The following is a 72,089-nucleotide window of genomic DNA, read 5'->3' on the forward strand; positions in this document are numbered from 1 at the left end:
GAATGGTTGAGGATGATATATGGATCTCTGTCTGGTACACTAACTGTTGAAGGGGCTCGCTGCGGAATCGGAGCACGTCGAGGCATGCTCTGTTGAGGATCTTCTTCATCTTCGTGGAATGGCTTCAGGTTGCATATATGGACTACCGGGTGCACTTGAAAGTTTGCTGGCAAGTCCAGCCGCTACGCCAAGTTTCCCACACGTTTGATAATGGTGAAGGGGCCATCATACTTGCGAATAAGGCCTCGGTGGTGGCCCCGAAAGATAGTTGTGCGGTCAGGAAAGAGATTGGCCAACACTTTGTCTCCAACTCGAAATTCTGCTGGGCGACGCTTCTCATATGCCCATTTCTTCATGTGCTTGGTTGCCTTGTTTAGATATGCATTCGCCAACTCTGTCTGATCTTGCCAGTTCCTGACAAACTGGTATGCATAAGGTGCTTTTCCACGTCCTCGCGCAGCAAGGGAGTGCGGAGTCTGCGGCTGTTGTCCAGTTGCGACTTCAAATGGACTATGGCCGGATGACTCGCTCTTTTGAAGGTTGTAGCAGAATTGAGCCGCATCAAGTAAATCAACACAATCCCTTTGGTTGGCACTGACAAAGTGCCGCAGGTATTCCTCCAGCATGCCATTTATTCTCTCTGTCTGTCCGTCGGTTTGGGGGTGGAAACTTGTGCTGAAATGCAAGTTCGTCTCCATTAAGCGAAACACTTCTCGCCAAAACTTGCCAGTGAAGCGTGCATCACGATCACTGACGTGCTCTATGGAATTCCCCAATGCTTAATTACGTTTCGCACGAATAACTTTGCAGTATCAGCGGCTGAGCAGGTGGCCGGGGCAGGCACGAAAATAGCATACTTTGAGAACCTATCCACAACCACATAAATCGAACTGCAACCTTGTGCTTTCGGCAAGCTTACAATGAAGTCCATGGTTATGCACTCCCATGGGCGACTCGGCACAGGTAGGGGCTCTAGTAGTCCACCGGGTCTCTGATTGATGGGCTTGTCTTGTTGGCAAATCAAGCAAGTCCGCACATAGGCATCTACGTCATCGCGCATCTGCGGCCAGTAAAATGTGTGTTCCAACAATGCCAAGGTCCTCTGTTGTCCTGGGTGACCCGCCCAAGTAGTATCATGGCACTCGTGCCTCAAGCGCCTCCTCAAGGTATCTTGTCACGGAATATATAGACGATCGCCCGCAGCGCGGAGCAAACCATTTTCTAGCCAGAATCTCTGCGTCTTTCCTTCATTTACCAATGCAATCAATTGTTGAGCCATTGAGTCACTTTTCGAAGCTTCTCGCACTTGTTCAAGGAGGTCGCTCGTCGGTTGGCTCACACTGCCCTCCCATGCGAGCAAAGTTGCAAGTTCTGCCTTTCGACTCAAGGCATCGGCCACAACATTGGTCTTGCCTGGATTGTACTCAAGGACCATATCAAATTCTGCCAAGAAATCCTGCCAACGTGCTTGCCTTGGACTCAGCTTCTTCTGAGTTTGGAAGTAGCTTGTCGCAACATTGTCAGTGCGCACAACGAATTGTGATCCCAAGAGATAGTGTCTCCATATGCGGAGACAATGCACGACCGCCAATATCTCGCGCTCGTGCACCGTGTATCGACGTTCAGCGTCGTTCAACTTCCTGCTTTCAAATCTGATGGGATGTCCTTCTTAGAGCAACACCCCACCAATAGCAAAGTCAGACGCATCGGTCTGCACTTCAAAGGGTTGCCGACAGTCAGGCAACTTCAGCACTGGCTCCCTTGTCAATACATGTTTTAACCCATCAAAATGAAAGTGCACTAGGATCGAGGCAACGAGCACTAGAGGGGGGTGAATAGTGCTTTTAAAACTTTCTGCGAAATATTGAAAGATTTTGAAAATCGAAAAGCAAACACACAAAGAACACAAGATTTTATCCTGGTTCGGTCAAACCCGACCTACATCCAGTCCCCAAGCAAAACCCGCTTGAGATTTTCCACTATCAACCTTGTAAACTACAAGATCACACAGACCATAACCGGTCCCACTTTCAGTAACAACCCTACTGAAAGCAAACAACTCCTTTACATCAAGGAGTCCTTCTTTTTACACAAAAGAAATAACAACTTACAATACAACCTATGAGCCTTCCTTTTGAATGCAAATGAGATGCAATTGGTTTTTGAGGTTGTTGAAACACTCTACTCACGATTTCACTATCTCTCAAAGTGATTTGAGTAAAAAACTGAAGTGAAAATATCACGTGAGTGAGAAAACAAATACTTGACTGAATAGGAGTGAAAAGCAAGAAGTAATTCAATATAATTCTATTGAATTTGATATCTTTGAATGTAGAATGCACTCATATTTATAGTTAAAAGATTCCATACGTTGAGAGTATAAAAGGGTGTCAAAACTGTCCATTTTGAACGATCAAACGTTTGAAAAATGAAAAGACACGCCTTTTTGAAGTTTCAGGAAAACGACAAAATTAGTCGACTGAAACATCAGTTAGTCGACTAATAGTTAGTTATTAGTAGACTGACAGTTATCGTCGGTCGACTGATCTGTTAATCGAGCCGTTTGAAAAATTGAACTTTTGAAACTTAGTCGACTTGAGAAAAGTTAGTCGACTGATAATATCATCAGTAGACTGAAAAACCTTTTAGTCGACTGCTGCTAAAAACTTCTGAACAACAAACATTCTGTTCGGTCGACTGATAAAAAGCATTAGTCGACTGCTGCTAAATTTTCAGAAAACCCATGTTCTGTTCAATCGACTGATAAAACCATTAATCGACTGCTGCTAATTTTCCAGAAAACAGACATTCTGTCCAGTCGACTGATAAAAACTTCGGTCGACTAATTTGACAAGAATGACTTTTTAGAAAATATGGCGCGAAAGGATTAGTCGACTGATAAGTCTATTGGTCGACTAATAAACATGAAAATTTAAGAAGAGTTTTCTAAAAAGATTTTCAAAAGAATTTCTTTTAGAAAAGTTTTCTAAAGACTTTTAAGGTGAAAATGCAACCTAAATATGCACTCTAAGTAAGGCTCTTACAAGAATCTAAGACTTTTAATGAATTAAACATTTGCACACTAGTCTTCAAGGATTCTTCACTGAATTCTTCAATTTCTTCATAGCCTTAGCTGAAATGCAGTTGATTCCACTTGCTCATCATCAAAACCTTGTACTTGAAGTATCATGTATGGCTTCATTGTCGTAACAATCTCCCCCTTTTTGATGATGACAAACTTAATCAAAGATGAAGCATTTAGATGCATAGATGGAGATTTTACTCCCCTTATCAATATGCTGCAAAACATTAAAAGTTAGCATATTTAAAGCACATATATCACATATTGATTGGTTTGCATTTCCATTCATCATTTCTTCATGCATTTAGAAATACATTCATTCAAAGCTTTTTTTTTCTCTTAATTTTGCATTTCTCATGCAAGATCTTCTGTAATGTAATTGCTATCATCTTTTTCTCAAGATCTCCTGCAATTTCAATGTAATGCTATCTTTATCTTTTTCTCCCCCTTTGTCAGAATCAAATAGAGTAAGGGCAAAAATAGCATAAGCAAAATAGAGATACAAGTTTAAAAATATTACAACCCATAAAGTATGTTTTTCAAAGATCAAAGATCAGAAAAGAGAGTTTAGCAAATCCTTAATGGCAGTTACATCCTTCTGAATTGAAGCAAGTTGTTGAGTCACATCTTTACGAAAAGTGTGTTGATGCAGCTCCAAAGCTTTCAGTCTCTGCATAACTTCATCATGGTCTTGATTTGTCAAAAATTTCTTTCTTTTTGCATGAGATGAAGGTGTCGCAGAAGGTGAAGGTTCAGAAATAGATGGTTCATTAGGATCAGATGGTTCAGTTTGATCAACATTTAAGGGAGGCAGATATTTAATTTTCATTCTTTTAAAAATTGTTTGATCAAAGAACTCTTTTTGCTTAATGTATTTTTCATTTGTTAAAGGAACTTTAAAATGTCTAAAAATACGGGTTAAAAGACAACCATAAGGAAGAAATGGTTTTTGTTTCCACAAGTTTGTAAAATACACATTGGCCCAGTTGACAGAAATATTTTCAAATAAAACATAAAGAGTCGTAGATAGATCTGTGGAATAATAATCAAAAGAACCAGTTTTGGGTAGAACATTGTGGGCAAGGATTCGTCCAGCAATGCGTGCACGAGTTTGAAGATTAGTATTTTTGAAAGGAGGGCAGTGAGGTGCTTCTGGAAGAAGAATTTGTTCAAAAATTCTTTCATCATTCAATTCAATAGTGTTGAAAAGAGTGTCTGAAGGTGGAATTTCAAGAATTTCTCCAAGTAATTTCGAATCAAACTCGATTTCAACATCATGAACAAGAGAAGACAAAACTCCAGTTTCATGATTCATTTGTAAATTCGTGTAAAACAAGTGAATAAGAAAAGGATAGTGAAGGGTATCTGCACAAGCATCAAAAAGATGTGAAATACCAGGAAATAATTCTCTTATTTTGTAACGAGAAAACAAGTGAAATAGAACATTTCCGCCTGGTAGAATAGGTAGTGCAGAAATTGATCCAAAAGTGCCATAGAGAAGAGGATTGCGAAGTAATCTTAGTGAAAAACCATATCTTGAAGTAGGTGTAGGAGGAGGAGAACCTAAACCTTTTGCAGATGCAGACTTCGTACGAGGCATGGTTAAAAAAAGTTACCAAAAACAATGTCGGCTTTCAAATGACGTCCGGCAAAGTGAAAAAGCTTTCCGGCGATCAAAAACTAAGGACGATGCGGTGGCTGACGGCGAGGAGAGGTCGGCCACAAGAGGATTCCGGCAATACACTGTCACGGCAAGAGAGTTTCGGCGTTTCAAGATCACGGCCAGAAGATTCCGGCGTCTCCCTGTTATGGTAAGAAAATCCCGGCGAAGATGGAATCGAACGGCACTCCGAGGGTTTTTTGGAAAAGAGAGAGAGGCAAAAGAGAAAGAGGGGTTTTCGGTTTAAGGGTTTCATTTTTAAGAAAAATGAAAAGGTACGAAGTGAAACGATGCCTCTTTTAAAAAAACGGGTTTTAAAACAAATCCAAGGGGTGTCGGGTCCCTTCATTTAAATTTTTTTTTTTTTAAAAATTTAGTCGACTAAAACTTTATCGGTCGACTAAAAAGTGCGACTTATTCTAAAAATATCATCAGTCGACTAGAAATATATCGGTCGACTAATATGGTGCGATACATTCCAAAATATAAAACACCAGTCGACTAGAATTTTATCGGTCGACTAATATAGTGCGATTTTGAGATTTTGTTCAAAAATCAGCATTTTTATAAATGCAAAAATGAGCAAATACCTAGTTCTCTCCTAATTCTCATAAAATCTTCATTTTTAAGAGGTTTAGTGAAGATATCGGCATGTTGTTCTTTAGTGGAAATAAAATTTAACGAAATATCTCATTTTAAAATGATGTCTAACTTCAATATGCTTAGTTCTTGAGTGCTGAATAGGATTTTTCGAAAGATTTATAGCACTAGTGTTATCACAATAAATAGTTGTTGTGGAGTAATTCAAATCAAAATCTTTTAAGGTCTGTTTCATCCAAAGTACTTGTGAACATGCTAAACTAGCCGCTATATATTCTGCTTCAGTTGTTGAAAGTGATACTGAATTTTGCTTTTTACTAAACCAAGAGACTAAGGAATTTCCCAAGAAATGACAAGTTTCACTAGTACTCTTGCGATCAGATTTACTTCCTTCAAAATCTGCATCACTATATGAAACTAAATCAAAGGAAGATGATTTTGGGTAAAACAAACCGAAATCTGAAGTATCTTTCAAATAACGAAGAATTTGTTTTACTGCAGTTAAATGAGATTCCTTTGGATTAGCTTGAAATCTTGCACACATACAAACACTAAACATAATATCAGGTCGACTAGCAGTTAAGTATAATAGAGATCCGATCATACCTCTGTAGAGCTTAGTATCTACACTTTTATCATTTTCATCTTTATCAAGAGAAGTAGTTGTACTCATAGGATTTCTTCTTGATTTTGATGAGTCCATCCCAAATCTCTTGAGAAGTTCTTTTGTATACTTAGCCTGATTGATGAAGATTCCTTCTTCAGTTTGCTTTATTTGAAGTCCAAGGAAGTAGTTTAATTCGCCCATCAAGCTCATTTCAAACTCGTCCTGCATAGCTTTAGCAAAATCTTTACAAAGAGAATCATTAGTAGAACCAAATATTATATCATCAACATAAATTTGCACAATAAGAATATCTGAATTAAGATTTTTAATAAATAAAGTGGAGTCTACTCGACCAATGGAAAAATCAGATAGTTCTAGAAAATTTCGTAGTCTTTCATACCACGCTCTTGGTGCTTGTTTGAGTCCATACAAAGCTCTTTTCAATTTGTAGACTTTTTCTAGATATTTCTCATTTTCAAAGCCTGGAGGTTGCTCTACATAAACTTCTTCATTGATGTGTCCATTTAAAAATGCACTCTTAACATCAATTTGATATAACTTGAAGTTCATGTAACTAGCAAAAGCAACAACTTCAGCCTTCCAGTCATTGGAACAAGATGGGTCTTCCGAAATAAGCTGGATGAAAATGGTGAAGTCATTCGTAACAAAGCAAGGCTAGTGGCACAAGGCTATAATCAAGAAGAAGGCATAGATTTTGATGAAACCTATGCACCAGTGGCTCGATTAGAGTTAATTCGTATGATGCTTGCTTTTGCTAGTTACATGAACTTCAAGTTATATCAAATTGATGTTATTTTTGCTAGTTACATAAACAACTCCGACTCTATTTTGCTTATGCTATTTTTGCCCTTACTCTATTTGATTCTGACAAAGGGGGAGAAAAAGATAAAGATAGCATTGCATTGAAATTGCAGGAGATCTTGAGAAAAAGATGATAGCAATTACATTACAGGAGATCTTGCATGAGAAATGCAAAATTAAGAGAAAAAGAAAGCTTTGAATGAATGTATTTCTAAATGCATGAAGAAATGATGAATGGAAATGCAAACCAATCAATATGTGATATATGTGCTTTAAATATGCTAACTTTTAATGTTTTGCAGCATATTGATAGGGGGAGTAAAATCTCCATCTATGCATCTAAATGCTTCATCTTTGATTAAGTTTGTCATCATCAAAAAGGGGGAGATTGTTACGACAATGAAGCCATACATGATACTTCAAGTACAAGGTTTTGATGATAAGCAAGTGGAATCAACTGCATTTCAGCTAAGGCTATGAAGAAATTGAAGAATTCGGTGAAGAATCCTTGAAGACTAGTGTGCAAATGTTTAATTCATTAAAAGTCTTAGATTCTTGTAAGAGCCTTACTTAGAGTGCATATTTAGGTTGCATTTTCACCTTAAAAGTCTTTAGAAAAACTTTTCTAAAAGAAACTCTTTTGAAAATCTTTTTAGAAAACTTCAAGAGCTTATTGTCACCAAAGGTGACGGTTCCTCCATCCTTATTTTGGAGGGTGAAAAATAACTCCGGCCTTCCAGTCATATGTTTGGAACAGCCGTTGTCCAATATCCATTTGCTCCTTATGTTGTGTACCTACAACAAAATCAGAAAACAGAGCATTTGACCCCTTTCTATTTTCGGGTCCATGAGAGTTAGTCTTAGGAACCCATATCCATTTGGATTTTGGTTTCCTTTGATAATAAATATTCTTTTTATAAAAGGATTTAGAATAAACATTTCTAGAATAATCATTTCTATTAGAACTAGAAAGTTTAGTTTTATGAACAAAAGGTTGAGAATAATGTCTTTGATTTTTCACCACATAGTTTGGTCTATTTTGAGTATCAAAGAAGCTATATCCCAATCCAGTTTTATTAACTGAGCATCTTTGAGAACCAAGAAGTTTTTCTAGATTCTCTTGACCATTTGTGAATTTGGTCACTATAGAAAGAAGATCATTTGACTTTTCTTTAAGACTAAATATTTCATTTTGTAAGAGATTAGTTCTAACTCCAATTTCTTTTATCTCAAGTGCTTGGCAAGAATTTTCCTTCTTGAGATCTTCTATTTCTTGAAGTAACACTTTATTTTGAGAGTCAAGAGTTAAATTTTCAGTTTTTAACTCTTTATTTTTAGAACTAAGACTCTTAAATTTAGCATATAAATCATTAAATGCTTCAAATAACTCATCATAGTCAAATTGACTTACCGAATCTTCTTGTGCTACAAAACACATGTTGGCGACTTCTTCATTTGATTCATCATTGGAAGAGGAGTCACTATCATCCCAATAGGCTTGAAATGCCTTTTTCTTCTTGAATTGGTCCTTGGGCTTGAATTTGAGAAGAGGACAATCTTTCTTGATATGTCCTGCCTTTTTGCAGTTAAAACACTTTACTTCATTGGGAATGGAAGAATCTGCTTTCTTTGCCTTTCTTTGAAATCTTTCCTTTTTGATGAATCTTCTGAATTGTCTTGTGATGAAGGCAATATCTTCATCTTCATCTTCATCTTCTTCATAATTTTCTGAGTCAGAAGTAGCTTTAAAAGCAATAGATTTCTCTTTAGGCTCTTCTTCTTGTCTGTCTTGAAGTTGGACCTCATATGCCATTAGGTTACCAATTAAGTCTTCAAGAGTGAGAGTATTGAGATCATTTGCTTCTTCAATAGCAGTGGTTTTTCTCTCTCATTCAGGAGTTAAACACCTTAGAATCTTTCTGACTAAATCCACTTGTGAATATTCTTTTCCAAGGGATTTCAAAGTGTTAGTTATATCGATCATTCTAGTTACCATGTCCGATATAGATTCATTTTGCTTCATTTTGAACAATTCAAATTTATGAACTAAAGAAGCAATTTTAGATTCCTTTACCTTTGACGTACCTTCGTGTGTTACGAGAAGAGTATGCCAGATTTCATTAGTTGTAGAGCATTGAGAGATGCGATTGAACTCTACCTTGTCAACGCCACAATATAAGGCATTCATTGCCTTGGCATTAAGTCAAGCAGTCTTCTTTTCATCATCGGTCCATCGGCTGAAATCAGTTGATGGAGTTTGGTACTTTTCTGAAACAACTCTCCAGATATCGAGATCCATGGATTGCAGGAATATTGTCATTCTTACTTTCCAGTATCCATAGTTTGTTCTGTCGAAGAGAGGAGGACGAACAGAGGAACTTCCTTCTTTGTGCTGAGATGTTGTAGTTGCCATGCTAGATGATGGTCAAATCAAAGTAATAGCAAACCTGTACTTTGATACCAAATGAAAGTGCACTAGGATCGAGGCAACGAGCACTAGAAGGGGGGTGAATAGTGCTTTTAAAACTTTCTGCGAAATATTGAAGGATTTTGCAAATCGAAAAACAAACACACAAAGAACACAAGATTTTATCCTGGTTCGGTCAAACCCGACCTATATCCAGTCCCCAAGCAAAACCCGCTTGAGATTTTCCACTATCAACCTTGTAAACTACAAGATCACACAGACCATAACCGGTCCCACTTTCAGTAACAACCCTACTGAAAGCAAACAACTCCTTTACACCAAGGAGTTCTTCTTTTTACACAAAAGAAATAACAACTTACAATACAACCTATGAGCCTTTCTTTTGAATGCAAATGAGATGCAATTGGCTTTTGAGGTTGTTGAAACACTCTACTCACGAATTCACTATCTCTCAAAGTGATTTGAGTAAAAAACTGAAGTGAAAATATCACGTGAGTGAGAAAACAAATACTTGACTGAATAGGAGTGAAAAGCAAGAAGTAATTCAATATAATTCTATTGAATTTGATATCTTTGAGTGTAGAATGCACTCATATTTATAGTTAAAAGATTCCATACGTTGAGAGTATGAAAGGGTGTCAAAACTGTCCATTTTGAACGATCAAAATGTTTGAAAAATGAAAAGACACGCCTTTTTGAAGTTTCAGGAAAACGGCAAAATTAGTCGACTGAAACATCAGTTAGTCGACTAATAGTTAGCTATTAGTAGACTGACAGTTATCGTCGGTCGACTGATCTGTTAATCGAGCCGTTTGAAAAACTGAACTTTTGAAACTTAGTCGACTTGAGAAAAGTTAGTCGATTGATAATATCATCAGTAGACTGAAAAACCTTTTAGTCGACTGCTGCTAAAAACTTCTGAACAACAAACATTCTGTTCGGTCGACTGATAAAAAGCATTAGTCGACTGCTGCTAAATTTTCAGAAAACCCATGTTCTGTTCAGTCGACTGATAAAACCATTAGTCGACTGCTGCTAATTTTCCAGAAAACAGACATTCTGTCCAGTCGACTGATAAAAACTTCGGTCGACTAATTTGACAAGAATGACTTTTTAGAAAATATGGCGCGAAAGGATTAGTCGACTGATAAGTCTATTGGTCGACTAATAAACATGAAAATTTAAGAAAAGAGTTTTCTAAAAAGATTTTCAAAAGAGTTTCTTTTAGAAAAGTTTTTCTAAAGACTTTTAAGGTGAAAATGCAACCTAAATATGCACTCTAAGTAAGGCTCTTACAAGAATCTAAGACTTTTAATGAATTAAACATTTGCACACTAGTCTTCAAGGATTCTTCACTGAATTCTTCAATTTCTTCATAGCCTTAGCTGAAATGCAGTTGATTCCACTTGCTCATCATCAAAACCTTGTACTTGAAGTATCATGTATGGCTTCATTGTCGTAACACAAAAGCCTTCTGGCAGGCATCAGACCATAGCCATGGTCTATCTTTCTTCAACAGATCTGTGAGCACAGCCGCAATCTGCGAGTATCTCTTGATGAAGCGTCGGTAATAATTTGCGAGCCCCAAGAAAGAGCGCAACTCAGGAACCTTAGAGGGCGGCTCCCATGCTTGAATAGCTTCAATCTTCTTGTGGTCCATTTTAAGAGTGCCTCCTCCAACAATATGCCCCAGAAAATGGACTTCCTTTTGACCGAATAGGCACTTCTCTCGCTTGACATACAATTTGTGGTCCTTCAAAGTCTGAAACACAATCTGAAGGTGCTGAACATGCTGCTCCATCGAGTCGCTATACACCACTATGTCATCCAAATAGACGACGACAAACTTGTCGAGGTGCGGGTAGAAGATCTTATTCATTAGGGTCGAAAAGGTAGCGGGCGCGTTTGTCAAGCCAAAGGGCATAACAAGGAATTTGAACGCCCCATATCGCGTTACACACGTAGTCTTTGCCTCATCCCCTTCTGCAACTCTCACTTGCCAGTAGCCCAATCTCAAATCCAACTTAGAGAAGACCTTCGCCTTTCCAAGTTGATCAAACAAGTCTGCGATCAAAGGAAGCGGGTACTTGTTCTTCACCGTCATTTTGTTCAGTGCCCTATAGTCGACGCACAACCGCTTCGACCCATCGTGCTTTGCTTGAAAGAGCATGGGCGCTCCAAAAGGAGCTTTGGATGGTTGGATGATTCCTGCTTCGAGCATATCATCCAATTGTCTGCGTAATTCCTGCAGCTCAGGAATTGCCATGCGATAAGGAGTCATTGCGGGTGGCCGTGCACCCGGTATTAATTCAATCTGATGATCTACCTCGCGCCTCGGAGGTAGCTTCTTCGGCATCTCGGCGGGCATAACATCACCGAACTCCTTTAATACTGGCGCTAAGGCCTCTGGGACATCTGTGACTTTTTCTACCTCATCTGTAGCCTGGATTGTGACAAAAAAAGTCTCGTCACCACTTTTCATGCCTCTCTTCAACTGGAGCACAGACATCAAACGCTCACAAGGCTTTTCTGTCATCGCAGTAACCATGCAGGGTTGACTCTCACTCTCAAAGCTGACAACGTTGAGGTGGGGCATCGGCACTGCCTTGTTACTTCTCAAGAATTTCATCCCGAGGATGACTTTAAAATCATCCATGGGTGCGACTGATAGCGCGATCCTTCCTGACCAGTTGTGGATCCGCACTGGTACATCCCGAGCAACGCCATAGATGGCTTTAGCCTCTGAATTAACCGCTTTCATGCGGCTCTCTTTTTGTTCCCACTGTAATCCCAACCGTTCTGCTTCTTCACGCGAGATGAAATTGTGCGTGGCACCCGTGTCTACCAATGTCTTGGTAAGTCTTTCATTGAGCAAAAGTTTCAAATACATCAATTCTTTGCATACCATCGGTTCCACACTGGTTGCAACCTTTACTGCATTCATCATCTGCATTGTGCCAATCGTTGGCGCTTCTGCAAGTTGATCATCTTCCTCACCCTGAACAGCATTCGCAACTCGGGGTGCGCGGTTATCTTCATTCCCTTGACCGCGGTTTCTATTGGGACATGTATTCTGCCAATGATCCCCGTGGCATATGCGACAGTCGCGGCGACGATAATTATCACTTTGGAAGTTATTCCAATTCTGATTATTATTTTGGCCATCTTGACGGTCATGATTCTGCTGGTTTCCCCGACCAGCATTTTGTCCTTGGTCATTTCTTCGATTGTCCCTTCGGTTGTTGCGATCATTTCCCTGTTGTCTGCCTTGAAATGCAGGGTCATTCCTATCCAGCTCGGCAAGTTTCTCTGCAACCGCAAGCGCCTCAGCTAGTGTTGCGGGGTCATGCCGGATAAGTTCTTGGTTTGCCCATCCTTGCAACCCGTTGCCAAAGTAAAACAACCGATCCTCATCATCCATTCTCTCCACTTTCAACATTATCGAAGAGAATGCCTTGACATAGTCATGTACTGACCCTGTCTGTTTCAATGCCAATAACCTTTTGCGGGCCATTTTCTCTTGATTTTTAGGTAGAAAGTAGTCTCGCATTTCCTTCTGGAGGTCTTCCCATGAGGTTATAGCAACCAATCCCCGTCGAACATCACCTAAGCGACGTCTCCACCAAAGGGTCGCTTTATCCGCAAAGTACATTGTTGCGGTGCGCAGCCTATCTGCGTCCTCTTCTATCCTCGCAACTTCTAGAAATTGGTCAATCTCGTAGATAAAATTCTTGAGATCCTTTGAGTCTCGCGTGCCTTTATACTTTGCGGGCTCAGATAGCCTGTAACGTGGTCTCTCCACATATGTCGCAACACCGCCAGCCGGGGCAGTTCTCAACTGCCGCTCTAACTGTTCATTTTTTCGTCGAACAACATCCAATTCAGCAGCCATGATGTTGAACCGACCCAACAAATCATCAAATCTGGTGGAAAAGTCCTCCACCGAGTAGTTAAGTTTAGTGGCAAGACTTTCCACCAAGTCTTCCACTCCCTCTACTGCTGTCTTGATCTCTGCATTGAGATCTCTGAAAGCAACACAAGTTCCATTAACCAACTTCTTCATGTTGGTCACTGACCCAGTCAGCTCCGCCACATCACGCGAGATGGCTGACACCTGATCATCGGCCATGAAGTCCTCTTCAGCAAGAACCATACTGCTTGAAGAAGTCATGGCAATCTTCTTCGGCGCCATTGTCACTCCCATTGTCGACAAGGCTCTGGTACCAACTTGTCACGGGCTGGGAAGCGAAGGCTTCCGTGACGTAGCTTCGGGCAATCATACACCGAAGGCAGGCCTTTTAAGCGCACAAGCAACGCACAACACACGCGCACGAGCGGAAGCAAGAGTACGCGTATGCGCAAGCACAAGAGAGAGAGAGAGATGCAAAAAGCTTCTTTATAGATACTTGAAAGCAAAGTACATCAAGAGGGGAAGAGAGGGTCCGAATACACGGGGTTCTTAGGCCGTAAGACCTTGTGGGGCACTCTAGAGTGCCAAAGAGGTATACACATCAGAGCAAAAAGGTGAAAAACATGGCGGTCCGGAACATATATAATGTAATTATATAATCATATAAAAACTTGGCAAAAAGTGTTTTATTGCGTTAATATCAGGTTTACGTAATATTTTCAAGACATGCAATTTTTTGAAAATATCATATTTTTACCGGTGCAATATCGCCCTTGGAATTTTCGAAAACTTGGCGACATGTATAACCATGGTTTGTGTACATCAAAGAAACCTCCCTCTACTCGGTACTCAACTCATTTTTGTCATTTCATTGATTTGAACCTTTTGGCTAAGATCACGTGTGACTTTAAAGACAAATTTACTGGGTCAAGTAACAGGAAAAGAGGTCTTTGCTTATCCCAAAAAAAAAAAGAGGTCATCTTTTATGCAGTGGCACTGTATGCTGAGCATGCAGCTCCACTACTGCTGATCATCCATCTCAACGTTTCCAAGACTTATATATATATATAAAGAAAAAAAAACTGATCTTAATATTCAAAGGAGCTTGAAATCATGGAGCTTTGTCTGAGATCAATTAAAGACTTGGTATGTCTACTACACCACATGTTCTCGTTACTGTTAAAAGCCTATATTCAGTGAATGAATATATAACATAAGGTGGTTATCAAAAAAAAAAAAACTATAAGAGAAGGCAGCACAAAAGGTTTTAAAATGTTCCACATTCCGGGTAGAACCAACTTTCTTTAGCTTTCAATTTCCCTTTTTTTCTTTCTTTTCTTCTTTTGTCTTGATTCCATTAATGTCCTACTTTTTCTTTTTTTCTTTTTTATTTTTGGCAATCGCCAAATGGACCATCGATGATTTTTTCCCATTACCATTGCTAACATTTATCATACTAACAAAATACTTGGCCATAAACCACAATTTTTCATAATATCAAAATATCGTTTGCATTATTCTTGCCTTTCTATCCAAAGAAAAAGGAGTAGGAATCCCATTTTGCAATTCAACTAAAGAGGGGGCCAAAAGAATCCGATTCACACACCATTGTCTTTAAAAGACAACGATAGATGGAGCGTATACATAGATGCCATAATAAAGGTAGGACAATGTGCCTACTCCAATCCACTGTGAGGAATGCAAGACAAGGGATCAAACCATAATCAGATGTCCCAACCCCAACCTATCCAAGGACATCATAGCTCAAGGTATTGATCAACCAAGCCTACCATGGTGATGGAAGGATATAGATAACCCAGTTCAAAATAGTCAGTCATTCACACTGAGATAATATCTAAGAAAGAAAAATTGAGAAATTGTATCAATAAAAACTAACTTTATTATGTTCTTGGGACGATGGTGCTAAAATTTCATCAAAGAACTTTACTTATGCAAACCGTGAGGGCCTGATTTACGACAAAACTATCAACTTATGATTATCTCTAGTGTATATTTAGAAAAAACTGAAAATAACAAGAAATAACAAAAAATTGAAAGGGCTTGATTCACAACAAAAACTGTGTTACGCTGCTCCTACAGAATTTGCGCTAAGAAAGCAGGAAAAATGAAAACTCAACAGTAAATTATTTCATTAAAAGAAAGAAGAATACTAAATTCAATATTTCAAATCAACTTTATAGATGAGGTTTTTCCTAATTCTAATCCAAATAAACTTTCTAATATGATAACCCTCTAAAAGATAAAACTTATCTTAATCTAATAAAATTTGGATTTTAAATCGAATATCTATTACAAATGAACAAAATGTTAAAATGATACAAATACAAAAGATTCAAATGATACAAAAATATAAAATATAAATTGAATTTAAATGGATCCCGCTCCTGCATCATTTTCTTCAGTTGGAGAAGACTTGCCCTCAAGTCTCGATCTCTCTTAATTATGCTTCCTCCAATCTCGTTTTACCTTGTGGGTTATGGGCCCACAATAATGTTGTTGATCCTCAAACTGAGTAGTTTGAACTTATGTAAGCCTGAAATATTCTGTGAGCCATTAGTAGTCATATGAATCCAAATAACAAGAAATTGAATGGGCTGGATTTGCCAAGAAAACTGTACGTTACGCTATTTCTATAATTTTTTTACTACACAAGAACAGTGGAAACTCAACAGTAAACTATTGCATTAAATGAAAGAAAAAATACTAAATTCAATATTCCAAATCAACTTTACCATCTACAGAGATCCCTCATCTATTTTTTTTAAATTCTAATCCAAATCGACTTTTTAATCTGATAACCCTCTAAAACATTAAACGTATCTTAATATAATAAAGTCTGAATATTGAATTTAATATATAATTCAATATCTATTACAAATAAACCAAATACAAAAGATCCAAACTATAAAAAATCCAAAATATAAATTAGATCCGAATAGATCCTTATGAACCTGGGTCTTATGCTCCACTCCATCATTTACTAACAAAAATGCACTAGGTTAAAAGAGCACCACATACCTGATCTCTAACAGAATCCAAAATTAAGATGTGTCCATAAGATTGTTTGCATAGAATCAATGTTGTCAGTATCGATATTGGCCCTAAATCGTTGGGCCATCGATTCAGCTGTATTGGTCGTACCAATACTCAAGTGAATCGTTTTATATTGGTCAGAAAATAATAAAAAATATTTTGTGTCAATCGTAAAATGGTACATGTAAAACCATTAAAATAATAATGAAAAATATTTTTTTTAGTATTTTTTCATTTATTTAAAAATAATCGATTCATGGGTGAAGCGTATCTATATTCATGCGTATCGGCCTATACAGGCACCGATACTAATAGCATTCCATATAATCGTTATAGAGTTACGTAACTTAATTGGTATAAGCAATAATGTAAGCCAGACCATTGATAGCTACAGCTTACAGTACAGCTTTTGTGTGTATGTGAACTTAGCCAGCTATTACATGCTTTTATCGGTATAAGCAATAATCGAAGCCAGAACATCAATAGCTAGCCTACGGTTTACACCTCTCTCTCTCTAAACTTTATAGCTATTACATGCTTTTATTGGTTTAATCAATTGAAAATGATCATAGTGTACATTGTATGGCTAAAATAACATGTTTACTAAAAGGCCCACAATTTACCAAAATTTTTAATGAACAATATTTCAGGTTCTTAATTTTTTCTTGTCATTTTTATCCCTCACAAGTGTGAATTTTTTATTTTTGCACGTCATGACGCTAAAATAATATACACATGAAACTCATCAACAAAATCGCATCTGAGGTTGCAAAATTTCAAAAAAGAATGCAAAAATCCAAACAATTTGTGAAACTCATCACAAGTTTCGCTTAAAACCTGCGAAAATAATAAAATTTGTGAAAGTCCAACAATTGCGAAATTGTTGGTGAGTGTCGCATGAAGTATTACGAAATTTTAAAATATTTATAAAAGTCTGATATTGTGAAATCTCTTTTTTGAATTTCACTCGTATTGCAAAATTATTTTTTCTTGCATAATGTCACCCATATAAATGACACTTCATTTTGCAACCCCTTTTTTCATTCGGATGCCCTATTTTCACAATACCTAGCATTTTTGTGGTCTCCAATCCTTCTGGCGATCTTTCGACAACATTTAGACGGATATTCTAGTGAGCGACGACTTTACGGAAATCTCTCATCGATGGCGGTTCATCGGCAGCGGTTCACCGGCAGTGAAAAATATGGCACAATAAACTGATGACTACTCAAAGCTTTTTGCTTTGTTATTGTGCCCTTGATTGCTCAGAACTCCTATAAACTCTCATCGTCATCCAGAACCTCACTATTCGATGTCATCTCTACATCCTCAAGGGCAAGGGTATCATCTGTCTTCGATTCTTCATTAGCTTTCATTGCCGCAAGCTCAGTCATCTTTTTCTTTCACGTTTATAGACCTTTATCAATTGACGCCTAAATGCAGTTACATTAGCAACGTTCATATACCAAGTGAACAAACATATACAAAATTAGTTATCAAACATATACAAAAGTAATTACCAGTTTGATTGCTTAAGAATGTCTTGCACAATAGTAGTTATCCATTCTGAGTAAATATTGTAACTAACTCATCCATGAAAAAATGAACTTACAACACGACATTAAGTCAAATGAGTACTTGAACAAAAGAAGCACAATATAGAATAGGTAATAACATTACGTATCATCTCTATGATATTATTATCAGCAAATTCGTTACTCTCCATCGAATTGTACAACCTGCCTTCACTTCCATATTTATCTCTCAAAGTACTCAGTGATAATTGCCCCCATTGACAGGAATCAAGATCTACAACATAAATTGATTTTAAGGTAGTTGTTCCATTCAAATTTTATATTATGTGAGTGTATAACTTATCACGTTCATAGAACAAATAAGGCAAATGGTCAAGCTCCAATCATGAGTGTGCCCTGTCTCGATGTAGTAGAATTTTGAATATTTACTTTGAATTTCAATGTTTATCGATTAGTTTTATTAGAAAAAAGAAAAGAAACGAAACATTGTTTTATACTCATAAAGAAGTACGAGATCATATAAATGGTCATCGGCATAGCGTGTCCTGCCATTTTTTTACTGAAAAAACTATTAAGTCTAAGTATTAATCTTTCTAAGTTGTGCATAAAATAGGTCAATACACTCATGTTATTTTGAAAGAATCCACATACGATCAGAACAACCAAACACACCTAAAAAGTTTTGTAATATACTTCACATACCAAAAAAGTTTCTTTTGAAACTAGTAACACCACTATATTTTGGCTAGTTCTCTAAAGTCACAAACACTAATTGTGTTGAGTGACTGGTTGTTGACTCCTTAGCTTGCACCATGTTTAAATATCATGAGCTACCTATGATTTAAAAATAAAAAGGGTGACAAATACTATATGTTTACATGGGGTAACATTGATAACAACGACACATACATAATAAGTTCATACAAACAACCAAACAAAAAGGAAGGAAAAACTATATTCTAAAAAAAAAAATAATAGATATATTGTATAAAACTTACCTTAATAACTAATCGAAGAAGTGAATGAGAAGAATACCGCAAACTTGGTAGTGCGAAGTTTTACGGAAATGGCCAAAAGGGTTGGGGTTCTAGAGGCAGGCAAATTGAAGTTACCTCACACTTTCCAAATACAAAGGAGAAAAAGAAAAAAAACTAAAGGTGCATATATATGGGATAAAATTTCGCAAAAAAAAATAATTTCGCAATATGTGTGCAATTCAATAAGAGATTTCGCAATATCGAACTTTTATAAATATTTTATAATTTCACAATACTTCATAAGATACTTGTTAATAATTTCGTAATATCGAACTTTCATAAATTTTATAATTTTTGCAAGTTTTTATGCAAAACTCATGACAAGTTTCGCAAATTATTTGAATTTTTGCATTCTTTTTTAGAATTTTGCAGCCTTAAATGCAATTTTGTTGACGAGTTCCATGAGTGTATTATTTAACGTCATGATGTGTGAAAATTAAAAATTTACACTTACAAGAGGTAAAAGCTACGAGAAAAAATTGAAAACCTACAATATTGTTAATTAAATGAATTTGATAAATTGTAAGGCACTTATGAAAACACATAATTTTTGCCTTACTATCATTTTTTTGTATAATCAAAAGTCAGTCTATCAATAGCCAAAGGAGGCCATTTTTTTATGCAGCTGCCTTCATGCTAAGCGTGAAGCTCAACTACCGGTAGCCATTCATCTCAACATTTCTTGAGATGAACAACGCACCCATCTCAAGGAATTCCAAGATAGATGGTTGTCAGGCAGGTGGCTGCATATAATGTGAAGTACAATCAATCAATCAATCTCTCTCAGCGTCCATACAACCATATAATTACCAATAAAATTAAAGTCTGCTTGCAATCTACAAACAGCAGTGAATGATTTATTTAAAACCCAACCTTGTTACAAGATTCCGCCTCTGACAAGAAATCAAATGTTGGGATCCTCCAGTGAAAGAAAAGTCATCTACAAAAGTTAAAAACGCTGTGAGGAACAGATTCAAAATTACCGTCACTAGTTTTTTAGCTATTCCGACCTCTTCATTTTACTCTCATGTTAAAAAGAAATTCCATTGTACCGAAAATCTCATGGTATAACCACAGAATCAAACGCATATCAAAGGCAGAATGTTAAAATATTTCTTATTCTTTAGATTTTACACAAGGACAAAAAATGATGAAGCTACCATCTCTCAACTAAGCATCAGGAGGCAGCATACATACACACATACATGGACACGCACAAACAAAACATTTTTACCGTAGACATTCCTGCATCTCAGCCGCATGAATCCGTCTTAAATCCAAATGAATATACAACAATCTTTTGCTCTCAATCTCGCATCCAAATAATCATATTCAGTTGACAGCATGAAAGCATAACTTACCAAACGATCTGTGAATCCTACTGTTGGATGGACAGAAGATTTCTGTCAAACTTAAACTGTAATCCTATGCTACACATGCTCCACTTAAACACGGGCTTCAATCCTAGGCTCGAAGCAGAAGCAAGATATGAATCTTTTCATTTTCCGGCTGCCAGGAACATAACACCTAGGCAACTCTACCCACGAATTATCTACAACATTACACAGCACAACTCGATGGAATCGCCGGGAGCTGATGCAAACCATTATAAAATCACCATAGCCAACACAATTAATATCAGCCTTCTTTCCATAATACGTGTTAGACATAGCTGGTGGCATTGCTAAGACCTGCACCCACTCCATTTCTCCCTGTCGAAATTCCCAAATCCGGATGGTTGCAGTCTCCATCATCTCCAGAAGCACAACCAGCAGCACCCTTCCCCTGCATTCAACAAGGTCAACCGAATATTCAAACTCAGGGGGAAGAATAGCAGGGAAACTGTACATCATCCCTTTCCGGGTATCACAGGCAACCACCCTGCCATTGCCATTGAGGAAGTGAATCACCTCACCACCAACAGCAGAGAACTCCTTTGTCAGATTCAGGCGGACATCACCTAAACCAGGACCAGCTATAACGTATGCACCATCATCATAGGCAACAGATGATTGCTTCTCAAACAGTTTGCTGGCTGTATCTTCTATGCTGACACTCACGGGCAATTCAACCCATTGCTTCTCTGAAGACGTATACACTTTTACTCCAAATTTTAATATTTCTCCAAAAATTACCACGATTCTGTACGAGGACCTATATGCGTGCATGGAAATTGCATGAATAGGATACACAGAGTTCAGAGGTGGCAGTTCCCGGCATGATCCAGTGAGTGGATTACATACAGATAAATCACCATTTGGTGACCGGAAGCATATAAGACCACCAGCAGCTGCCACAGGGATCAACTTTCCAGGACCAGTAAGAGAAGACAAAAAACTGATCTGGCGCCACCTAGCAACATCCATGTCATAGATGACACCACTATCAGATTTTGGATCAAGCATGTAGAACCAAGGACCCCGCAAACTCACTTCACTACATGCTGCAAGAAAGCTTGGTGATCGGACCAAAGAGCTCCATCCCTTGCACACTGAACGAAAACGAAAGAAGTCAGAGACTGGCAGCCTTGCTAAAATCAGCTCAAGCACGCCATCATCCAAGTCACCCCACTGCACTTGATGATTGGGTTGTTGTGCACACTCTAGCGGAGGATTACTCTTGGATTTTTTCTTCCTCTTTCTTGGACCACCACCTTCATAAATGGTGGCATTTGATCTCTGATGCATAGAAAAGAATTCCGTATCCATCTGAAATTAGACAAAAAAAAAAGCTCATCATCAATTCGCAAGCTTATTCCCCAAGAAAATACAATCACAGATTGAATCTATAGAAGATAATGTGTGGGAGAATATCCATATATTTTAAAGCATATAATTTTCCAAGTTCAAACTTAAGAAGACTGTTCGAGAACATGACAAACAGCAGATCAAATTTGTGACTAGCTATGTCACAGGGAATCGGCCAACTAGGTGCCGCACCCACGTCGGGTGCGGGGGTGCGGGTGTGGCACCCGCGGTCAACCTGACCCTGGGTGCGGTCAATGCACCCAGGGTCATTTATGTCCAACTTTTGGACTTTATATATATATTATATTTTTGCCGCACCCCCACACCCAAGTTTTTTGAAAGTGCCGCACCCCCGCACCCGCACCCATGTGACATAGGTGACTAGCTATGTGCACCACTCTTTTCTAAGCCTCACGATGAGGCCAGACTTGTTACAGAGTTCAACTCATGGACCTGATAAAAGACCCATAGGTTTTCATTCAACTCAGATTCACAATCAAGTCAGTTTGACTCAGATGCCTTACCAATGTGCTAAGGTTGTGAAGGTTGTTTCAATTACTGATCAGACTTAGACAATTGGTACATAGCGAGATCTCAGATCTGATCTTCAAAACCAATATCAGTTATTTCCATGACTTGAAATAACAGAAAAATGAAATCCTCAGGTTTCCTATTTTAGGTAATGATAAAAGGATGACAGTGGTGGATCTGCTGCTTCAGAATCAATTTAAACCATATGACCAACCTTCTATTTTCACTTCCACAGTGGAAGAACTATCATGAAAAGTATTTACGCTCAATTAGCAATAGGCTTGCTTTCAAAACCAATATTTATGCTCAATCAGCAACCTTGCACTCTTATCTTTGCGTGCATACTCTGTTAAAGCAAAAGCTTTAAGAATATGCAAAAATTTACAGGGCCATTTAACATGAACTAGGTCAGTGAAACTAAATGCCACGGTAATAGCCTCAAATATTCCTCAAACAGCTTGCAACCAGACAAGAAAAATGAAGTCTAATGGCTAAAATAGTTCATTCTCTCAAAATAGAACAAAATACACACAATGAAAAGCATGAGTGATACAGCACTTCGTCTAAGCGTTCAGTAGTTTAGATATGGTCCCTATTATATGAATGTTTGTTAAATGCATCAACCACCTGAACATGTCTCACACACATCCACCTGTTATGAGACTGATCAGAGTGAAAAAAAAAATAGACTTTTATCATTTTGTAACAACTGCTAGAGAATAACAAAAAGCATATGGAAGGCTTTAAACTGCAGGTAACTGCTTCTTTGAGGTGGCTTTGTTCAACATTCATAAGTTCCAGACACGATTATCTTGATACCTCACCCTAAGCCCGTAGCTGACACACATTTTGAAAATTAAAGCACCATAGCTCAGAAACTTGCCTACCCATGTTCATAAGCAACACCATCATCATCATCATAAAGCCCCTTCAAGCATATGTAGAGAAGCCAACAGAGATGCTGTGCACATCATTTTGAAACATAGTACCAACTAGCAATATTACCTTAGATGATACAATCAAAGATCCATCTGGGTCTCTCAGTCAATAGAACAATTCTGATAATATAAGTTCAAGATCATAGAAAGCAATAAGAGAAAGTCGAACACAAAATTGACGTGACATTGTGAATGTGACAAGGAAAAAATGCTCCACTCCACTCTCCCTCTCTGATTGCTCATCTTGGTTCCCAATAAAATCTTTTGCAGCCTAATTGAGTTCAAATTCAATTTATGTCAAACAGACCTTTGTCACAGGTCTGCAAGTTATAAAAGATTGTCTCCATTTCAGAAATACTAATCATAAAGGCAAAAGGACAATCTTGTATCAACTGTTATTACCTTTCCATTCCAAAAATAATACGTGCGAAAGGGATCCTCCAACTATAATCGTTGAGATCATTTTTGTTCATCAATCATGTGCAGCATAATTTCAACAAAATCACAAGCCCTCAATAAAAGGATCTATTAAACTTTAACCATTAGTAGGCAGCGTGATACCGCTTAACTTAAGAAATCATGAACCACTGTAGAATGTCTAGTACAGTCCAGGAAACCATTGAGCTGACACAAGATGTTTAATAAAATAGCTTCTTCCTAGCATAGTGGAAAGCAAACCTTCCCTATGATGTCTACCATCAACAGACCGAACAAGAGAAATTTCGGTCTGATAGCCCACTCGAGCATGTGGTTTGTGCATTTGTTTACCTCCAAAAACCAAGGATCGATATACGCTACCCAAAAAAAATATTCTTTCATCAAATACACAAAGGCTATGCTCCAAATCATGCCATCCACAAAATCCACGCAATATATTTCTGATTGAGATGCTCTAACAGATGGATCAGTGCATCTCAAGATATGGAAGGACAATGATTCTCGTAATTCCATCAAATCCCTCCAAATGGACCAATTTGTGGAGAATACTAAAATCTTAAGGTGGTGTTTGGATGCATAAGATGGGATGTTCTATTATGGAGCACAGTGCAATTTCCCAGCTTATTCCATTTATCTGTATAAGCGGGTGCATCCAAATACCCCTTTAAGGTACCCCAAAAAACCCAGACGACCATCAAACTGTTGAACTCTCTCTCTCTCTCTCTCTCTCTCTCTCTCTCTCTCTCTCTCTCTCTCTCTCTCTCTCTCTCTCTCTCTCTCTCTCTTAAGGTACCCAAAAGACCCAGACAACCACCAACTCTCCATGCCTGAAAAGCGCAAGCTTACCAATGCCATTAAGACCCCAGCACTGAAACATGATGTCCACACCCATTACCTTCAAAAAACTTTCACAAAGAGAACAGAAAAAAAAACTAAAAGAAAACCACACACACGCACAAAACATGATGAGGAAAACCAGTATGTGCAGAGTCAATAGAATCACCAACCAAAAACAACAAAGCCAAAATGAAGAAACAACAAAAAACTAGAAATAACCGAATATCAATCCATCAAAAGGAGAGAGAGACTTGCAAGGTAACCTGTTTGATGATGTCCCTGGGTGGGTTGTTTTTGAGCAAGGTGAAAAAGAAAGGAGAGGAGAGAGAGTGTGTATGTTGGTGGTGCAGGAGAAAGGTAAATAGGAGAAGGAAGCCTTCACCAGCAACAGCAGCAACAACAACAGGGGCATCTGATGCCAGACGACGACATGAGAGAGCTGCCCACGGAATCGAACCCCAGCCCCAACTAAGGGATAAAAAGTCCTTCAAGGAGAGAGAGGAGTGGAGAACGAGAGAACCCCATTTTTTTTATTTGTTTTTTTGGGGTTTTCCTTTTTCACCTTTCTCCCCAGAGAGAGAGAGAGACCAGGAAGGCAGACGCACCCACCGAGATGGGGCCCACCTCCACGACCACCGCTTCTGCGTGCGCAGCCTCGTGTGGGCCCCACTGTCTCTTTTCCGTCGTGTCGGCAGCGCTTTGCGTGAGGACTCGAGCCACGGGAGGCGTCGAAGGATACGTTGACTGGTCGGTTCCATCACTAAAACTGCCCTCGCTTTTTCACAAAACTACGGAACTGTCCCTCTGCCCACGTGAGGGGCAAGGCGGCAAGCGAAGCGAATCTTCTCTCTGTGGATGCAAACCGTTCGGATTCGGATCGGATGTAGCCGAATACCATATCCGACCAATCGGATGTTGGATAAACGAATTCGAACTCGGACGACATATTCTGATGGTGAAATGCTCGTACCAAATCCGGTTTTTTTACATGTAAATATATTCGGATATCCATCAAATCCGGGTTTTTTACATGTAAATATATTTGGAAATCCATCAAATCCTAATATCTGTCGGATTCGGTTGCAAAAAAATCAAGACTGTATCAGCTTCCCAATATAATCGGATATGAATTTCACTTATCAAGTCCGACTCAATGGTATCGGATACAGTGGGATATCAAATAAAATTTGATCCATTGACATCTCTCTCTCTCTCTCTCTCAACATTCAAGAGGCGTTTGAATCACCGTCCGTGCCTGTCTGCAGGACGCACCGCAAATGGACCCCACGTGCACCCATGCAAACGCAGTATGTGCGAACGGTGGATGTGGAAACAGTCTCGGCTGCTGTTTTGTGCCCCCTCCCATGGAACAGTGGCGGACGGATAGGAACGGACAATAAAAAATTTTAAAAAAAAAAAAAAAAGTTTTTTTTATGGTGTGTGGACACTGCAAGACAGCGCATCCTGGAACGTTCGTGGACAGTACAGAACAGCATGCGCTGTCCCTGATTCAAACGCTCCCTCAAATTTTGTCTTTTCTAGGCACTGAAGCAATGTTGTCAGTATCGGTATCGGCACTGAATCGTTGGGCCGCCGATTCAGCTCTATCTGCCCCCGATACCGATACTCATCTGAATCGTTCTGTATCATCTCAAAAATAATAATAAATTATTACATCGCAATCATTTCATGACACGTGTTAAAATCATTAAAGTAATTTTAAAATAATATTAAATAAATATTTTTTTTGTATTTTTTACATTTTATGAAAAATTAGTCAAATCGGCCCTGCAGTGTATCTAAATTCTGCCGATATGTAACATTGCACTGAAGCCTTAATAAGATTTTCACACACAAATCATAAAAAATATACGACACTGAATTAAGGGATAGAAACAGATTTTCTTTTTCCATCTTTTTCAGAAAAAAAAGTACTCATAAGATCTTTCTCTCTCAAAAAAAAAAAGATGGAGTTAGTGCTTATTACTGCAAAAAGGGCTATTGGTGGTGGGAGGATCTTTATCTTGAGGCGTACAGGACTAAGGCTCTAAGCATAATATAATTCTAACCTAACTCTGAAAAAGAAATACCAAATAAAGTTATGATTCTAACATACTTTGACTTGACCAATACCAGAGAGAGAGAGAGAGAGACGTATCATCAAACAGTTACATAGGGTCGATGTTGATCGCGCGCAAGATCAATGGCGACGGTTTTTTTTGTTGTGCTTAGGGCTTTTAGGGCTTTAGTAGCGGTTCAAAACCTTTGCTAAGCATCTCCAAACTGCGTCCGAAAGGAAACCCGTTCGAAGATACTGTTTTCGTATATATATAGCTTTTGATGACATTACTTGTAGCTTAGAATTTCCATTTGTTAGGAAAATGGGTACGGTATCCTTCACGCTGGTTCTTTCTCAATTTGATGAAAGGGGAGAAATAGGCATGCTAAAGCTTGATTTCTCTAAGTTTGGGTGAGCCCCATATTGTTTCATAAAACTTCATGAGAAACTTGCTTGCAAAGAATAGACAGTTTGTTTGTTTCAATATAAAAATAAACTTTCATGGTATTGAAAATGCATTTTTTAGAAGAATTGTACCTTTTTTTCTTGAGAAAGTATGGTTTTTCATTTTTTTAAATCCATGCATTTGATGGTAGAAATGAGTTAAAAAGGAAATTAAGCACAAGTTTCATTTTACCTTTTTATACCACTTGCAACTCAATTCCCTTCTAGTTTGGCTTTTCCTTGAGGCCCTAAAAGGGTTTTGGCGTAGTGGGATGGGGGCCTAAGCTGCTTGGCAAGCGGGCTAGCTTGATTTCTACCATGTGCTCTGAGTCAGATCCAAATAGAAAGCTGGGTCAACTAATTGAAAATCGGATCCAGTTTGCAACCCTAAAAAGACATTTGAAAAGCTAATCAATACCAAGCTGGGGTTAGCTAGGCAGACCCCAACCAGTTATAAATGTAGTTGAAAGCTAAGAACGACCTTACATAGGTGAAGTATAATAATTTACCAACTTGATGCATGAAAAAGGGAAGGGGAAAGAAAGGAAGAAGCCAAAGCATGATTGGTAGGCAAGGACCTAATTTTGGGCTGACATTTTCATGGTGGACACTGCTATGCCTAGGGCTTTGCAAGAAAGAAAAAGAAAAAAAAAAAAGAAGAGAGAGAAAGGGAAACATGCATGCGTGTGTGTGGTAGGGAAGCCCAAGAAGAAGGGTAGGCCAAAGGGAAAAAAGTGGCTTTAGCGCTCTTTCAACGCTCCCACGAGCCCTCCTCTCTTTCTTTCTTTGCCATATATTATTTCTTTTTATTCATTCCTATGTCAAAATGCTTTGACAAAAGTTCTACTCTCTAAAAAACAACAAAAGTTCTTTTCTCTCTCTCTCTCTCTCTCTCTCTCTCTCTCTCTCTCTCTCTCTCTCTCTCTCTCTTAAAGTGTTTATTGGGAGTATATAAAGAAAAAGGGAGTTCCCCCAACCAATTCTTAGAGGAAGTTTCTTGGATGGAACCATGCTTAAATCTTACCTCCCCAGTAATATTCCATTATACAAATATTAGCATTTTGACTTTTTATGCATGTGACCACAGAAAAAATATATGGCCTTGGATGCTGTTTGTGGTGTCTTTGTTGTCACTGTTCAGGGCTTTGTGTGTGTTGCCCCCTTGCTTGCATGCTTTTGTTGCTTTTTACAAGAGTGGTAGATTTGACATTACCTCTAGTCAAAAACCTTGGTCAAGAATTAACCCCAACCCCAACTTTAGCCTTGAGTTCTTGCTATGTGTGAAGCAGTTGTCAATCACTTTATGACATATTTTCTAATGAAAAAAGAAAGGTGCAGGGGAATTTGTCAACTTTATCTCTCTTGTTTTTCAGTTTTTTATCAAAACATGCTCTTAACATTTGGAACCGAAATAGAGTTGGTAATCTCCAACAACCTTATTCATAGCATTCAATCAAGACTGCAAGCAGTGGAGAAGCAAATAGATGAAGGCAATATTACTCTTGTTAACATAATTTATGTTATCTTCTCCAAATTGAATAAGATTTTTGGAGGCAAAAAACTAAATGTCGATAGATTCCAGAAGGAGATTTCAATCGAATTACTATCATGCTAAGTTTAAGCACAATATCCAACGCCAAAGCATTAGGGTGATTGCATTAGAGGATGGCAGCGAACGTGAGGTCCACCAAATACCAGGTGAGCTCAATTCAACTTGGAAGGTCCGCAACATGCAAACGGTTCCCAGCCAAGTCAATCTAAATCCATTACCCATCCTTCAAATAATGCAAGTCACCTCAGCCACAAGAGACAATTCTTGATAAGATGTGATGTCATCCACCTCATGCAGCCACCTCAGCCTTATCACCACCTCATCCCTGCTATACAACCACTTCAACCATGTTGTCACTTCATCCACCTTATCAAAGCTTAGTGGGTCTCACCTACTTGGCTCCACCTAAGAAGCCTTCGGGACCCTAAAAAAACATGTGACCCTTACTTTCCCTCTTTTAAGAACTTGGAACTCAAGAGCCTCTAATATTAGGTGTATTAATTAGTGCTTAGAGTCGTGGGTCATTTGCTTCAAATTTTTTTAAATTTTTGTATTTATATAAAAGTACTCTTTGAGCTATAAAAAAAAGCTCTCTTTTATGCTTAGAGAAATAAAGAAATAGAATCAAGTTACCTTTATCTCTCTCAAGAAATCGCTCCCTCGTGGTATGTTTTTTTTTCTCTTTCTTAGAAAATCGCCCCTTTGTGGTATGTTTCTCTTTCTCTTCTACCTTTTTTTTCTCTTTCTTAATAAGGTGGCTCTAATCTTTTAAAGATCTGGAATTGTCTAAGTATTATCGTAAAACCAATTCTACATAGTGTTTGTGCAAACTATATCGACCCTTCTGCCGACATAGATCAACCCTATACCAAATGTAGTTCTTGAGCATATCTAGATGGACCAGACAATTTCTCAACCCTAGGACACCTTTTTCAAATCATGTAAGACCTTAGAACCCATTTTTTAAACCCCCTCTAAACATAAATCTCTCCTAAACCCAAATCTAAATACATCATCTTATTGTTGTGATATCCAAAAAATATCCTAACTTTCTCTTAATGTTTCTCCCAAACCCTACCTAGTTCAGATATGTAAAATTAACTTTAGACACCCCTATATGTCTTTAACCACTCCACTAAATCTTGGATCATGATTCTTCTCCATTTAGGAGAATTAAATTCGGCACCAAAACTTGTTTTTGCCCAAAACCCAATCTAGTAACAAACCTTATCCAAACTTGTGTTTTGAATTTGTTTATTTTTAATTCTCAAACCAGACATATCCAAATTCTCAAATTTTACCCCGTTTCTAGCCTAACCCCAATTTCTGTGATTTTTTTGACTTTTATTCTGAGAAAAATTACTCTCTTTCTGATTGTTTGTAAAAAACTAAAACAGAATTTCATTCTTGGATAAACCCAGAACTTTTCATAATTTTATCTCTACAACAACGCATCCTCTGAATCTAAAATTTTAATTCAATCTTTTCCGACATGTCCTAATTCATCTCATATTTTTCAGCATTTATTGTGTTGCATTTTAGGAGAACTTGAATTTTCTTTAAATTTTGTCAGAACCAAATCTGGATCTATTTTTTTAACCTTGACCTTTACTTGACTAAACCTAACTCAAGCCCACCTAAACCTTAAATCTGAACCCAAGCCCACCGAAACACATCAAAATGTAATGATCCTGCATTAATTAGGCCACTCACTTTTTTCATACTTTATTTTCTCAACAACCAACTGATTTTTCTGAGTTGGTTGGTGAGGTTGATCCCCAAGTATTTAGTGGTGAGAATGACATGCTACTCTCTCATGTCTTATGAGATGATATTTGTCGTGTTGTTTTTCAACTTAGAGCGGGAAGTGTGTCGGGACCTGATGGATTCCTTGGATCCTTTTATCATTTTTATTGGGATATTATCGATGAGGAGGTAAGTTCTGCTATTGCAATTTTTTTTATCGGGTTGTATTCTTCGACAAATCAATACTTCGCATATTGTATTGATTCCCAACAAACCTAGAGTTACTAAACTAATTAATTTTGCAGCCCATAAGTCTCTGTAACTTTATTTACACGGTTATCACTAAAATCATGATGAATCGCATGTGTTATTCTACAATGAGTTATTTTGCACAATCAGCGTGCATTTTTATGAGGCAAAAATATATAAGAGAGTATACTTATTGCTCATGAGATGGCTGACATGATGCATCATAGCACTAAAACCAATCTTCTTTTCAAGACCGATTTGTCAAAGGCCTATAACAGAATTGATTGTCATTGTTTAGAAAGTTCTTTAAAAAATTTTGAATTTCATGACATTTGGATCCAAAAAATAGTGACTTGTGTGTCTTCTGCTACCTTTTCTATATTGGTGAACAAACAAGTTTGAGATATTTTTTCAATTATCTGGGCATTCGTCAAGGAGTTCCTCTTTTCTCTTATCCATTTTTGTTGGTCAAGAAACGCCTTTCAAGACGTCTCCAAACATCTGTGGCGTTTGATAATCCTTGCCTATATAAAATCTTTCACCTGTGAAGTCATACTTTTTTTTTTTTGGCTGACGATTCACTTTTATTCATTTGGGATAAGAGCAAGTCAGTGGAGACTCGAAGACAGCTTGTTTTACCTCCTCCTCACCAACGATCTGATTTAGTTTCTTATTATCTTCCTTGTCTACTCGTGGTAGTGGAATGCCTTCAAATTCTTCATGCTTGGTCACAGATTTTTTCAACAGTGTGGAGAAGTATCGCTTAGCCAGTTAGCCTGTCTTTATTTCTTCTGTCGAGTGCTGGTTTCATATCCATCTTCCTTTTTAAGAAGAGTGATATGGTTCTTTGGAATGTTGCAATTGTAAAGCGCATAAAAGAAGACTGTATTTCTGCCCCCTTCTTCCAACCACTTACATCGTGCCTTTTGCTTTCACATTGACTCTTCAATCTCTTGAAGGCTTTGAAGTTCCTCCCTAAGCTTAGTCTCTTTGGTAATGGCTTCTTGAGCCCCTGCTTCTATTTGTGTTTGTCATGTCTCTAAGTTCTCATGGATCGTCGTCGAGATGGACCCGAATGTTGTTTTTGCCCACCTGATAAGGTTTTGTTTGGTACCTTCTAGGCGACTAGTGAGCACAAACATCACATAACCTTTCACCTTCTGCGCCCAACTTTCTTGAATCATGCGTTCGCAATCATCTTTTAAGGTTCATCCTTTGAAGAATTTGAATGAGAGCTGGTTTGCTGTACGGGGCAGCATCAATCATCACCCCGTGGTCAGAGATTGTTTTTGGGGTGAGCTTGCCTGAAAGAGATTAACCCAAGAATTATTCACAGTAGTAGAGTAATTCTTATTACCTATATCTCTACACTTCCTCTATATTGGATGATGTGTTTTTGCATACCACAGAAGATTGTCATGCATATGGAAAAATTCATGATAGCCTTTTTATGGAATGGCCATTGAGAGCACAAGATTCATCTCATGAATTTGGATGATGTATATATGCTGACCAAGGTCTAAAGGTGGCTTAGGCATTAGAGGGTTGCAGGATATCAATACAAGCTTTTTTGTTAAATTGTCATGAGCATTGGCATCTAAGCGTGAAGATCCATGGTCGAAATTAATGTACGTCAAATATATTTCAAAAGAATCTATTTGGTTTGAGAAACAAGCTCTTATGGTTGGAAAAGCATTAAGGCAAGCAAGAAAAACTCACCTACGAAAAGAAAATTTTGCTGAGAATTTTTCATCTGATAATTTTTTAAAATGAAAAGTTTTCACTTGTTTCGGTAGCATGAGAAAAATAAAATGGAAAATCTTGAAAAAAATGAGAGAGAGTAGGAAGGGGTGGTGGTAGAGATTCTCTAGCATGGTTTTCTAGAAGGTGGTGATGGGTGGTGGTAAGATGGATGATGGTGATGGTGGCGGTGGAAAATCATCATGAGGTGGTGGGGTGGGTGGTGGTGGTGGTGGAACTTCTCTAGCACTGTTTTTTGAGATGTAGGTGATAGTGGGTGGTGATTGGTGGTGGGGAGGGTGGTTTTTTGGGAGGTGGGTAATGATAGGTGGTGGTGGAGCTCCTCCCATGCCATTTTTCCAGAGGTGAGTGGTGTTGGTGGTGAGATGGGTGGTGGGGAGTGAACCTCACCTAACCTTCCTCAACCTCCCCTATGAAGGAATGTTTTCTGTCATAAAGCGTAATTTTTAGAAAAACACTTTCTACGATAAATTTTCTCTCGTTTGGAAGGGTAAAAAAACAAGGTTTTTTCAATTTGCATCACTTTTCCTACATCTTTCACACTTTCAAACGTGAATCAAGCATCACTGTACGCGATTTTTAGGTGTGTGACCCTGGTGACACAAGTGGGCATGCTGACATGGACACCCACACGTACATCCATTGTTTTAATATTTTGTAATAATATTTTAATATTTTTTGATACACTAAAATATCAACAAATAGTTTATATTGATTAAAAATTAAAAAAAATTGCATCCTCGTATTTTATTTTTTGAAAATTTTTCAAACTTGCAGTCGAACTCGTGTCACGTGCCCTCGTGTCTATGAATCTTATTCATAGCTCGTTAGATTTAAATACAAAGATCTGTACTCTTCAAGAGTATAAAATCTTAGTCTATTATTTGAAAAGACGGACACTGACATAGATGGCACTAACTATTGACACAATAACAAAACTGTTCACAAACTAGCAAATATGACACATTTAGTTAATTAACTTTTTCCCGACACTCCAACCCGGGTCTGAGCTTGTCTGGTAGGAGCAGCTAGTGCATGTCACTTGTGCTAGACGTTGCAAGTTCGATTCCCAATGGAATCATTTTTTTAACTTAGGGGTCTGCCCCAACCCCAGCTTGCCTTTCACTTTTGCCCTTTTTCCGCTGAAAAACCAGGCCCTTTGGTCGAAACCATTTGCCTAGTGGTCTTATCATGGTGCTTAATTTTTTCATGCAAGGTGCTTGATTTTTTTTTATCAAGTTGTCAGATGAGAAACTTATAAAAGCGGTTTTGATCAAGCCACCTAATTTTTTAGGCGACATGAGAGCAAAAATATATAAAAAAAAACACATCCAATTAGCCAGACTTGTTATATTTGCAGCCAATCTCAGTATTGTGCCCAAAAGTTAGTGCTATCTACGTCTTTATAGGGTTGAAAAAATCCAATGCCCTATTATATCTATGAATCTTAGAAGTGTTTAGTTGATTGATATTGGAATAATGAATAACTATCATTGTTTTAGCCCTTGTTATGCGATATTAAGTTGTGCATAATGTATAGTTTAAACATGAAGTTAGACACCCCAAATTTTTGCCACTCAAATGTTGAATGGTTTTCCAAGCACGAGCAAAACTACGAGTGACATGCCTTGTTTCTCATCCAACACTATAGGTGATGTTTCTACTAAAAAGCCAAAGGTCAAAATATTAAGGAAGTTTAATTTTTTTTTTATTTCTAGAAGTATAATCTAACATTTCTACTTGGGCAAAGTTTGACCATTTTATTCAGTTATGTCTATGGAGCCCAATTCTTAAAAGAATTAAAGCTAAGACTTATGGAACCTCATTTAACCATTGCAATTATTGACTTCGAGAATAATAAAAGATCTCTTGACTCCATCTTATAGCAATGAGAACATAGGCCAAGTACAACCTATTTTCTTCATAATTTTGTATATTTTTTGTTTGTGTTTGCCTACAATCAAATTACATCAAAGCCACCTAAATCATTAAAAGATTATTATGATCATTCTTTAGTTCCAAAACACCCCAATATCTCTTGCCCACATGATTTTTTTTCTTCTTGGCCTACAAGGGCTGGACTCATTTGTTAGGGGCAACTTATGAACGTCATTAAGCTGAAGGGACATTGCGAGTTCGAAACCCTAGGTGTGTATCGTGTGCAACAATGCAAAAGCTGGGTGTACTCTTTGGTACTCAACAGAGTTTGTGCACCAATTAGCTCGAAAACGAGTGAGGTGGCTTCCCTGATTATCCAATAAAAAGAATTACAGCCTTAAATTTTGTTAAACCAGTTAGGTAGGTGCCACCTTTTTTTTTTTGGATCGGCAAGCCGCGGGGGGTTAGGCCAATGTTATCAGTACCGTATACGCCAATACGCATCGTATTGGCAGAATTTTGATACGCTACAGGGCTGATTCCGCTAATTTTTAATAAATATTAAAATACCAAAAATATTTTTTAATTTATTTTAACGGTTTCAGCACGTGTCATGTTATGATTGATCGCGTAATATTTTTTTATTATTTTTGGGCTGATACAGAACAATTCAGCTGACTATCCGTATCTGCAGATACAGCTGAAACAGCAGCCCAACGATTTAGGGCCGATACCGATACTGACATCATTGGGTTAGGCAGACCCCCACCATGTTACATTGCATTAAGATCAGGAAACCATTCCAGCGGTTTGTCTTTCCAAATCCCGTCACAGTCAAGGAAACATAACCTAGCTGGACTGAATGCAGTATAGTTGTGATCTTTGTCCACATGTCTGCGCTGAAATCTTGGGAAACAAGATTGATCAAACAAGGCAGAAGATTCTATGGAGAGCACAGTCCTATTGTCCAATAACCTGTTAACAAAACCCACTACATTACTCCTGGATGATTTCACAATGATCTTGTGGGACAGTGGAATATTCTTCATAATATCAGCCCATACCATCCAGTCTGGTAGGTGCCACCTTTACTACACACTACACGGGATAATACTTGGGTTGAAATGTTGGCCTGCTACCAATACCTGATTGATTACTTTGTGAATGCCCTTATGAGTTTAAAGGAACAGCAGGAGAGGAGAGAGGCTAGGAATGTATGGAGAGAGAGAGCCGAAAGTAATTCAACATTACCACTCATGAATATCAACAAAATGTTGAACCCATGAACTGAACAAGAACAAAAGCCAAAACAAATAAAGAAAGCACAAAAGAACATTAGACAGATAAAATGGGCTCACGCCATAGCCGCTTGCCCAGATTGCGACAAAGGATAGGTAGCATCAGCAGGAGGGAGTGGAAGATCACTAAGATGCATACGCAAGATCGCATAAACATCTACCAAAATTTTATGCACCAGGTTTTGAATGTTAACTCGAATATGACGAAAATGAGCATCGTTTTGCGCCATCCAAACAAACCACCAAGAGGTAAGCAACCACGTCCGCCAGATGAGCCTCCACCTCTTGCTGCGCCTAATACAAACCGGCCCCAAGATCAGATCTAGCGCAAAGGACTCCTCCTTAACAAATACTTTTGGATGCCTCCAGGTCCTACTAAAGATTTTCATAAATATTGGGCAAGACCAGAACAAGTGAAACGTAGATTCTTCTGCAGCTTGACAAAGCACGCACCAACTCGGGAGTTGAATGCCCCACTTCTTTAAATTACTGTGGGTCTGGATCCTATCGTGCAAAATTAACCAAGACAGGACTCGAGAACGGGGGGAATGACCCTTCGCCCAAAGCACATCTTCGGGCAACCAATCAGCCCCTGGCGGTAGCAACGATCTATAGACTTTTTTGGTGAGAAACTCTCTGCTTGGTGCCAACGCCCACTGCAACCACTGACCAAAATTTCCGGAGACCTCAAAATGGTCTCTAAAGCAGGCTAAAGCCCTCAACCACGATTTACGCAAGTGCAAGAGCGCCAAACCTCGGGTTCCCAGACGAACCGGAATAAGAGTTGGATCCCCATATTTAGCAAGAAGAAAACTAGCACAAGGGTTATCCGGTTGGTGGGCCAACCAACATTGCTTGGCGACAAGAACAATGCTTCGCAGTCTGGGCACCAGGATGCCTAAATCACCCATACGCCGAGGTAGAACCACCGAACGCCAACCAATCAAGTGACGCTTGCCTGTGAGTTTACACCCAGACCAAAGAAAGCCTGCCAGCAAGCGCGTCAGCTGCTTCTCTACTCCCACAGGCATCACAAACAGAGACATGAAAAATTTTGGAATAGTTGAAAGAACATGTCTGACTAAGGTTAGACCTCCAGCGCTAGAGAGATAAGATGACTGCCACGAAAGCAATTTGCGCTTCACTTTTTGAAGCGTCGGAGCCCAAGCCGCTGAAGATAGAGGCTTCACTTGTAACGGCAAGCCAAGGTACATAATAGGCAAGTCAGAAGTAGTGCAATTAAAAATTCTCTTTCCAGCTGCAAGCATATTGGCATTAACATTGAACATGGTAATAGAGCATTTGGTCTCATTTAGAGAAAGCCCGGACATGGAGAGAAAGAACTGAATGATAAACTTGAACCTAAGCATTTGTTGAACATTTGCACGACCAAAAATGATCATATCATCAGGATAAGTAAGAATATGACCCAGGAAGTCGGAAACCTGCAAAGGATCAATGAAACCCGATACAACAGCCCGCTTAAGCAAAACCACAAGACCCTCAGCAACTGCATTGAACAACAAAGGTGATAGGGGGCACCCTTGCCGCAAACCCCGCCCTAGCTTGAACCGGTCTCCTCTAATACCATTGATATTTAACATGGCCTGGGCATTTGAGACCAGTTCTCTCACCCAACCAGAAAAACGACGACCAATACTGAAATTTGCTAACATTTGAAATAAGAATGGCCAATGCACAGAGTCAAAAGCTTTATGAAAGTCTAATTTAAGGACAAAGTAAGGTTGACCGCTATGCTGCAAGGAATGGACCACCTCGGATGCCATGATGAACGAGTGTTGGACCCTCTTATTACGAATAAAGGCTAACTGAGAGTCTGAAAAAATCTGGTTAGCCACCGATTTCAGCCTATTCGCCAAAACTTTGGCAAACATCAGATAGAGAGCACTCATAACTGAGATTGGTCGGAATCGAGAAATATCATTGGCCTCATCATCTTTCGGAATAAGCGAAATAATAGCAACATGCAAATGATAAGGCAGTTTGGAGTTACGATGAAACTCATCAAACATACTCACCACGTCTGATTTAACACAGTCCCAAAAGATTCTAAAAAAGTCGACATGAAACCCGTCAATGCCAGGCGCTTTCCAACCCGACAGATCCTTAATGGCCGAAAAAATCTCATCTTCAGAGAACCTTCTTTGCATATATCTGGCTTTCTCTAGCTGAATTGAGCCAACTAGGATATTACCAAAGACACCCTCTGCAGTTAACGAAGCAGAATATAAGTCCTTAAAGTATAGCGAGACTACCGGATTAACGTGTTGATTGAGATAAGAAACACCCTCAATGGAGATAGAAGGAACAACCCTCCTCCTATGACGATGGGAAGCATATGAGTGAAAAAAATTAGTGTTGCCATCACTAGCCGCAAGCCATTTCACCCTAGACCTTTGCTTTCAACGAATTTCCTCTTTGATCCTCCAGTTTTTCAAGAGCATGGTTAATTCTAAGGACCTGGCCTGAAGATTGAGAAGTTGCAAATCAGAAAGAGAGTCAGAAGAAGACATAGACTGATACAACTCAGAAATCTCTTGATCCCATGCAGCTATTTGCTGAAATTTCTCCACCTTACGACTATGAAGCCAAGCTTTGATATCCTTAGCTAGACGAGAAAGCTTATTTTGAACACGTAGCGTGGCCCAATGCACATCAACAGTTTTGTTCCAAGAATTAGTAATAACCGTGAGAAAATCTAGCTCCTGAAACCACCATTGTTCAAACGCAAAGCTCCTAGTGGGTTGAAAGTCATCCCTCCAATGAGTGATGATCTGCCCATGATCCGAGATAGAGGGAGCAAACAGCACACACTTAACGTCGGGAATGAGGTCCAATCAATTAGGTGTGACAAAGACCCTATCAAGGACCCTACAGCACGGACGGGATTGCATATTCGACCAAGAGAAGCGCTCCCCGGTTAAAGGAATAGGGTAGAGAAAATGACGGTGAACAAAGTCTTGGAAACCTCGCATAGAGGGATTAGGAATTACGAGGTTATTAGAGTCATGGATAGATAACAAATAATTGAAATCCCCCATAAGAAGGTGACAATCCGCGCTGGAAATGACAACCCTATTCAAATCATCCCAAAAAGCGGGCCTCATGGCGGCAAGATTAGGTTCATAAACAACAGAAATCACTACTCTTCTATCAACTGCCTGCAAATTGAAAGCAACAGACAAAGAGAAAAGACTCACATCCAGCTATGATAAATTTAAAGACTGCTTTCCCAAGATAAGGATATTGCCTGCATGATTTACCGCTGGCTTATAGAAATAGTCAGCTCCCTGCCAGATGCTAGAAACGACCACGAGCGAGATGACCTCCATTTTAGTTTCACATAAAGCAAGAAGGTTAGGCTTTTGCTCCCTAACCCAATTAGCCAGAAACAGGCGTTTAGTGGGACAATTTAAGCCCCTAACATTCCAACAAACAGTCTTCATGGAACAAAATCTGGAAAAACCCGTGGTTGGTGGCACCAAGATGACCTTCTTGGGGACCTAGCATCGATAGCCGAAACAATTAACGAAGGTCTCCTTCTTCTTCGCTGACCACCAGCACTAACAGACGACCTCAAGTGACCATCGAAAATGCCCAACTGCTCGCAATCTGCTCCACCAGAGTTGCAGAGAGAGTCCCCAATAATCGCAGAAATAGCTGAAATCGTAGAATCCATACCAACAGCTATCACTTGCAGCTGTGAAGATGAGAGAGAGATATCCAGCAACTTAGCTGCATCAACAACCGTGACACCCAGGGGTTGTAGACTAGGATGTTGCTGACCCTGTGTTGGACTAATGAAGGAGACCGTGTCTGGCGGAATACCAAAAGATTTGGTAGAAGAAAAAACCTCAGAGACATAATGCGATACAGGGAAAGGACGAGGAACCGAGGAGCCAAGCACCATGTATCTGATTGCCATGTTGGTTCTAACATTAAACGCAATAAGATTGATAACCAGATAGTCATAGCGTCTGGAGGGAAAAATAATAAGGGACGATAGCAGATTCGTCCTTAGTCTATCATGCGTAAGCCTGCCCAACCGCGCTTCCAAGCTGAAATGGCAATTGGTACAAAGAGAAGCAGTTACCAAGCCCCGAGCTTGAGAAAAAGCTAACGACTGAACTCCATTAGAGAAAGCATTTCTATCATGGTCAAATATTTATGGGCCCACCCTAGACAGAGCTCGTGATGGCGAGGATGGCGAAAATTTTCTTTGCTTCCCACGAGCATGCCTACCCAACCGCGCCATCAGTCCGCCACGAGAATTAGCGCTAAAAGAATCAGACGTCAAGCTCTGAGCATTATAAATAGTGAGCGGAAAATCTTCAAGAGAGAAAGCATTGATGGCAGACCCAAATTTTTTGGGGCCCACCCCTGGCAGAACTAGCAAAGGTTGGGAGATGCCATCAAAAGCTGGTGAAGAGTCTAACATAGTTGGAGCAATAGATGGAAAAGATAGCCCAAAGTGCTGCGGCTCGACCGGGACCCAGATAGACCCAATCTTGACAGCATTGAATGAAATCGCCGGGTTGTGGAGATTGCCAATCTGCACCCATGGCGAGAAGCATAATTTTTGGGAAGGCCGATCAGGATTCCGACTTGCCGGATGACGCATCACCCCAGAAAAATCTTTAGAGACTAGATTCATCCCCGATGAATGAGAATGAGAGGGGTTAGATCGTCTTCGCTTCCAGACTGGGTGCCGACGAGAGAGAAAAGATAAGCCGCACTTATGACAATCACAGCGTTTATGGAAGTTCAAAGAAAAACAATTAGCACACCACCAATCCCCCAGCCTGGCACGACTCAACTGGGATCTATAACGAATAGCATGGAAGGAGCTTTGCCAAGTAGATGGGACCTGCTTCCATCCTCGATCAGCAACCCATTCTGGAAGTTCACGAATGAAGAAAGGAGAAACAAGCAAAGCCTTAACAAAGCACGCTTTGAGAGTCTCCCGTCTAATAGCTCGCAGGAAAAACCTAATGTCTGAAATACGAAGAGAGCCCACATCTAGGCATGATCGGAGGGACTCCGAAAGCTTAGAGAAGAACCAACGATTGAGTCTGAAAGGCAAGGCGACATCTAATCCCCATTGGCGAAGCACAAAAGTTGCACCTTAGTCGTTAATTGCTTCCTTGATGAAATGTAGGGCTCGCTGGTTGACCCTCAATGGGAGATCAGAAGCAAGTCCCCAAAAACGGCTAGACGAGGGGCGCATAACCGAAAGACGAAAGGCACCGATGAAGGAGCCTACGAAACTTTGAAAAAGGAAATAAACAAGATAGAGGCACACCTGCGAGGGTGGGGGCTCTGGTGGTGATCGGCACGACCAACCAACGCAGCACAACATAGGGCAACCTCCGTTCGAGCCTGCAGCGTTCGATGAAACTGAAAAACCACCGGAGGCAAACGTCGGCGGTTCCTGGGCTCAGAATGGCAGCATCGGCCTTCCCTTCGGCACCGGAGAAAAGAGCGAAAAAGAAATTGTGGCTCCCACAAGTTTTGCAGCAATAGGCACCGCGCTGCTCGCCAAACCCAAAACTGGAGGGAGGCTGAAGTGGTTGGATGTGTGGCTACACGGCTCAAGCAAACACGAGCTCCCACCGTGAGGATCGACTTGGGTTTGAGAAGAAAAGGAAAATAGTGGGGTCACCGAAATGGTGGCAGTGGTGGTGCATCGTCAGTGGAAAAGAATCAGGGGAAGAACAAGACATCGTGAGCCGAGGGAGGCAGCTCAGGCATGGTGGATTTTGGGCGTCGCCGAGTTGGTGTCAGCAGCAAACAGAAAATGGAGCGGAGTTGGGGTTGTCTGCTGGTGGCTGCTGCTCAGAGCGGCCGTGCACAGGGAGATGATTCCACCACCAGGACTAGTCGGCAACGGCTACATCAGAAGGGTTCAACCATCTCCAAGGAAAGAGGGGATTAACAGTCGAAAGACAGAAAGAGGGGACTCGCTCGCCATATGGTAGCCATCCTCCACTAGGGATCAGTGTTTCGTCGGAAGGGTTCGTCGAACTCCGTTGGGTGGGGTGCGGGGAGGTGCCGGACGACGGAGGCGAAGCGATGCTGGGGTTCGGACGAAAGGGAAAGCAAGCAGAGAGCAGAGAGGAAGAGAGAGAGGGGAAGAGAGAAAAGGGGGTTGGGTAGGGCCGCAAAGGTGGGGCTGCGAGAAGGGGCCGAACGGGGCAGCCGTTAGGAAGGGAAGCCAAGCAGAGAGCAGAGAGCAGAGAGAGTATGGAGAGAGAGAGAGAGTCACTAGAATATGAACTAGAAATCTGTATGAAGAGAGAGAGAGAGTGTGTGGGTGTGATGCACTTTGTAATAATCTCAGATCTAGTTAAGCATCAATTTAAAATCTTTCTTTTTCTTTTTTCACATAGGCAGTTTCAACAGGCCCACAACCCTTGAGTTGCACGAGTAACCAATGCACACACAAAATGCAAACCTCAAATCACAAGGATAGAGAGCACAAATTTCTCAGTGGAAAACATGAGGATTGCAGAAAGAATTTGCTCAAATTCTGAGTGTTCAGATCCATTTGTAAAACACATGGATTCCTTTCCAAAATGAACAAAGAGATTTCTCACCAGAACTCCTGTCATTTGCTGATATGGAAGTTCCGGGTAAAAAAAAAGAAGTCATTTCCCCAGGATGCCTGCAACTCAACTTTTCAACTTCAGAAATCTAGACCCACATTCTGACTCTAGAAATTGCCAACCAGAGACATAAGTATTGTCTTTGAACCAGTTGGGAAGGACCAGTTCCTCAAATAAAGATAGTAGCGCATAATCAGTGTTCTTTTCTTGTCTACTGGAGGTGTCTGTCATTTTCAATCTGTCGAAATAATGCCCGACATCTATGAGATTGCATATTTGATTCCAAAACCAGCTCACTCCACCATAACCCATCACATTTTAAAGACAAGCTAACTCAACCTAAGTTGGCTGGAAGTTTGGCTGAGAATAGCACAGAACCGGAAAGTCAGCAAAAGCACTTTGGTGTGCCCTGAATTTCCCTAGCATCAGCATCAATGGTAGCCTTGGATGCTCCAGAAAGTAAACGAACCCAACCAGCAACTATGCGTTAAAGGAACAAAATCAAGAAGATTAAAGATCATGCAAGCTTCTCTCTCTCTTCTCTCTGAACATAACAGAGTTACGTGGTTCGGTCTTGAAGAATAGACCTACATCCACGACATAAAGCAACGTCTACAATAGGATCTTATGTCCATTGCTGGACATACATGGCAGTTTATATAATATATCACAATTGTTTTCCAGATCCTTAATTTTAGGTTCTTATTTTGGTTTTCCTTTATCACCATATGATTTTCCTTTATCGTCTTGCAGCATATCCTTAGACTTTGGTGAAAATATCTCATTATTTTGGATAGTAATCTCCTTAGGATCAGATTGCGGTTATGCTGAGTTGTTATTGATGGTCTAATATCACCCCTCAAGCTGAATGGGCGAGAGAGAACATTAAGCTTGTGCCGAAGACAAGAAAATTGATTTGCGGGGAGAGCTTTCTTAAGGAGATCAGTTTTTTGGAGATCGATGGAAATATAATGAATAAGAAGCTGGCGGAAAGCCACCTTGTCTCGGACAAAATGATCATCAATTTTTACATGCTTGGATCGCTTGTGCATAACTGGATTAGCAGCCATGAATGTAGCCCCAAGATTGTCACACCAGATGATAGGAGGAGAAGCAAGACAAATTCTGAGTTCTTGGAGAAGAAAGCAAAGCCAAGTAATTTCTGCAGTGCCATCATCAAGGGCACGATACTCAGCCTCAGTGCTGGACCGGGCAACAATATTTTATTTGCGAGAGCTCCAAGAGATGAGATTCAGCCCAAGAAAAACAGCATAAGCTTCAATAGATTTCCAATCATCAGGATTGCCAGCCCAATCGGCATCTGAATAGGCAGATAAAATGAGGTGCTTTGAAAAAGAAATGAATAGCCCGTATTCAAGGGTGGCCTTGACATACCTAAGGATATGCTTGACAGCATGTCAGTGAATATTCATTGATTTTTGCATGAACTGACAAACGTGATTGACATCAAAAGATAGATCTAATTAGGTCAAAGTGAGATATTGAAGAGCGCCAACCGTGCTGCGATAGACAGTAGGGTTGTCCATATTGTGGTCTTTCAAAGCACGTAGAGAGGCATATGTGCTCAATGGGGTGTCAATAGGCTTGCAGGCAGTCATGGACGTGCGAAGAAGCAGATCAATAGAGTATTTGCTTTGAGATAAAATAACCCTTTGCTAGTGTGGATCGCTTCAAGCTCAAGAAAATAATATAAGTCCCCAAGATCCTTGAGTGAAAACTCATGAGCAAGTTGAAAAATAAGCTATTGTAGATAGATGACGTTACTGTCAGTGAGAAGAATGTCATCAACATACACAAGAACATAGAGCACATGTGTCTTGGCCACAAAGGTAAACAATGAAGTATCTGTATGTGAAGCCTTGAACCCAAGATGAAGTAAATAATAACTAAGCCGAGAATACCACGCCCGAGGGGCTTGTTTTAGTCCATAAAGTGCTCTCTGTAACTTACACATGTGATGAGGGTAGTGTGGGTTAGTAAATCCTGGTGGTTGGCTCATGTAAACCGTTTCTTGGAGATGTCCATGAAGAAATGCATTATTCGTGTCAAGTTGATGAATGGGCCAATTGAAGGAGACAACAAGACTAAGAACAGTGTGAATAGTGGTTGGTTTAACCACCGAGATGAAGGTGTCAAAGACATCAACTTCTTCTTGTTGAGCATAGCCTTTGGCAACCAGACAAGCTTTAAAATGCTCAAGAGAACCATCAGCATGCCTCTTAACCTTGTAGACCCATTTGCACCCAAGAAGGTTCATATGGGGAGCAGGGGGAACAAAAACCCAGGTTTTATTTTGTTCCAAGGCCATTAAGTTCAGCACGCATGGCTGACTGCCAGCGAGAATCCTAAAGGGCATGTTAGAGAGAGGTAGGCTCTACATCAACTTGGTGAGAGGCAAGAAGGGCCGATGGGACAAGATATTTGATGGACTAAAAAACTCAAGGTTTAAGGGTGTCATCCTAAGCTTGAGTAACTATAAGATGTGTTCGAGTGGGTAGAAGAGGTGGGTTATTTAGGTCAACAACAAGATTGATACCCGAGCTAGGGGAGGATGAATTGTCCAAGGGAGACCTAGCACTTAAGGCCATTTGAGAAGCAGCGGAAGTAGACTTGTGTGGAGTTGTTGTAGGTGTGTGAGGTTCTTCTTGGGTTGGTTCAAAAATGGGATGAAGTGGTGGTATAGGTATAAAATGAGCATTAAGAGTTTGTGTTGGTGAGACTATGGATGGTTCAGATATAGGGTTTTGAAGAAAGGGAAAAAATTTCTCATCAAACACATCCCTGGATATAAATATTTTTCTTGTTTCCAATGATAAACAGTAATATCCTTTTCGGTGTTCTGCATATCCAAAAAAGACACATTTTTGAGACTTATAGGCCAATTTGTGAGAACGATATGCACGCAAGCACGGGTAGCATAGGCTGCCAAACACCCTTAAAAACTCATATTCTGGATCCTGATTAAATAATTTTTTAAGAGGACTTTTGCCTGACAATCGGGAAGTAGGCATCCTTTTTATCAAAAACAATGCCACATGAAAAGCATATGCCCAATACTTTCTTAAAATTCCTGCTTGAGCCATCATTGTTAGCCTTGTCTCAACAACATGTCTATGTTTACGCTCAGTTGAGCCATTTTGCTTAGGTGTATGAGGATATGTCAATATATGTCCTATACCACATGATTCTAAAAAATCTTTCGTGCTCAAAAATTCACCACCTCCATCAGTGTGAACAAACTTTATTTTAGCATTCAAAATATTTTCAACACGCATCTTAAATTTCTTGAACACATTTAGCACATCCAGCTTGTTTTTAAGCAAATAAATCGAGGTAAAGCGAGAATAAGCGTCAACAAAAATCACATAATATTTCAATCCATTCTCACTTTGAATTGGTGCCGGTCCCCAAACATCCGAAAAGACTAGTTCAAGAGGATGTCTTATTTCATATAAACTATGTCCAAATGGAAGTTTATGACTCTTCCCTTTTTGGAAAGCATCACACATACAAAAATTTTTAGGAAAATAAGAAAGTTCAAACTTATTCAGAATAGATTTAACGATATTTAGGGCAGGATGCCCAAGTTGTTGATGCCATGTGCTTATGGTGGCCTTCTCTTCAATATTTACCTCCTTTTTGTCATTAATATGCAACGGTGGCAGCTTGTATAACCCGTCTTCACTCTGCCCTTGAAGAAGCACTTTCTCCGTTGTGTGATCCTTAACATAACAAGCAAATGGTAAGAATTCAAAACTTACATCATTATCTTTGACAAATCGTTGCACAGATAATAAATTTTTCTTTATTTTTTGCACATGTAAAATATCTTTAAACTTCAAATGGTGTTTATCATGCTGAAAAATAGAAAACCCCATATGAGAAATAGAAAGGGCAACACCATTACCTATTCGCACACCATCTTTACCTTGATATTGATATGAAGACTGAATCGACAAGTTGCTCAGACTATTGGTAATGTGGTGAGAGGCACCTGAATCTAGATACCAGTTTTCTTTGTTTGAATCCCCATTAGAGGTTGCCACAGAAAAAACTTTTGGTCCTGAATTTGATTCTTGAAGCAGATGTGCAATCTGGCGGCATTGTTTTGCTGCAAGCCCAGGTTTGTCACAAATTTGGCATGCAACCAGATTTCCCTCTTTATTTCTGTTCTGATTCTTATTATTGTTTCACCATTTGTTGCCTTTATTTTGATAGCCTCCCTTATAGTTTTTACCGCTGCTATAACTTTGCTGATTTGAATTTTTTTGACCTTAAGCCATATTTGCCGCAGGTAACAAGGATTCATCACCCTTGTCATTCATGTACTCAAGATGAGACTCTTGGATCAACATCAGTCCATAGAGTTCATTGAGGGAGACCGGCTCAACTCTTGTGCTAATGACAGTGTTGAATGCAAGATAATCATTAGGAAGACCACGTAAAACATGCATTACCAGATCATCATCATCTACCAGTTTTTCAGCAACAGCAAGTTGATGCGATAATAGTTTCGCATACTTGAAATAATCACTTATACTTTTATTGCCTTTCTTTAATTCCTGCAACTGAGATTTCAGTTAAAGAATTTTAGATAGAGTATGTGCTGCATATGCCTCTTTTAATGCCTGTCAGACATCATATGATGTTCGCAAGCCAATAACTTGGTTGTGAACTTGTTTTGTCAAGGATGACAAAATCCAACTTAAGAGGATTTGATCCTGACGAGTCCAAGTAACAAACTCTGGATTTAATTTTTGCACCTTGACAACTTCTATATTTTTTTCTAGACGTGGTTTTGTTCCATTGATGAATCTCACCTGATCATATGAATGTAAAATGGGAAGAAATTGTGATTCTCTTATTAAGTAATTATCACCAGACAATTTTGTCGACAAGAAGTATTGTAGACTGTTAGGTGAATTAAGACCTTGAGATAGGATTGAAGGAATAGCACTTGAATTGCTTGTTGATCCTTGATCAGCCATGGTAGCATCCAAAAGAAGTTGTAGAGGAACAATCACTGATGACGAGAAACCAGCACAAATTACAGTAAGAAGAAGCAATTTGGATGCTTAGAAGAAGTAGCTCCAATAATCAGCACGCCATCGCAGGCTCTGATACCTTGTTAAAGGAACAGAATCAAGATTAAAGATCATGCAAGCTTCTCTCTCTCTTCTCTCTGAATATAAACAAAGTTATGTGGTTCGGTCTTGAAGAATAGACCTACATCCACGGCATAAAGCAACGTCTACAATAGGATCTCATGTCCATTGTTGGACGTACATGGCAGCTTATATAATATATCACAGTTGTTTTCATTTTAGGATCGTATTTTGATTTTCCTTTATCACCATATGATTTTCCTTTATAGTCCTGCAGCATATCCTTAAACTTTCGTGAAAATATCTCATTATTTTGGATAGTAATCCCATTGGGATTAGATTGACGGTTATGCTGAATTGTTATTGATGGTCTAATACTATGTAGGAATGAAGAATTTAGGAGATTCTGTTTTGATGGCATAAAAGTGCACATTGGGAAACTTAACCAGTCAGAAAATATAGATTTTAGGTTGGTTGGTCCATGTTAATCCAAGTTATATCACCTGTCTTGATGCAACACCCGTGGTTTCAAGCCCACGTACCAAAAGTCTTTGGTACTCAGTCTGAGAATCAATGTCCATTCAACTCCATGTCAACTTAACCACAGTGTTGACCAAGCTTGAGCTGACCAAGAAACTCATGGCCAATCCTAATAAAACTTCAAACTCCATCAAGTTGTGGGCCGACAACGGGCATTTCAAGCACTGACAAGTGATTATCGGAGAAAGATATATACCATTTTTATCTCACGGCCTCTTGTTTAACAGATGCATCAAATTCTCTCTGTGTTGTCAAACTTCTCCTGACAACTCCCCTCCCATGATGCTTACCTCTCCTTCTTTTGGTTTAACAAGTCACCCCTCTTCATCTTCTCCAACTTCTTTTGCCTGCCTTTTATATCTACTTTGATAAACTTGTCCCTTTTCTCTTCAGAAAGCGGGGCTATCTTCTTAAACTTCTTTGGTCTCACTTCTCCAAGCCTCTCATGAATATCTTTGAAAGATGAAACAAGACCAGTTCTCATAAAGGACCCTTCAAAGAGCTGCACATAATTCAGCTCAGGTAGCAAAGAAACATCTCTTAGCTCCAAGTCCATGCAGAAGGCAGATTCCTTTAACCACATCCTTAGGGAGTGACCTGTGACCCTTTTGCTATCAGGAGGCCGGTTCAAGTTTTATAGGGTAGGAATGGTGATCCCAGTCTTGCTGAGAGAAACCACGTTATACTCTGCAGCCCCTGTTATCAAAACAACCGATTTTGAGGATTCTGGGTAACCTTGTAATGACGTGTCCTAAAATAAATGATAGAAGCATCAGGCTAAACACATGCAGTACCTTATAGTTGCTTGATGAATAAATGCAGAACTTAGATCAAACAACTAGGCTTTCATTTAGGAAAAAATTGAGAACAGTTAGCCATCGCAACAATTCCACCACCCTGCACATAGATACACAAAATGGTATTCTATTACCAGCCAAGTCCAATTGGATTTATTCCACCATAGTTGATCTTTATTGTGATGGCCATAGTCATTTATCCATTTTGACTTCCGCACATTGTGGATGCTAGAAGAATTCAAAACATTGACAAGCTATGCCACATTGACATGGATATAGGCATGTAACACGACGCAGACATATGCTTGGTATGAGACACAAGATTTGTAAAGACAGGACACTGGACACAGCCATACAATGTGTGTGTGTGTGTGTGTGTGAGAGAGAGAGAGAGATTATTTACACTCAAAAATCTTAATCTGAAACAACAAAGAATGAAGATCATCTTAAGTGCAAATTTCTGAATAACAATTATAAATCAGTATGATTAAAACATTAATGAATATATCTATTTTCAAAAGTGAAATGTAATGTAATGTAATCAACGACAAGTTTAAAAAAAACTACAAATAAATACAAACTAAGCAATCAAGACCACAAAAAGAAATAGATAAAGCTATGGACATGGTCTGTCCAACACAAGTTTGATGGTGTCCATGAAATATCTGTGTGTGTCTAGCATCGTGTTTAGTGTGATTTTGTGTCAACATGGGATATGCATGTTAAGCATCTATCTGACATGGTTCACGAGATGCTTTTAAAGAATATAACTGACTACCCTTGGCCTAGCCGTAAGGTTGAAAGGGTTTTCTTCAAACGAGCGTCTAATGATGATCGTTCATGGATGTATTGAATTAAAAAAGAATTAGCGGCGGTCCTTGACCGCTGTTAATTCCCTGGGCAGAAAACCAATCTTTAGCGGCGGTTCATTTTACTCAAAATTAGTATATATATATATATATATAAGCTAACCTGCATGTGATCGAGCCACAAGTCAGACCAATAAAAGTTGCACCAGGTGACAGTTTTCTGAAGTCAGCTCCCCAATTTTTCTCTGCTACCCTGCATCAGACAAATCACTCATTCTCCATATATAAAATTCAGGAAAACAGAGGGTCATCAACAAAAAACTATTATGTACAAAAGAGTTATAACGAATAGCAAGTTTCTTATGTTTCCACAGAACTAACATTTTTCATCCCCTCTCAGCTGAGGTAGAGGAGAGGCAATTATCCTGATGATTTATAGGTACACAGCTATATGCAGGTGTCGCAATATATCGACACATCGATTTATAGGCACTACGAGTTACAGGCATCATGATTTACGGGCACTGCAATTTATAACTATCACGATTTGCAAATGCATCGATTTACGTGGTTCGGTCTTTAAGACCTACGTCCACGATAGGCAACCACTGTAATTCCTTATTTTTCTTCCAATAATATCATATGAGGTGCATTCTGATATTTATAGCAAAGCTAATTAACCGCAAGAGGATATTTAGGAGAGGAAAGAGGAAACTCAATCTTATCCCAACAAGGAGATAGAGAGATTTAGTAAACTTAACAAACAATGGTTGCCGACTTCCCTTATCTTCATCACTCCCCCTCAAGTGGGGTGTAAATATCATGACATCCCCACTTGTTTAGCATGTCCTTGAGTTGAGTCTGTGTGACTCCTTTTGCTAGCCCATCTGCAGCTTGATCGATACTCTTTGTGTAAGGTGTACAAATCTCTCCACATTGAACTTTTTCCCTGACAAAGTGACAGTCAATTTCAATATGCTTAGGTCTTTCATGAAAGACAGGATTAGTTGCAATGTGAATAGTCGCTTGGTTATCACAATACCTTAGTATAGGTGAGCTTGTATTGAACCCGGGCTCAAATAGAAGATTCTTGACCCAAATGAGTTCACTGGTAGTGGTGCCCATGGCCCTGTATTTTGCCTCAGCACTGGATCTAGAAACCACACTTTGTTTTTTGCTCTTCCATGATACTAAATTATCTCTGACATATACGCAATAGCTTGTAGTAGACCTACGATCCAGGCTACCCGCCCAATCAGCATTTGAGAAGCCTTTTATGTTTATGTTGTCATTCTTTTTATACCATAATCCTTGTCCAGGCACCCTTTTCAAATACTTGAGGATTCGATCAACAACCTTCATATGACTTTGGCAAGGAGCTTGCATATGTTGACTCACCTGACTAACGACATATATGATGTCTGGACTAGTAACAGTCAGATATATCAACTTTCCAACAATTCGTTGATACTGAGTGATGTTTGCAACTAGTTCATCTTAATCTTTCATTGAATTACATCTGGTTTCTATAGGAGTATTAACAGGTTTACTTTCAAGTTTTGTGGTTTCCTTAAGTAAATCGAGAGTGTATTTTCTTTGAGACAAAAATATTCCCTTTTTTGAATGAGCCACCTCTATGCCCAAAAAATATTTCAGCCTACCCAAATCTTTAATTTCAAAAAAAAATTGAAGAAGTTCTTTGGCAGCAGTAATTTTTTGAACATTATTCTCGGTGATGATGATATCATTAACATAGATCAACATGATAACCATCGAGTCATTTTCCCTTTTGAAAAATATAGAGTTGTCCGCAGAATTTTTAACAAACCCATACTTTTCAATGGTATTGCTCAATTTAAGATGCCAAGCTCTTGGAGATTGCTTCAATCCATATATGGATTTATGAAGCTTGCATACGAGAGAAGGATCTTTTTCTTGAGGATGACCTGGCGGCAAGCTCATATAGACTTCTTCTTGAAGGTCACCTTGCAAGAAGGCATTTTTTACATCAAGTTGATATAACGGCCAGTTTAAATTGCAAGCAATGGATAAAATAATATGTACATTATTCATTTTCACAACTAGGGCAAACGTTTCTTCGTAATCTATCCCTTGGGTCTGAGTGTATCCCTTTGCAACAAGTCTTGCCTTGTGTCTTTAGATAGATCCATCACTTTTAAATTTATTTTTGAAAATCCATCGACACCCTATAATCTTTTTCTTCTCCGGAAGGGAAACAATTTCCCATGTTTTATTTTTATGCAGAGCGTCAAGTTCCTCTTTCATCACCTTAACCCAAACTGGCTCATTTTTGGCTTCTTTGTATGATGTCAGTTCATGACTGGCATCAATAGAGCTGAGAAGTGCCACGAAAGCCTTTGGCAAATGCCCATAGTTAATTTGTTTTTCAATAGGATGTTTAGTGGTCGTAAAGGTAATAAAATCTTTCAAGTGATCAGGAGGTCTGGAGACTCGCTAAGATCTTCTTACATCTAGATGGTGGACCACTACCTGTTCATTGGAAGTCTGGCCTATATTATTTGGGGGCAGATCATCTGTTCTTTGAGGCTCACTAATGGATCTAGTAACTTTGGTTATCAATAGATCATCATAGGCGTCAATACTGGGGAGAACCACCTCCCTCTCATGACATTCTTCTTTAGGGACATATTTGAGGAAAGGTGTATCTTCATCAAAGTTGACATCACGTGAGATGTACAAGTGTTTCTCTTCCTTATTATAACACCTATATCCCTTTTTCGTGGTGGAGTATCCCAAGAATAATTATTTTTGTGTTCGGTGACTGAGTTTGTCTCAGTCACCTTTAGGAATTAGCATATACACGATGCAACCAAAAACTCGCAAATGTTCAACACTCATTTTTTTCCTTTCAGCAGTTCCCATGGGGATCTTCCTTGAAGTTTTATCGACAGAAGGCGATTTATAATATAGCATGTTGTTATGATAGCGTCACTCCAAAATATTTTTGGCATATGAATTTGGAAAAGTAAGGATCTAGTTACCTCGAGAAGATGCCTATTTTTTCGCTCGGTGACTCGATTCTATTGTGGAGTTTTGACGCAGGTAAACTGATGATCCAAGCCATTTTGGTTTTCAAATTCTTCAAAACTCTTGTTTTTGAATTTTGTCCCATTGTCAGTTCTCAAAACCTTAATTCGGGTATCAAACTGTGTGTAAACCATATTTTAAAAATTCTTAAATCTTTCGAAAACTTCATCCTTGGATTTAAGCAAGTATATCCATTTCATTTTTAAGTGATCATCAATGAATGTTAAATAATACTTAAAACCAGTATGTGATGTCGTGGGTGCAGGACCCCAGATATTTGAATGAACAAGATCAAACAATTTACTAGCAACATTGTCAGATATTGAGAATGGAGGTCGAGTCATCTTTGCATATCGACAAACATCACACATATGAGTGTCAAAAGCAACATCAGGAACCAAGGCTGAAAGAGACCTGTTGGAAGGATGTCCCAACTTGAGATGCCATCTCTGACCATTATTCATGCTTTGACTGGAGATCATAGCCGAGTCTTCTTTATTTATCACATAGAGGCCCTGCTCAAGACACCCCTCACCAATCTTCCTGTGCGTCAGACGATCCTAAAAAATAACATTGTATGGAGAGAATACATCATTGCAATTTAGTTCCTGCGTCAGTTTAGAGATAAATAATAAATTTGAATAAATCTTTGACATGTGAAGGATTGAAATCTTTTTGTCAAACAAATATGTTTCTCCTCTTCTCCCGACTTGGATGGAGGATCCATTGGCTATGGTTACCGAACCTTTCTTATACACTAACCGCATGTTTTGGATATTTGTTGCAGATTAAACCATATGATCTAAATCCCCTGAGTCTATAACCCGAATATTTGGTTTTTGTTTTGAGGAGGAAGAACACATACATGTCTCGGCAAACATGACAGTTGATGCAGCAACAGTAGGGACGTCCTTCTTGTTTCCCTTGATGTTGTTCAGAAAATCTCTTAAAGAGTCCAGAGAGAACATATTATCATCCTTAGCAAGATAGGCCATTTTAGTTCTAGTAGTATCTTTTCTTTCATCCCTATAGTTGTTGGGTTTACCATGAAGAAACCAGCACTTATCTCTATGATGCCCTTTTTTTTGCAATAAGAGCAAACGAGACATTTTCCTTTGTGTTTATTTGATTGATCTTCATTCTTCATATTTTGAGGTGTGGAGTACATGTTATAGGCAACTCTCTCACTCGATTCTTCGGTTAATGGCTTGGTATTATTCATCATTACTTTTTTACGACTTTCTTTCTTCAAGATGATAGAGCAAACATTACTAAGAGATGGCAATTCTTGCCCTAAGAGAATTTGACTTCGAATAGTTTCATAGTCTGATCCAAGCTCGGCTAAAAACTAAAAAAAAATTCCTTGTTCTTTAAGTTTTTGAATAGTGCAAACATTTGAAGAAGAGGTGGCCATAGAGTCCAATTCATCCTACATACTCCTGAGTTTTCCAAGATACTCACTCACGGATGAGTTATTTTTCTTGTGTTCGTGTAGGGTCTGGGTGAGTTAATACATGCGAGCTATGTTATTTTGCTCACTGTACAACTTCTTAGCCATAGTTTAAATTTCCTCAGCGATATGGAGGAACAAAAAACTCTCAACGATTTTAGGCTCCTTAGAATTAAGAAGCCAAGACATAACCAAGTCATTGGCTGGTTGCCATTCATCGATTTGTGTTTCATCTTTATCTGGTTTGGGAGTTTTTCCAATGATGAAACCTAACTTGGATTTACCGCTCAAGAATAGAGTCATCGATTTGGCCCAAGAAATATAGTTGGAACCATTGAGTAAGATAGAGGTGATCTTGAGAGAAGGAGATACCTGCTCTTGAATGACAATCTTTTCTGATGTGCTGGCCATGATGAAGCAGGCAACGCACTGTGGCGATTAGCACGAAGCGGACGATAGGATCACAACTCTCTCTCTCTGATACCATGACGATTTATAGGTACACAGCTATATGCAGGTGTCGCAATATATCGACGCATCGATTTATAGGCACTATGAGTTATATGCATCATGATTTACTGGCACTGCGATTTGTAACTATCACGATTTGCATACACATCGATTTACGTGGTTCGATCTTTAAGACCTACGTCCACGATAGGCAACCACTGCAACTCTTTATTTTTCTTCCAATAATATCATATGAGGTACATTCTGATATTTATAGCAAAGCTAATTAACCGAAAGAGGATATTTAGGAGAGGAAAGAAGAAACTCAATCTTATCCCAACAAGGAGATAGAGAGATTTAGGAAATTTAACAAACAATGGTTGCCGACTTCCCTTATCTTCATCATATCCCCTCTCAGCTGAGGCAGCACAACGACAGGACTTCAGAGATCACGAAGAGGCTGATGATGTACCCGCTTTGATACCATGAGAAAGTGGCAGAGTCAAGCAATGAGAGAATCTTTTTTTCCTTACTCTCGTAAACAGATACATTCACAATATATACTGTTATGCAGTTTCCTTCCCTAATTATGTGGGATACTATTATGGCGTTTCCCTGATTATGTGGGATAACTGATTTACAAAAGGAGAAAGCAAAAATTACATATGGTAACAAATATACAGATAGCCTTTTCAAATGTACACACGCCGGTCTTTGGACGAGACGATAGGATAAGCTCAACCTGCTTCAACATTCACAGCCATACAGGTGTTATCATAAGTGTAGTTGGACATTTTAAAGGACAAACAGCAGAAAAGGAAAAAGCTTATAACTGACAGGAAGATCAAACCCTGCATCACGCAAGGAATGGAGAAGTGAAAGTGCTTCACAAGAATGTTGGCACAAACTTGCTTCCCTTATGAAGCATGTTCATAGTCTGTAGTCTGGATCCATGCCATCTTTCTTCATCTCAAATAGTTTTTCAATCCCTGACCTATGATCACCAGCCTTGAGATAAGCATCAATTACAGAAGCATAGGGTGCCATACCAATATTTAAACCCCAACTTTTCAAGCTATTAAGAATATTTTCTGCTTCAGTGGGTTGCCCAGCCTTGCCATATAGGTCCATGAGCAGTGCATTGTTGCCACAGTTGGTTCAATGCTAGCATCTTTCATAAGAAGAAGAACATTTTCAGCTTTCACATGGTTAACAGAGTTTCTATAGATTTTCATCATTATATGATACACGGTGTGATCGATTTTGCATCCTGAAAGCAAACTGTTATAGGACACCAATTTAGGCTGCAAGCCCTTTTTCATCATTTCATGCAACAAAAGAAAAAGCTTCTTCTGCCCTATGATCATTGCTATACATGCATATCAAGGTGTTATAAGTATCTTCATTCTTCATATCCAGCTTCCCTAATTCAGTTATAAACCTCTATTGTCTTTCTGAAATCCGAGATTTCAGTATATAATCTAAGCATATGATTGAAAATTGCAAGATTGGGTTTAAAGCTTGCTTCCTCCATCTCAACAACCAGTGCCTCAACATCTGAAACTTGTTTTCCTTTTGAAAACAATGGAATCATGCTTCTATAAAGATGCATCGTTGGCAGATAACCAACAGCTTTCATCCCATGATATATCTTCTTTACCTCAAATATGTTTCCAGATCTTGCAAAAGCATCAAGCATCAAAAGTATTGTAATTTTACTCATTTTAAAGCCCATCACTTGCAACCCCTGGACAACAACATACAGTTCATCTAACCTGTCAGCAGTAACCAAAGCCTGCATTAGACCATTTATTGATTCCACAGTCGGTGATGGACCATCCTTCATCATTTTGTTAAACGCTTCCCTCGCATGCTCATAGCAACCATTAAAAGCATAAGCATTAATCAAAGCATTCCAGACTTTCCTTATCAATGTGGATTGCCTTAGTCCACCAACACTTTCTGCCCTTTGTACCAGCTTTAACTTACCATATGACTCAATTAAAGTGGCATATACGGGAGAATCATCAAAATGTGTATCAGCCTGCTCTGCCATTTGAATCAAGTGATGTGCTTTTTTAGGAAAACCCATCTTACACCATGCAATGGCCATGCTACTATAGCAGTCTATGGTGTGTTTGACACCATAAAATCTCATATCAAAAAATAGCTGAGAGCAATTACCATATGATTCCATCTCTTCACAGCACAGGATAAGGTCGTTGTAAACAGCAACACTAACGTCACAACCAATGTTGCAGAGTTGATAGTACTCTTCAATGGCAGTTTCCAACTGGTGAGATTTACAATGCGCAGCTATCAATGCTTCATGCAGTAAAGCACGAGACTTGGGTGCTTGTACTCTCAGAAAATCAATGAGTTATTCAGCTTCCATCTTCCTGTTTGAAGAAAGATACGAATTCAAGATAGGTAACAAGTTATTCCGGTCAGGCTCACGGCCCTATCTTACAGCAAGCCTCAAAAATTCGGAAGCACGGTCATAGCATTCTTTATTAACAAGAATGGAGCAAATGTCACATGGATCCACATTGTGCATTTCCTCCAAATCATGGATCACTATCTCTACATCTCCATGTTTGTTTTCCTTTGCAAATGTCTGTCATGAACTCATAATGACTTGCATCGGGACTGAAACCATCTGTAACCATTCTTTGATACATAACCATCGCCTTTGCAGTATCATTGGACCTAAGAATGACATCCAAAACAACTGAATATGCTAGTTGGTCTGGTTTTATGCCGTAGCTCAGCATACGTTTAAACATTTTCTTCGCTTCCTGTCCCATCCCAGCATTTGCATACCCACAAATCAAAGCGCTAAACGTACGTAATGTGGGCCTAACTCCTTAATCTATCATCTCCAACAGCACATTTGCTGCTTCTGATATATGATCAGTTTTCTTAAGTGAGTCAATTAGCACTGTGTATGTGACAGCATCAGAATTACAACCAGCTAATTTCATATCTTTATACAATTGAAACGCTAAATCCTGCCTAGCTTGTTTACCATGCATGTGAATCATTATGTTGTATGCTATCCCATCCAACTTAAATCCAGATTCCACCATTTCCTTACAAATACTGTAGCTTTTCCGCAATCCCTTCTCTTGCAAACGCATACAATAGCGAATTAAATGTGACTGCGTCTGGATAGAAACCGCTCTTATCCAATTCCTGCAATAACATCTCCACCTCCTTGGCCATTCCGCATCGACCATAGAACGAAATCATGGCATTAAAAGTCCAGAGATCAGGTTGGCAGCCATCAAATTCCATTTCTCGATAGACCTTAATCACTTCATCCAAATTCGACCCCAAAGAACGCGCACTGATCAAAGTATTATAAGTAATTATATCTTATCAAAGGCCGGATCTTCTCACATCCGAGAGAAGCTCAAGAGCAGAACCAGGCATCATACCTGATTTAGCTTGAGCATTGATTAAGGTATTGAACTCATGAGATCGGGCTCGCAGTCTGTAGACCTCATCAAATCGAACAATTCCTGCACCTTATAGAATCGGTCGCGCTGGGCGTGAACTCCCATCATCGAATTGTACACTTGAACGACGTCCCCGATCGTTGGCTCCACTCGCATGAAGATCTCTTCCGCGAGCGCTAAACATAAACAGAAATAGAAAAGGAGGCACAAGAGAGTTACGTGGTTTGGCAAAGTAGTTGCCTACATCCACGAATAAGAGGGCCCTGATGCATCTTTATTCAACTCAGAGTATACATATATATAATGGAGCACTCATCATTGATTGATGAAAGATATACACGCTTCTATCTTTCCTTTATCCTTGGTTACAAGATAATCGTATGAGTTGTTGTTTATGTTATTGTCCTGATTTTCAGGATTTGGTTGAATCAGTCGGATGGGTAAATAGTTGGCTCTTGACATTATCATGTCTTTGATTGTTGATAGCATCAATACCCTCCCTCAAATGAGGCATGGGGTGGATCCATGGGCCGAGTTTGACTCAGAAATCATGAAAGGAGCCTTTAGTAAAAGGCTTGGTTAAAATGTCAGCAGGAGGTGAGCTGGAACAAACTGAGTAATGAGTTGTTGCTGAGCCACCTTTTTTCGAATGAAGTGATAATCAATTTTGATGTGCTCCGTTCAGTTATAGAAAATAGGCTTCACTCTCATATAGAGGGCAAAAAGATTGTCACAATAGATGGTTGGTGCATGGGTAATGTGAACTCCAAGGTACCGAAGAATAAACTTAAGCCAAGTAATTTCTGCAGTGGTGGAAGCTAAAGCTCTCTATTCAGCCTCGGAGTTGGACCTGGCGATAGTGGGCTACTTTTTGGAGCTCCATGAAATACAGTTACCACCAAAATATATACAATACCCAATGGTTGAGCGGTGTGTAAGGGGGCACCCTGCCCAATCTGCTTCAGAGAAACTATAGAGGAGAAAAAGATTATTAGCAAGCAGACAAATTCTATGATTTAAAGTGCCTTTAATATACCAAAGAATCCTTTTCACCAATTGAAGATGGAATTGGGTTGGCGCATATATGTATCGACTCACATAACTGACACTGTATGCTAAGTTGGACCGAGTGAAAGTCAAATACTGGAGGCTACCAACCAAACTCTGATAAACTTTAGTGTCTTGAAGAGGTTCATCTTGATTTGGAGGTCGGAGTTTCCCCACCATGGGAGTGGAAATGGGTTTGCATTTTGTCATCTGAGCCATGTCAAGGATAGAGTAGGCATATTTCTGATGGTCAAGGAATAGACCTGCTAAAAACGGAGTCACTTAAACTCCCAAAAAATGATGCAAGGATCTTAAGTCCTTCATGGTAAACTCCCCACTGAGGACATTAATAACATGTTGAAGAAATTGAGCATCACCACTGATAATTATGATATCATCAACATATAAAGGAAGAAAAATGCTTCTTTGTGATTCATGACAAATAAATAGAGATGTATCCACAGTGCTACAAAAGAAACCCATGCTTATAAGAAAAGATCCAAACCGATCAAACCAAGCCCAAGATGATTGTCGTAGCCCATACAGGACACGTTTAAGCTTACAAACATGAGAAGGCTTGCTGGCATTGATGAAACCAGGTGGTTGTTGCATATATATTGGTTCATCATGAAAGTCGTGTAAGAAGGCATTTTTGATGTTCGACTATCATATTGAACAATGTCTGGCAAGAGCAATGGTTAAAACTAGGCGAATAGTAGCGAGTTTGATAGCTGGAGAGAAAGTTTCAATAAAATTGACCCTAGGTATTTGAGAATAACTACGGGCAACTAGACGAGCCTTCAATCGATCTAAGGATCCATCAGCCTCAAGTTTGGCCTTAAACACCCATTTACAAGAAACTATATTTGTATGAAGAGGTCTAGAAACAAGTTCCCAAGTGTTGGTTTGATTTAGAGCCTCTATTTCATCTTTCATGGCTTGGTGCCAACCATGATGTTGTAAAGCTTGTTTAATATTAGCTGGCTCTTTAGGAATGTCAATTTAAGCAATAAAATACTTTGGATTGGGTTTGACAAACCCAAGTTGGCCCCTAGTGACCATGTGACGAGTCGATTGATCAGGCCTAGATTCAACTAGTTCAGGTGACTCATGAGGGAGTGCATTGGATGTTGATGATGGATCATTAATAAGTTCATTGGCTTCAGCAACAGCAGGTAAAGTCTTAAGCCCTAGATTGTCTAGTGAAGCATCATTGTGCTCTTGATCATGGTCTGAACCAGATAGAATGCGGCAATCAGAACGCTCATCTAATTTACAACGCTCATAAGATGAAGTTGAAGCAATAATCTGATCATCTGAAGGCAACCACTCAGAGAAAATAACTACAATTTGGTGCTCACTATAAGATTTGTTAGTGGATGCCGTGAAAGGAAAAACATTTTCATCAAAAATTACATAACGACTAATATAAACACATCCAGTGGGTATATGAAGACAACAGTATCCTTTATGCACTTCACTATATCTCATAAAAACACACGGTAGGGAGCGTGGGTCAAATTTGTGTTGTGCATAATCACGCAAGTGAGGAAAACAAAGTGTGTCAAATACACGTAGATAATCATATGTGGGTGCCTTGGAGAAAACATGCTCAAAAGGTGATACCTTGTTCAAAGTTGAATATGGTAAACGATTCAAGACCCAAATTGTCATATTAAAGGCTTCAACCCAGTATTGAAGAGGAACCCTTGCTTGAAAAAACATTAAGAGACCAAGTTCAACAATGTTACGATGTCGTCTCTCAACTTAATGGTTTTGTTCAGGCATTTTAGGACACGAAAAATGATGAATAATTCCACGGTTTTTAAGATAAGTTTTAAAAGCATGACTTGTAAATTCACCCCCAGCATCTGACTGAAAATTTTTAATTCAATTTTCAAACTGGTTCTCTATCATTTTGATGAAATTTTGGAAACACCCAAAGAAATCCGATTTTCTCTTTAAAGGAAAGAACCATATGAATCTAGAGCTATCATCGACAATAATAGCATAATAACTAAACCCTTGTTTAGAAGCAATAGGCGATGAGCCCCATAAGTCACAATGTACCTTTTTGAATATCTTAGAACAAGATTGTTGAGATGGAGAAAAAGGAAGTTTACTGGATTTATCCATAGAACAACTTTGACATAAACCCTTAGATTTATTTGAAACAGAAATCAATTTATTCTGTTGTAAAACTCAAACCAACTCTATGTTCGCGTGCCCAAGTCGACGATGTCATACATCCTCACTAACAATGTGTTGCCGATTTGAAAAGAAAGCAGCTCCTTTATTTGAAGAGTTAAGAATGTAGAGATCTTCCTGTCTATGCCCTGTCACGATTATCTTCATTGATTTTCTGTCCTTAATATTGAAATGATCATCAAAAAATTCAAAGAACAAATATTGATCAGTCGTTAGCTGGCTAACGAACAATAAATTTTTCTTAATTTTGGGTACCACTAAAACATTGTCGAGCTTGAGTTTCCCATGATTAGCATGTAGAAAGGTAGAGCCAATATGTGAGATTTTAAGAGTATTCCCATCTCCAATCATGATTCATTCAGGTCCTCTATATTTAACGAGTTTGGATAACATACCTGGATCTGATGTCACGTGGGAGTTGGCTTCGGTATCAAGGAACCAACCTTCATCTTGATTCTCAGCTATAGACATGGTTACCAAGGTCTATGGTATATTGCCTACCTGGTACATTTGGTTGAATCGGTGATAACACTTAATCGCTAAATGGTTGGGCTTGAGACATATATGACAAATGATGCCCTTTTCACATTGAACATTATTGTAGTTATGTTTGGATCCCTGTCCTTGCCGACTCTTTTGATTTAAAAAATTCTGGTTCTTGTTTTCTCGAACCTGTCTTGATGACTGTTGGCCACTTTGGGTAAAACTGCGTCCTTTAGAAGAAAAATTTTGTTGCCATCCTTTGTCATTATAATTCTTGCCTTGTCGCTGACTCACTAAAGTCACATTCTGAATTAGAGTATTTGTGGGTGTTCGAAGGTTCTTAAAAGTTTCATGGCTTTGAAAAAATCCAATGATTTGCTTATAGTTAGGAATACATGGTTTCATCATTGATGTGACAAAAAACTCGTGCTCATGTCCAAGGCCATTCAGGAGTGTAAAGACCATTATGCGGTCATTCACAAGTTTTTTGATAGCAGATAATTCATCACAAGTACCTTTAAAAGCAGCTATATATTCATTGAGAGACTGACCTTCTTTTTTAATAGACTGAAGCTTCTATAGAAGATAGCACTCGCGTTCTTGGGAATCCAAAGCAAACGCTTCTTCAAGAGCTTTCCAAACTTGTGATGTTGTCTCAATGCCTACCACGAAACCAAGTACTTCTTCAGATAAGTTTCCAGTTATCCATCCCCGAAGCAGTCGGTCTGACTTACGCCAAACAGTGAAGTCTGGGTTTAGAGTTTGGTCAGCGTCTTCTTTAGAAACATACTGATTTGGGACAGGGATGGAACCATCAATAAAGCCTTGTAGATCCTAGCTTTCGATGAGTCCCAAGACCTGAGTTTTCCAAAGCAAATAATTTGAATGACTCAACTTAATGGAAATGAAGTTAACAATGTTCAATGTTGCAGGGTAGGAGAATTTCTGTTGAGATGATGAGTTTGCACTTGAGGAAGACATGATCAAAAGAACAAGGTAATACTAACCAAGGATGAAAGGTACAGCCTGCTCTGATACCATAAACGTAAACAGAAACAGAAAAGAAGGCACAAGAGAGTTATGTGGTTTGGAAAAGTAGTTGCCTACATCCACGAGTAAGAGGGCTCTGATGCATCTTTATTCAACTCAGAGTATACATATATATAATGGTGCCGCATACTGCTCATCATTGATTGGTGACAGATATACACGCATTTGTCTTTACTTTATCCTTGGTTACAAGATAATCGTATAAGTTGTTGTTTCTATGTTGATTTTTAGGATTCGGTTGAATATGCCGCATGGGTAAGTAGTTGCTCTTGACATTATCATCTCCTTAATTGTTGATAGCATCTGGCGATGATAATTCAATGCATGGTGGTCTAATAAGCGCTTCCTAGTTGGCCTTTCCAAGAACAGCCAAAATGGTGGCAACCATTCGAGTGCTCGAGGTGTACCAATGCTTGAGGCTCAACCACTCGTAAATCTCAAACGCCCTCTGCCAATTCGACTTTCTGACCCACTTGACCACGAAGTAGTAGTCCGTCGGCCACATCTGTACCTTTCGATGATCCAACATATCGATTACGAACTCCTCGAGCCGCATATTCAGCACCTCCTACATCACTAACTAAACCATCTACCTACAATCTTTAACCCTCTTGAGCGCAACTTATTCATCTTCTTCACCTTGTGTTAGAATTACCACGATAATTCTTGAATATAATATTTTGTTGTAAAATGTTAAAATTAATAAGGTAATTCCAGAATGCATAACAAACCTCATCTTGAGGTTTTTAAGATGAGTCTCCCACTTAATGTGGTTGTAAAAATGAGTCCACGTTTAGAGTGAAGTTGGGATCACATCAAAGTCAGTTGAAACTTGTATTCTTATTAATCCTTAGATTCAAAGTTAATGAAAATGATCCTCTTTCTTCTCCACTTTGTTCTTTTCTTTCTCTCTTTACCATTTTAATATGATATTAGAGTGGTTGTAATATCTTCATATCCCTCCTCTACTGCAAAGCCCCATCAATGGTAGTTGCATCATTGATGGATGTCAAGCTTTGTACTGTGGTGGTTGAACCTCCTGCCTGGATGCCCAACTTGTTGTAGTTCAGTCTTTATCCCATCATATTCATTATTAGTCTGATAAATTTCTTTATCCAATAGTTGGCAATTGCAACGACGATATTATTGCATCATCTAGCAACTCCTCACACGAGTCAATGGCATATCCATATTACTTTCACAATGTAGATAATTCAAGCAATCAAGACCCTTAAGTCAATTTTGCAGGTAATATATCCAACCCTTCTGCTTTTCTTTCAATGTCCCAATCATGGATCATAGATAAATGACTCATTATGTTTCTTACATGTCTTCCCCTAAAAAAGTCATATGTCATCCACTCTACCTACCTAATGGGACGTCCAACCAAGTATCTCATATTAGGAATGTTGTATTGTCGCCCAATTTGACATTAAAAAATGTTCGGTGTTCCCAATTTTCAGTTTAATCTTATTTTTGTGAGAAACTTTGTCCAAGATCTAAAGTGGCATGTTATATTCAAAGACGATTCTTGCTTGTTTTTGCTTCTTTACCCTCTTCTAAACTCTGGCATAATCGTCTTGGATATTTGTCCAATGACAAATTGTGGACTTTATTTAAATTAAATAAATTTAATGATTGTCATATTGTTGATCGTTGCTCTATTTGTCATATTGTCAAACAATCTAGATTGTCATTTCCTACAAGCTTCATTTTTCACATCTCATTTTCTAATTATTTTATATTGATATATGGGGGTGGTTACCAAACTACGTTCTTGTCTGGTGTTCATTATTTTTTTTACCATAGTTGATGATTTTAGTAGAAGTACATGGGTTTATTTGATGCAATATAAATCGAAAACTTATAGCCATTTTCAAAATTTTGTATCCATGATTGAAAATTAATTCAACAGTCGGGTCCAAAGCATACATACTGATAATGGCACTAAATTCTTTTTCAATGATATGCAAACATATCTAAAGGAAAAAGGAATTTATCACCAACACAGTTGTGTTTCAACACCCCCAACACAATGGAGTTGTTGAGCGTAAACATCGTGATTTACATAATATAGCATGAGCTCTTAGATTTCAAGTCAATTTACCATTAAAATTTTGAGGAGAATGTATCATAACTGCACCTTATTTGATCAACTATCTTCCCTCTCATCCATTGCTTGATAAAACTCCACATGAAATTATTTTTTACCAAAACTCCATGCTATGATCAGTTGAGAGTGTTTGGATGCCTATGTTATACTTACAACATACATAATGCCCATAAATTTGACTTTAGAGCCAAAAGATGTGTGTTTATAGGCAAACCACATGAACAAATTGGATACAAAGTATATGACTTTGAAAACCACAATGTTTTTACTATCAGAGATGTAAAATTTTATGAAAATGAGTTTTCATTTAAAAATTTGAACAAATCAAACAAAGCGGTTGATATGGTTTTGCCCTTACCAATTCCTGATTTTTATGAACCCAACTTCCAAAATGAGGATCTAAACCCAAACTGTTAGTCAACCATTACCAACCAAATCACATATCCCAACCATACCCAAACCATAAATTCTACGGTCCCTTATCAAATTGAGTCCCAAATTAGGCACTCTACGAGGCATCGATCTCAACCCAATCATCTCAAGGATTATAAATGATATGTCATCGCCCCCATCTTCCAATCGAATATTGCAAGAGCGACTCATCCAAGTACCCAATATCCTCTCTCTCAATATCTAAATTATGAAAATTTTTCTCTTTCCCATAAAGCCTTCTTTGCAGCGATAACCCAAAACTCTGAACCAAGGAACTTTGATCAAGCCATGAATCACTAACATTGGCAAGACATTATGACTACGAAAATAAAGTCCTTAGAATAAAATAACACTTGGATATTGACCAGATTACCACTAGAAAAGCACCCCATTGGCTGCAAATGGATCTACAAGATTAAATTCAGATATGATGGATCCATAGAGTGATACAAGGCTCATTTGGTAGCAAAAGGCTTCATACAACTTGAAGGAGTTGACCATCATGAAACATTTGCCCCAATTGCAAAGTTTGTCACTGTCTGTTGCCTACTCGCAATTGCTGCGATTTAGAATTGACACCTTTTTTAAATTGATATCAATAATGTCTTTCTACATAGGAAATTATACAAAGAAGTTTATATGAAATTGCTCTCAGGGTTCACTCAACAGGGAAGATTTGTGTATGTCAATTGAATAAGTTGATCTATGGACTCAAATAATCCCCGCAAAATTGATTTTTCAAGTTGTCTTCCACCCTAAAGGGCATGAGAATGGTGTAGTCTAAGGCAGATTTCTCTTTGTTTTCAAAGATCGCAAAAGAATGAATGTTCATTATCATCAACGTAGATGATATCATTATTGTCAGGGATAACCTTAATTAAATATAGTTATTGAAATATCACATTAACAACAAGTTTCATCTCAAAGACATGGGTCATTTAAAATATTTTTTGGGAATCGAAGTTGCTCGATCCAAGAAAAGAATTTTTCTTTCACAACAAAAATATGCCCTTGATATCATTAATGACATGAGATATAAACTCGCCAATAAAGACGGAGATGAACTTCATGACCCTGGACAATACAGACACCTAATTGGAAGACTGGTTTATCTCACAATTATGTAGTCACACATAGTTTATGTTGTACATATTCTTAGCCAATTCATGGGCAGACCTCGTAAACCTCATTTGGAAGCAATTTTACGATTATTGCGTTATCTCAAGGCAACTCCCGAGCAAGGTATTTTGTTGTCTTCAAATAGTGAATTACAAGTATTTAGATACTCTGACTCAGATTGGGCAGCTTGACCAATGACTAGGAGATCTACTTCAGGATACTGCACTATGATAGGACAAAGTCCAATATCATGGAAAATCAAGAAGTAGACAATAGTATATAGGCCCAGAATATCGATATATGGCCACAGCAAGCTATGTGCCATGGGTAAAATATTTGATGAATGATTTGGGGATATATCACCCATAACCTATGATCTTATCATGTGATAATCAAGTAGCCCTTCACATTGTTGTAAATCCTATTTTTCACCAATACACCAAACATATAGAAATGGATTGTCATATCATTCATGAAAAGATTCAAAGCGGATTGATTCAAACTAAATTTGTGGCCACTACATTGCAATGTGCAGATATGTTCACAAAGGCATTGAGACAGAGCAATTCATGAGATTGAAAAGCAAGTTTGACATGCTAGAGGTTCATGCTCCAATTTGTGGAGAAGTATTAGAATTATCACGGTAATTCTAAAATGTAATATTTTGTTGTAAAATGTTAGAATTACTAAAGTAATTCCATAATGCAAATGTAACAAACCTCATCCTAACGAGGTTTTTAAGTTGAGCCTCCCACCAAATGTGGTTGTAAAGATAAGTCCACGTTTATAGGAAAGTTGAGAGCAAATCAAGAGCAGTTGAAACTTGTACTCCTATTAATCCTCATATTCAACGTGAACATGCATGATTATCTTCTTCCCCACTTTGTTCTTCATGTTTTATGTTTCTCTCTCTTTACCATTTTAACACCTTGGTCTTGCTGCGAGAAGGTGGGAGTCCCTCAACCTTTTGTTCACCCTCTAGGGTATGTTTGATGGTTTGTCCAGGGTTGGACCAAATGAACAAAAAGACATAACAAAACATTGGTTTTGTTATGTTTTGTTCTTTCTGTAACAACTATTCTAAGTCCAACGTTTGTTTGGACCATACTCAGATGCTATGTTGTAAATGTTTGTTATTTGATAACGATGTACAGACAACCACCGGTGACATTGAGGGTAGAGATATGAGCGTAGACTCCGGCGAGACGCTCCTCGATGTTGGCAATGGCCATTGCAGGACTTGGCCGACTCACGGCGAGCTCAATGGCATCCCAATTCCTCAGCGAGACATGGACCCACCATGAATCGAATCGACCACCGCATCCTCACCATCTTTGACAGAGGGATCGGTCTCCTCTTCTGTCACCGCCATTGCTGATCATTGATCTGGCGTGCAGTCGTGCGTCCATGGGGTCATCAAGGAAGCCGATAATGGGGTTAGGGTTTCAGATAGGGTCTGAGGTCTTGCAGAACCGCCGACGGCACAGCGGTGGTCTAGAATCTTCAATTGGGCATCCCTGAACTGCAAGGAGTCTCTGAAATGAACTACGGAGATCCAGTCAAGTCGGTCATGGAATTTGGGGATGTTGGGAAGAAGTCATGCTCGATCGCCATGATGTAGGTGTCCTCCTCGAGGATGGTGGGCTGGGAGGTGCGACACTGCTTGGGTGGCAGAGCAGAGGAAACTCACGCAAAAATTACAGGGAATGGAGAGCTAGCTCTTCCTCCTCCTCCACGTCGTTGTCGACTCCTCTTCCTTGGGCGATCGATACGGAAGGAGCAACGGGGAGGCCGAAGGAAGAAGTGGGCGTGGAGGTTGAGGCGGCAGAGGAAGAGGAGGGTGCCAAGCTCAGAGGGAAGAGGAGGGTGCCAAGCTCAGAGGGAGGTAGCTAGAGAGGTTGCAGGAAGGGACGTAGACGGAGACGACGCATGGGGTGGCGGAGATGGTGGCGCAGGAGACGTCAGACCAGCGGCAGGGGTCAGCGTCGCCGTCTCTGTCCAGTTGGGGAGTGGGTTGGGGCGGAGGCAGAGGAGGCTCCCTGTTCCTCCGTTCCAGTCGGGTAAATTTTTTTTTTAATGTGTTCCCTCCGTTCATGTTCCTTTTGTAATAGGGGGGAGGTGGATCGAAAAATACACACGATAATGGATGCGGCAGATGCACCGAACGCCATCCACCGCGTCCAATGTTTGTTAACAATCGTGTTCTCGATGTCATTTTCATCCCATCCGACGCACGGGATGAGCCATCATGCATACCCCTACGGAACCAGAAAACTCGTTTGCTATGTTGAAAACCGATATCTTTGAAATCAGATTTGGCATGATCCAACCTGTTTCTAGTCCGTTTGCACCTTAAGTACATCCTGTGGGTGACAATGGATCAGATTGAAAATGGACCATCAATCCTAACATGGCACCTTTTATCTTGAGTGCAAACGATTCATTTAAATTTTTTGATCAAACTAAGTTTTGTGAATTCAAAAAAAGAAAGTTATCAAATGGGAAGGATGGAAGGTGGATCAAAGATCATCTCTGCCAAGTGGTAGGACCAACTCTCAAATGGACAGTGATTGCGAGTTTTCCCACAGGGATAACAGTCAAGAACATGGAATGTGATTTCTGTTACACCAACCTTGTGAAAATGGATTTCAGAAAAGAGATCTCAAGCCTAGAGGCACGTTTTTAAGATCGCTATCTTTAGAACTTCAATCGCCCCACTCCGGGAAGACCGAAGATGCGAAAAGGGGTTTGATGCGACTGAGTTCCCAGGATACAACTAGGCTTGAACCTCCAGAGAGTCACTGCTTCGCAAGGACAGATGTTCTCTACCACACTTGTACTCTGCAAGCCAAATTGAGAAGAAGGAAGAAGAAGATTTTGGAGAGTCGGAAAATTCTTGTGTCCTTAAAAGAGGAAAATAGAAGATATTTATAAACTTTTAGAGAAGCCAAAACGTTTTGTGATAAATGAGATTAATGGCCATAAATCTGACGGTTTGAAAATAGGACGAAAAAGTACCTGAACGGTCACCCACCTTTGACTATCAATCAAAGGCCTCCAAAACCGCCCAACAGTCACAATGCTACATTAACTCGATATGCACGCAACTTAAAGCTTTTCAAACAGCCAAATAACTCAAACCGAAAAGCAAAACGGATATTTTCACCTCATATCAAAACGCCACATTGCGCCCTTGCGCACACACACGCGCGCGCGCGTGTGCGCGAACGGCGCGTCTGTTGCTGCACGATGCGCAGCAACGTCCGCAACCCACCTAAAGAATCAAGGCTTACCAAAGTAAAGAATAGATAACAAATTCTCTATTTAAACCTCTTGAAAAACTTTTCTCTCTTAGATATGGGACTAAACTTTTTCAAAACTCTTTTGGTAGAAATCATTAATATTTTAAAACTTTCCTAACAATCCCCCACTAGTTTTAAAATATATATGGCTTACATAGAAACTTATGCATTAGTGAGAGTGTCTGCATGACTTGAACCCCCACTATTTGAAAGAAAACCTAAATTAACCAAGGTGCTAAGTGGACTTACCTTGAACTTAGCTCCTTATATTGTTAACGGAGTTTTCAATCATACATAGGTTTCCAAAAGTACGATTGTGTGGATTTCATGTTGGCACATTTAGAGCCTTGTGCTTTACTGGATTCATGAGTGCTCTAGAGAATTGTCATTTCTCATAAGAAACGGCTCACATTTCTACACTCATATAGGTGAGTTTGTCTAGGTGTACTGTAACACACACCTTAGCCTTAAGGCCTACAAACTCATTAAGAGTTATTAGCTCAACCCTCATATTAGTTACAGCTCATGAGCACACATCAGTAATGGGCTTACATAAATATGCTCAATATCTGTCATTCACCAATTCGTTTCCCATTGAACCTATGCATGTGGGATCTCCAGCGCTCTAGGTTGGGTATCCTTAGGTGGTGACTTAATTGGCTTAATTCCCATTCCCCTCGATGTTTTATTGATGACATCTCTCGAAAGGCCTTTCGTAAATGGATCTGCCAAATTTTGACATGACTTCACATATTTCAATGAAATAATATTGTCATCAATCATTTGTCTTATAAAACTGCGTCTTAGACTAATATGTCTAGACTTCCCATTGTATTTCATATTATCTGCTTTACATATAGCCGATTGGCTATCACAAAACATTGAAATAGCAGGTATAGGCTTCTCACCTAGTGGAATATCCACTAGCATATTCTTAAGTCATTCAGCTTCTCTACAAGCAGATGTCAAAGCAATAAACTCAGATTCCATTGTAGAATGAGTTATACAGGTCTGTTTCTTAGACCCCCATGCAACTGCTCCTCCTCCAAGGGTAAAAACCCAACCACTCGTAGACTTAGAATCTTCAAAGTCTGTATTCCAACTTGCATCACTATACCCTTCAATAACAGCAGGAAACTCGGTATAGTGAATTTCATAGTCTAAAGTATGCTTTAGATATCTAAGAATTCTGTTCACTGCATTCCAGTGTTGATGACCAGGATTATTAGTGTATCTACACACTTTACTCATTGCATAGGCAATGTCAGGCCTTGTGCAGTTCATTGCATACATAAGGCTACCTACAACACTGGCATATTTTAATTGTTGAACACTAGCACCATCATTAGGAGTCAATTTCATATTTGGATCATATGGGGTGCATAGTGGTGAACTATTAAGATATCCACACTTTGTAAGAATTTTCTCAATATAATGTGATTGACATAATAAAATGCCATGTTGATTTCTTATAATTTTGATTCCTAAAATAGCATCTGCAACCCCCAAGTCTTTCATACAAAACAAGGAAGATAAAAATCTTTTTGTTTGATTTATGCATTCACTATTGTTACCCAAAATAAGCATATCATCAACATATAAACAAATAATAATAATTGAGCTACTATCTACTTTACTGTAGACACATCTGTCTGCATCATGAATTTTAAAACCATTATGCACCAGAGAACTATCAAATTTTTTATGCCATTGCTTAGGGGCTTGCTTTAATCCATATAAGGATTTCTCAAGTTTGCAAACTTTGCGCTCTTGCCCTAGCACTACAAAACCTTCAGGTTGCTCCATATATATCTCTTCATCTAATTCTCCATTCAAAAAGGTTGTTTTCACGTCCATTTGATGGATTTGAAGCTTATATATGGCAGCCATGGCAATCAGAATTCTAATAGTAGATATCCTGGTTACAGGAGCAAAAGTATCAAAATAATCAATACATTCTTTTTGTTTAAAGCCTTTTGCAACCAAACGTGCTTTAAATTTATCGATTGTACCATCAGCTTTTAATTTCTTTTTGAAAATCCATTTGCAGCCAATAGTTTTGCAACCAACAGGTAAATCTACTAATTTTCATACATTATTAGACATAATTGATTCTATTTCATCATTAATAGCTTCTCTCCAAAAGGCAGCATCTTGAGAAGACATAGCCTCTTGAAAAGACACAAGATCATTCTCAATTAGAAATGTATAAAAGTCAGAACCAAAATTAGTTGGTTTTCTAATGTGTTTACTGAGTCTAACTTCAGTTTCTGGTTCATCAACACATTCTTTAGAATATTCAATCATGTCATTTACAGGAAGTTCATCTACTATAATCTGGCTGCCATCAAGAAGAGAATCAAATGCATTTTTATGTTCTATGAAAGATGCATCTCTAGATTCTACAATAACATCATTAACAATATCCAAAAATCTATAAGCTTTACTATGTTCAGCATACCCAACAAATGCACATTTAAATGCTTTAGGTCCAACCTTCTTCCTTTTATTTTCTGGAATTTTAACATATGCTAAACAACCCCGAACACGAAAATAACTAAGATTAGGTTTCTTACCAAAACACAATTCATAAGGTGATTTATCAGATTTGGAATAAGGGACTCAATTAAGAATATAACAAGCAGAAAGTATAGCTTCTCCCCATAAGTTGGAATGCAAACCCGTATTAAGCAGCATAGCATTCATCATTTCTACAAGTGTTCTGTTTTTCCTTTCTGCTACTCCATTTTGTTCAGGAGTTCTAGGAGCTGACGTTTGATGGATAATACCATTA

The 72,089-nt window shown here is 39.0% G+C and overlaps 1 protein-coding gene and 1 non-coding gene across 2 annotated transcripts; both read right to left on the reverse strand.

The window, feature by feature from the left end:
- Positions 1-19,830: 19,830 nt before the first annotated feature.
- LOC149813416 (F-box only protein 13-like) lies at positions 19,831-24,726 on the reverse strand. Its single transcript, XM_089991873.1, has 2 exons — positions 24,490-24,726; positions 19,831-21,443 (listed from the first exon to the last, which is right to left on the reverse strand). The coding sequence occupies exon 2, from the start codon at positions 21,441-21,443 to the stop codon at positions 20,181-20,183; it is 1,263 nt and encodes a 420-aa protein (XP_089847999.1). The 5' UTR covers positions 24,490-24,726; the 3' UTR covers positions 19,831-20,180.
- Positions 24,727-46,202: 21,476 nt separating this feature from the next.
- On the reverse strand, positions 46,203-46,338 carry LOC149813417 (small nucleolar RNA Z247). Its single transcript, XR_016428390.1, has one exon. It is a non-coding gene; the product is annotated as a small nucleolar RNA Z247 (small nucleolar RNA).
- Positions 46,339-72,089: the final 25,751 nt, after the last annotated feature.

The sequence above is a fragment of the Nuphar pumila genome, chromosome 16, assembly GCF_984573655.1.
Source record: "Nuphar pumila chromosome 16, dmNupPumi1.hap1.1, whole genome shotgun sequence".
Classification (NCBI taxonomy): domain Eukaryota; kingdom Viridiplantae; phylum Streptophyta; class Magnoliopsida; order Nymphaeales; family Nymphaeaceae; genus Nuphar; species Nuphar pumila.

What these genes read in the sequence shown, in the direction of transcription:
- LOC149813416 (XM_089991873.1), bottom strand. Translation starts at nt 21,443, where the DNA reads ATGGATACGGAATTCTTTTCTATGCATCAGAGATCAAATGCCACCATT.